At 34.9% G+C, this 72,089-nt stretch overlaps 1 protein-coding gene across 1 annotated transcript; it reads left to right on the top strand.

Moving 5' to 3' along the window:
* Positions 1-12,635: 12,635 nt before the first annotated feature.
* On the top strand, positions 12,636-63,303 carry LOC106881117 (dolichyl-diphosphooligosaccharide--protein glycosyltransferase subunit STT3B). The gene is made up of 17 exons (XM_089350581.1): positions 12,636-12,824; positions 30,339-30,447; positions 32,551-32,660; positions 35,943-36,031; positions 37,916-38,004; positions 42,334-42,399; positions 43,284-43,383; positions 45,081-45,179; positions 46,369-46,515; positions 52,139-52,342; positions 52,735-52,931; positions 54,677-54,864; positions 55,903-56,074; positions 56,541-56,714; positions 58,058-58,171; positions 59,777-59,983; positions 62,383-63,303. The coding sequence occupies exons 1-17, from the start codon at positions 12,652-12,654 to the stop codon at positions 62,458-62,460; spliced, it is 2,316 nt and encodes a 771-aa protein (XP_089206707.1). The 5' UTR covers positions 12,636-12,651; the 3' UTR covers positions 62,461-63,303.
* Positions 63,304-72,089: the final 8,786 nt, after the last annotated feature.

Here is a 72,089-nt window from a genome sequence, read left to right as displayed (position 1 = left end):
CTTTAGAATGTCAACCTTGCTGTATGTGGTCAAGCATTATCCTGATGAGAGAACACCTTTCATCTTGAAACCAAAGGTGGTCATTTTCCTTCTAGCGCTGACTTAAGCCACTCTAGCTGCTCACAGTAGATCTCCTTTATCATTTGGTTTGTGTTTAAAAGTTCAAAGTGGACTAAACATTTCATATCCCACCAAACAACACCTTATATGGGTGAAAACCTTCTTTGGCCTGGGGTGCTGGTGTTTCTCCTTTCCCTACCCACTGTCTTAGGCACTTGACATTTTCATAGGGAACCCATTTCTTATCATCAGTCACTGTTCAGTTCAAAAAAGGTTCATTCATGAGACATGACAGCAAAGAAGAGCACACATTCACACCCTGCGCAAGATTAGACTCAGAAAGTTCGTGAGGAACCCATTGACCCAATTTTCTGACTTTCCCAATGGCATGCAGGTATCAATGAATTGTTGAATTACCAAATCAAGGCTTCTCTGCTAGTTCCTCAACAGTTACGATGGGATTTTGTTCCACCAGGGTTTGCAAGACATCCTTGTCAAGCTCTACAGATCTTCCAGGATGAGACTTATTTTTTAGGCTGTAGTTTCCAGCTCAGAATTTCTGGAACCATTGTTGACACTGGCTTATGCTTATTGTCCCATCCCATATAATGCATTAATATTTCTTGCACTCTCATTGTGTTGTTACCTTTATTGATCTCATAAAGCAAAATATGCTGAATATGCTCCTTTGTCACTTCTATTGTATTTTTGAAAAAATAACCGTTATAATCGAACTACACTCTTCAAAACTTGCACTAAGAATAAATACAAGGTAAAATTACTACCTGCTTTTATAGCAAGTTGATACAAGTAGTTTATCCTGTCCTCTTCCAACTTTCAACAGTTGAAAAAACTGCATTATTTATGGGATGACCCAATATATTGCACAGCCATAGACAAAGAAGTTTAGTATTTGAGTAAATGTTTGTTTTGACATATAATTTCAATTTCTCTGTTTCATCAACTAAAAAAAAACTTTAAAACATCAATGGCGGTGCCCCAGCATGGCCACAGCTCATGAGTTGAAACTAGATAAAATGAAAAAAAAATGAAAAATGAATGTGTAAAGCATCATATTTCATATAAATGTATTGATTATAGTATAAATTATTTCACAGTTATTTGTTATTTATGGGAAAGGCAACATGCTGGGAAACTGAAAGCTCCTTGTGAAATATACATGTGTGTGTGTGTGTGTGTGTGTGTGTGTGTGTGTGTGTAAATAGACAGACAGATGGAAAGATAGATAGACAGACAGACATTGTCATCATCATCATCTTTTAACGTCTGTTTTCCATACTGGCATTGGTTGGATGGTTTGATTGAGGACTGGCAAGCCAGGAGACTCCACCAGGCTAAATGTAAGCCATGTTATATAGGAATCTTAGGGCAGATATGTGTGTGAACATGTGTACATAGATAACAGCAACTGTCTGTTATCTCGAATTTTATTGACTGACAACACTAAATTACATGTACATACAGCATGTATGAACGCATTCATATTCATATAATTACAGAGGTATCAAATTGTTGGATCTGGTGATGTAAGTTATGGAGAGAGTCATAGCCCAACTAATTAGCGAGAGAGTTAGTCTAGATGAGATGCAGTTTGATTTTGTACCTGGGAGAAGCACCACTGATGCTATATTTCTGGTAAAACAGCTGCAAGAGAAATACATAGCCAAAGATAAACCTCTGTATTTGGCCTTTGTTGACCTGGAGAAAGCCTTTGACAGGGTCCCCTGATTTGGTGGTCAACACGGTAACTAAGGATAGACAAGTGGTTAGTGAGAGTTGTACAAGCTATGTACAGGGATGCTACCTGTAAGGTGAGGGTTGGCAATGAGTACAGCGAAGAACTCAGGGTACAAGTAGGGGTTCACTAAGGATCAACGCTCATCCCCCTCTTGTTCGTCATAGTTCTCCAGGCAATAAGAGAGGAATTTAAGACAGGCTGCCCCTAGGAGATCTTCTGTGCTGATGACCTTGCTCTTATTGCTGAATCACTACCAGAACTAGAGAAGTTCCAGGTATGGAAGCAAGATCTAGAATCAAAGGGCCTAAGAGTTAACCTAGCAAAAACCAAAGTCTTAGTAAGTAGGAAGGCAGACAAATCACACATCCCTGCTCGATCAGTAGAAAAGGCGTTGGTAGAAACTCCATAAGATGCACTTGGTTTAAGCTTTGAACACATAAAAGGTGCAACAATATCAGAGGAAGGTTAACAGGGAAACTAGCTTTTGTATGTGGAAGATGCACAGGTACAATAAATGCTGAAAATGCACAGAAAATCAACTCCATCAAATGCTATCAAATACTGACTATGAAGAAGTGACACTAGAGCTGTGAAATCTTGCATGCATTAATTTCAATGCTTTGTTTCTTTCCAGGTAAACTGACATCTGATTCTTCAAAAAAGACTTCAGAAGTAACTAGTAGTACTCTCTTGAAAATGGACAAAATTTGGCATCATGGTATTATAAAGTACCTGAAAAGAAAAACAGTTTAGCCTCCAACAACATTCATGCTGACATGATTGCTACATTAGGAGGTGATGCTCCAGCTTAATCAACATAGCAAAAGTGGGCAGCTGAATTTAAGAAGGGAAGGGAGGGTCTTGAAGATGACCCAAGATCTGGACATCCTGCATCACATGGAGAAGGGTGACTGCTACTTGCATGTCCTATGAGAGAGTTGAAAATATTCTGCACAATGAACTTGGCATGATGAAAGTTTCTGCCCAGTAGGTGCCATTTCTTCTGACACCTGATCAAAAGTATACCAGGTAGATCACATCATGGGAAAATCTGACATTGTTTGAGGCAGATCCAGCTGGTTTCCTTAAACAGTTACTAATCCAGGATGAGTGTTGGGTTCATTACTTTGAGCCAGAGACAATCCTTGCAGTGAGAACACCCCTCGTCACCTGCTCCAAAGAAATCCAGGGTCATTTCATCTGCCGAGAAAGTGATGGCCTTAGGTTTTTGGGATGCAAAAGGCATTGTGTTTATTGACTACCTTTAAAAGGTTATATCTAGGTATTATATATATATATATATATATATATATATATATTATTTTGCTTAAAAGAGTTCTAACACTGTCTGTTTTTTATGTTTTATTTATATTCCTGCAGAACTAATGTGGGGTATAGAATATGGAATATACAATATATAATATGATATACAATATACAATATAAAATAAAATAAAATAAAAATGGATGGCACCATGAAAGAAAGTATTGAATGTAGATGAAATATTGAGTGTTCAATATAAAGGATCAAATATATAAATATATAAATATAAATATATATATATAAAGGCGACTCGAGTTTCAGGGCTATTTCCCTTCATCATGGCCGGTATGACAGACTTTAACAGAGTCTGTTAAAGTCTGTCATACCGGCCATGACGAAGGGAAATAGCCCTGAAACTCGAGTCGCCTTTATATATATATATTTATATTTATATATTTATATATTTGATCCTTTATATTGAACACTCAATATTTCATTTACATTCAATACTTTCTTTCATGGTGCCATCCATTTTTATTTTATTTTATTTTATATTGTATATTGTATATCATATTATATATTGTATATTCCATATTCTATACCCCACATTAGTTCTGCAGGAATATAAATAAAACATAAAAAACAGACAGTGTTAGAAGTCTTTTAAGCAAAATAATATATTCCTCTATACACAATCATACAAAAAAATCCACCTTTTTTTGTATTTATTTTTACTCGCATATATATATATATATATATATATATATATATAAGTTGGCTCTTGCGCGGGTGGCACATAAAAGACACCATTTCGAGTGTGGCCATTTTCGTGCGGGTGACACGTAAAAGCACCCACTACACTCTCTGAGTGGTTGACGCTAGGAAGGGCATCCAGCTGTAGAAACTCTGCCAAATTAGATTGGAGCCTGGTGTTGCCATCCGGTTTCACCAGTCCTCAATCAAATCGTCCAACCCATGCTAGCATGGAAAGCGGACGTTAAACGATGATGATGATGATGATGAAGTATGTATGTATGTGTATGTATATATACATATATGTATGTATACATATACAAACATATCTGCACAGATAGATGCAGGTTCCATTAACCCATTCAAATCCCTTGCTACTACATAACACAAGGGGATTTTGAATGGGTTAATGGAACCTGCATAGCTAGATGTGTGTGTGTGTGTGTGTGTGTGTATGTGTGTGTGTGAGGGCACATGGCTTAGTGGTTAGGGTGTTGTACTCATAATCTATCGATCATGGTTTCAGTTCCTAGACTAGGTGGTGCATTATGTTCTTGAGCAAAAGACTTCATCTCACATTGCTTTGCAATCACTTCAAGATTTGATATGTGGTACGCTGTGCACCTGTTCAGACAACGACGATTTGATGGAGAGAGTAAGCTAATGTGAGGCATGAACATTTGATTACTATAAACAAATCATTTGTGCAGGTCGTTTGTATCATCTTTGATGGAAGAATCCATTATATATATGTGTGTGTGTGTGTATGTTTGTATGTATGTACATATATATGTATGTATGTATGTTTCCAATATTATTGTTAGAGATCATTCAAATGATGCATATTGTACTATCTAGATAATCCAATGTGTTCCATTTGAATAATTCACAGTAGTTAATATGTTTAATACGCACATAACCACTCAAGAATATAGACTTACCTCTGCTGTTACCACATGCTAAATAAGATTAGAGTATATATATATATATATATATATATATATATTATGATTTCACTTAGGCCTAACAATATTAAAAATCAAAAATTACAACTCAGTATACATATATTTTAAGGTAAAGCATTAGCTGAGCACAGAATATATTATTAATTAAAGAATGACAAAAGGAGTCACGTAACCATCTTCATTAGCTGTATAGTGATTACGTGACTTCTGTTCATGTGACTTCTGTATCATTCATTAAATTAATGTATATATTTTCAGGCAAACATGGAAAGCGAATATTTATGAGTGATAAGGATGATATACATACATACATACATATTTATATATATATATATATATATATATATATATATATATATATATATATATATATATATATATATATATATATATATATATACATATACATATATATATATATATATATATATATATATATATATATATATATATATATAAATATATATATATATATATAAATATATATATATATATATATATATATATATATATATATATACATATATGTATATATATATATACATAAATATATATATATATGTATGTATGATATACATATATATACATACATATATATATATATATATATATATATATATATATATATATATATATATACATATATATATATATTTATATATATACATACATAAATATATATATATGTATGTATGTGTGTATATATATACATACATAAATATATATATATGTATTTATGTGTGTGTATATATATACATATATATATATATATATATATATATATATATATATATATATATATACATATATATATATATATATATATATATATATATATATATATATATATATATATATATATATATATAAATATATATATATATATATATATATATATATACATATATGTATATATATATATACATAAATATATATATATGTATGTATGATATACATATATATACATACATATATATATATATATATATATATATATATATATATATATATATATATATATATATATATATATATATATATATATATATATATATACATATATATATATATTTATATATATACATACATAAATATATATATATGTATGTATGTGTGTATATATATACATACATAAATATATATATATGTATTTATGTGTGTGTATATATATACATATATATATATATATATATATATATATATATATATATATATATATATATACATATACGTGTGTGTGTATGTGTATAAGACACAAACATACGCACATGCTCATACATGCACAAACATATGGAATGTGCAAAAGAACATGTTTTAATTTTCAATATTGACAGAAGCTTTAATTATAAAAGCAACAAAGTATTTACTTTCTAGATACTTGCATGCTGTAAATGAAGTTTTATGTGTTAATGAATGCCCTACTTATAGGGCACATTAAAAAAAAAAATTGGTGTTCTGTCAGTTACGACGAGGGTTCCAGTTGATCTGATCAATGGAACAGCTAGCTCGTGAAATTAGCATGCAAGTGACTGAGCACTCCACAGACAAGCGGACCCTTAACATAGTTCTCTGGGAGATTCAATGTTAATTACAGGCACAATTAATTTTTGCCAGCTTAGTGGAGTGACATGATGCACCACCAGGAATTGAACTCATGACTTTGTGATCGTGAATCAATTACCCAAACCTCTAAGCCATGCGCCTTCACAAGGCACATATACAAAGAAAAATAACAAGATTCAAGTTCTACTTGTAGCCTTCAGCTTTATGTCCGTCTAAGTGGTTGAGTTTAAACACTACTAAAATCAACTTTGCTTTTCATCCTTTCAGAGTCAATATAATTAAAGTACCATCTGAGTACTGAGGTCTATGTAACTGACTGGCCTCCTCTTCCTCTTCTTCCTAAAATTGCTGACCTGGTGTCAAAATTTGAAACAGTTATTTAGAGTTGTTTTCACTTTGAGATACATTGTTAAATGACTTAAAAGTATTTTTTGTCAAAGCTTGATTGTGATTACTGCCAATTTCTGCTTCATATTTTGCACATATTTCTGGTTCATATTGTGATAAAATTTCTGGAAAAAGCTAGAAGTTGATGACAAAAACGATGTGTTTAAATCATTTAGTTATCTCAGGTACACAAACAGCAGAATATCATTGGAAAGAAACATGCAAATCCAGTGATGTCAGTAATTGTAATATAATGCAGCGTGCTGCAATAAAATAAATATTTTACAACTTACTGACATTACTTTAAGTCATAAAAAATTATTTATAGGATTTTGGCTGCTTTATTCCTTCGTAGACTTATCCTATTGAGATTTTTAGCTCATCACTGCCAGTTAAACTCTTCAAATATAGTGTTTCTGCCACTTAGAGCAATGAATTATACTTCTCTCTATGAAAGCTAATGAGGGAGCCTCTATGCCAAGGAGCAGGATCCCTGGAGATTTATTTAGTCCTGTACTCAAATTTGGATCTATTTGCCACAAAAAACTCGTCATCATTGTCGTCGTCATCATCATCATCATTTAACATCTGCATAGGTGCAGGAGTGGCTGTGTGGTAAGTAGCTTGCTTACCAACCACATGGTTCCGGGTTCAGTCCCACTGCGTGGCACCTTGGGCAAGTGTCTTCTACTATAGCCTCGGGCCGACCAAAGCCTTGTGAGTGGATTTGGTAGATGGAAACTGAAAGAAACTCGTCGTATATATATGTATATGTATGTGTGGGTATATGTATGTGTGTCTGTGTTTATCCCCCAACATCGCTTGACAACCGATGGTGGTGTGTTTACGTCCCCGTAACTTAGCGGTTCGGCAAAAGAGACCGATAGAATAAGTACTAGGCTTCCAAAGAATAAGTCCTGGGGTCGATTAGAAACTATAATAATAATGATAATAATAATAATAATAATAATAATAATAATAATAATAATAATTATTATTATTATTATTATTATTATTATTGTAAATTGGCAGAATTGTTAGCATGCCAGACAAAATGCTTAGTGGCACTTCATCCGTCTTAACATTCAGAGTTCAAATCCCACTGAGGTCGACTTTGCCTTTCATCCTTTTGGGGTCAATAAAATAAGTACCAGTTGAACGCTGGGGTCAATATAGTCAACCCATTCCCTCCCCCAAAACTTGCTGGCCTTGTGCCAAAGTTTGAAATCATCATCATCATTATAATTACTTCTGCATTTAGAGCAGTGCTACTCAAAGCCCGCAGACCAGTGCCAGTCCACAAGCCATCAGCTGCCGGTATGTGGCGAGTTTCCAGAAAAGAAAGAAACATAAAATGCTTATGAAATATTGTATTATTTGTTTACAAAATAAATATAAGATAAAAAAAATTGTCAACTTTTATTTTATTCATTATATACAGGAGCTAAACAAAATAATGGAAACACCTAGTATCATAGCATCATAATTTTGAAATACTCTTTTACTCTTTTAATTGTTTCAGTCATTTGACTGTGGCCATGCTGGAGCACTGCCTTTAGTCGAGCAAATCGACCCCAGGACTTATTCTTTGGAAGCCTAGTACTTATTCTATCGATCACTTTTTGCCGAACCGCTACATTACAGGGACGTAAACATACCAGCATCGGTTGTCAAGCGATGGTGGGGGGGACAAACACAGACACACACACACACACACACACACACACACACACATATATATATATATATATATATAATAATATTAGGGACAAAATCCAAAATTACAGGTAAAAAATTCAATTAAAATCAATTTATAAAAAATTAAAATTAAATTGAGCCTTATAGATAAAGTATATATAAAATATATAGTTTTAGGGAAAATAACCAATTTTCAAGTACTCATCGATGAAAATCCACTATCACATATAGAAAAATTAATAATTAAAAGCACAATAAATGAGTATAATATAAAGTAAAGTAAATATCATAAGATAAATATAATATAATAATAATATTTATCTTATGATATTTACTTTACTTTATATTATACTCATTTATTGTGCTTTTAATTATTAATTTTTCTATATGTGATAGTGGATTTTCATCGATGAGTTCTTGAAAATTGGTTATTTTCCCTAAAACTATATATTTTATATATATATATACATATATACGACGGGCTTCCAAGGCTTTGGTCGGCCCGAGGCTATAGTAGAAGACACATGCCCAAGGTGCCACGCAGTGGGACTGATCCCGGAACCATGTGGTTGGTAAGCAAGCTACTTACCACACAGCCACTCCTGCACCTATATCTATAAAACCATCAAAAGCGTGTTTATTTTTATGTTTCTTGATTTATTATTAGCGTTACTTAATATGTTTTGCTAAAATTCGCCCACATCAGCGAAACTGAGTTCTAGATGTACTGTGTGTCCCACCTACACTTAACAAGAAAATTTTTCACACACCCTACCACAACAAACTAAATTACATCTCTTCTCTTCCTTGCATTTCCATTTCATGCACCATACTTACCTCCCACTCCCCAATCTTGTCCTCTTGGCCCTGTCTCACTGTATCATTACTATCCGCTTGCCCTCGACCTGTGTTTTCGACCCACATGCCCTGTCTCACTGTATCATTGCTATCCACTAGCCCCTAACCTCTCTGTTCCACCCACACATAACAAGAAAACTTTTCACACACCCTAGCCCAACAAACCAATCTACATCTCTTGTGTTCCTCACATTTACTCCTTCATATACCATGGCTACCTCTCACTCCCCAATCCTGTCCTCACAGCCCTGTTTCTCTCTATCATTGCTATCCGTTAGCCCCGCCACCCCCACTCTATATATACCCATGTTTTCACCACTCACTTTCCCCCTCTGCACCTTCTAATCATGCTTCTTTCACAATATCCTGCCACTTATATTATGACCTTCAAACCTCAAGGGTATGCCCTGGTACTTGCCACCATCTATATCTCTCTCTTCCTTTACTCAACCATCCCATTATATTGTGATCCCGAGCCCTTGTGAGTATGCCTGGCACTTTGCCACCATCTCTATCCTGCAGTCTCCCACTCACTCTCTTTCTCTTGCACTTCCCTCAGGTTGGGTAGTATATGTTTCTGTCTTCATTTTCTCTCTCTCTCTCTCTGGCTGGGTAACCTTGTACTTCCTCTACAGCAAGACACCAGTTTCTGTCTTGGTCTCAAAAGATCACCTCCCCCAATGCCTTAACCTCACTCAAAAGATTCTTCTCTTGCTAGTTACTTGGTGACCCTGTCAGTGAAGGTGCCACTTAAAAAGCATCCAGTCTACATTGTAAAGTGGTTGGCATTTGGAAGGGTATCCAGCTGTAAAAACCTTGCCAAAACTGACCTCGCTTGTGCTTGTGCCACGTAAAAAGCACCAAGTTCACTCTGCTGAGTGGTTAGTGCTAGGAAGGGCATCCAGCTGTAAAAATCCTGCCAAAACAGTCACAGAAGTCTGGTGCAGGCTTCTGCCTGACTGGCTCCTGTCAAACCATCCTACCCATGCCAGCATTGATGGCAGACATTACACGAGGATGATGATGACTACTACTACTACTACTACTGCTGCTGCTACTAGATTAAGGCATCAAGCTGGCAGAATCATTAGCACACCGGGCAAAATGTATAACGGCATTTCAACTGTCCCTATGTTCTGAGTTCAAGTTCTGCAAAGATTGACTTTGCCTTTCATCTCTTTGGGCATCGATAAAATAAGTACCAGTTATGCACTGAGGTCAATATAATCGACTAGCCCCTGCCCCAGAGTTTCAGACCTTGCACCTATAGTAGAAAGGATAGTTATTAACATTAATTTGCCAGCTGCAAGCTGGCAGAATAATAATAATATTATCATTGCAAATGAATCAGACAGGGTGCTTAGAGGTGTAGCAGAGGCATTTTGTCCTTCTTTACATTTTGAGTTCAAATTCTAAGTCAACTTCGCCTTTCGACCTTTCAGGGTCAATAAAATAAGTGCCAGTTGATGTAATCGACTGGTCTCTGTCCACAAAATTTCAGGTCTTGCGCCTATAATAGAAAGGATTATTAGTATGGTTATTTTCCTGTTTGTTTTTTATATAATTGCTTGGTGCTCCAGCATGGCCACAGCCTTAGGGTTAAAACATATAAAAGAATAATTGTTTATAGGCACAGGCGTGGTTGTGTGGTAAGAAGCTTGTTTTTCAACGGCATGGTTCCGGGTTCAGTCCCACTACGTAGCACCTTGGGTAGGTGTCTTCTACTATAGCCTCAGACCGACCAAAGCCTTGTGAGGGGATTTGTAAACTGACGGAAACTGAAAGAAGCCTGTCGTGTGTGTGTGTTTCCACAACCACCACTTGATAACCGATGGCGATTTGTTTACGTCCACGTAACTAGCGGTTCGACAAACAGTCCGATAGAAAAAGTACTAGACTTCAAAAATAATAAGGCCTAGGGTCGATTTGTTCGACTAAACCCTTGAGGGTGGTGCCCCAGCGTAGCCGCAGTCCAATAACTGAAACAAGTAAAAAAAATATAGATAAAAGATATAATTGTTTTCAAAATTTTTGCTTTCTTCAACCCTTTTAGCTTTCAGAATGAACAATATTAATTTAAAACACGAACCTATAAGCTCGTATGTTTTTAAAATATTCACTTCATACCTGTCCACCATTCACTTCTTCTACACCTGAACCCAACACGTTCTCTACAATCATCACCTACTCTTTCCGACCGGCCCTACACCGTTTTATCATGAACCGCTCTTCAACCCTTGTTCTTCATAATACTTTTTTCTTCACCCTTCCCCGTCTTTAATCATCCCTTACTATCTTACAGCTTTTTCACCCTCTCCCTCCCTGTTTTTCAGTCATCACTTTACCCCTCTTCTCTTCCTTGATCCTTCAGGATCCACCCTGATACTTTATTACCACTATTTTATCTCCCTTTCCAACTGCACCCTCGACGGAATTTGAACTCAAAACGTGAAGTTTTTTTTATTTTTTTATTCTTCCTTCTTTGCCGCCAAGCATTTTGTCCGGCGCGCTAACAATGCTGTCAACTCGCTGCTTCGATATTTAGTTAATAATATTGATGACCCTCAAAACTCTGGGTTATGATATTTTTTCAATAAGCATGATGTGTCCTTAGCAGAAACATTGCTTTTACTTAATTGCCCGTTTCCTACTTTAATACGGTGGAATGAACTCCCATAATTTTTGTTAGCTTTGCTTTATAAATCTAAAAACGTGTTTCTAATAAAATAAATAAATGATGTATTTTTATTTAATTATTATATTACGACAAATAAGGTGAGGGGGCTGATATGGTAGAGTGATGAATTAAATGTCGGGCAGTATTTAAGTCACGCTGCTTTATGTTTGGGTTCAAATGCTGGCGAAACCAACTCGGCTCTACCTAGATCCTGGGTCGAAGTCTAATTGAATGTACACACCCAGGAAATGTGCAGACCTGTGTCTGTTGTATACGAAACATTATTATTTGAATGTTAGTTTCAGCTTCCACCTGGTCAATTGTGATTGGTTAAATTTCCGGACGTGGCGATGTAAAGTCAAGTTTACGAAAACGAACGATCACTAAAACGAGAGTGTAGCATAACTATGGTATACAAATAATGCTCGCACTTCTTTGCAACAGCCACTGTTTTATTTCGAATATTATTAAAATTCATACAAGATAAGTTAAATCCTTTTACAGGCTTAAATTTGAGCTATAAATGTTATGTTCAAAATATAGGGAATGTATTTAATATTGTCGTTGCGTTATTTTTGTGAATAAATTTAGTTCTTTTTGAACATCCGTATTTACATGAATCTAACTGTTTGTTACGTTACGGTTACTAGTTAACCAGTGTGAGAAATATGGCGGATACCGGTGTGGTGAAAACAGATATCCGCACTGCGATCTGGAATCCTAGAGGTTGGAAAAGTCTTTTGACATTTTTTATCCTAGCATTAGCCTGGCTTGCCGGTTTCAGTTCCAGGCTTTTCTCAGTTATTCGATTCGAAAGTATTATACATGAATTCGATCCCTGGTAAGTACCGTCAATTCTTATTTTGATACGATTAACTGAGGGCAACATGACCTTACTTTTGGGCATTTACAAATATTAAGCTTCGATGCGATTTTTACACTCAATCATTATGCTATTACAATTGAATTCCTTTATAGAAGGATGCTCAAATATTTGGCTTTTATAAACTTTTCCATTGCATCTTATTTTGTATGTGTAAATGCACAAGAAAATGCATTGATGTTCCCTGTCTGCTCGGTTACTTGGATAAATGTATTAAAATAAACGGCTTCTCTTTTAAAATCATCTTTGGATATATTTTGTCGTTACAATCATTATTTTGTTGTTGCTTCTGTTTGGTTATTTTATAAAATTAATGCAGGTTGGTATTCTGTATAATTTTTTTGACGTGCATAATGGTGATATATAAATATAATTTTGGTGCCCACCTCATCAATAAGCGCTTATTGTGGGCTTACTGATTTCGTTACTTATTGTCTTGTTTACAGTTCACCCGCCCCTTCTTTTTAATATACATATTTCTATATTTTTGACGATCTCACTGCTGTAACAATTAAATATATGAATCTTACACTGAAATAATTATGTGATAGTAGTGGTTGTATAGAGATAGCAAAAAATTTATTTGAAAGATCCTTCTCTGAAATAATACAGACACGAAATAAATGGGGGGGAAATGCTCATTAACAGCATTGGTTTTAATCTTCCTTATCGTTATTGAATGAAATTATATTTATATATCGTCAATTCATGCTGAATCAAGAGACAAAATGTTAATCTAAACGCGATTGCAATTTGGTATTGTGGATCTTTTTTGATAAATCTTTTTCATACATGTATATAAGTATCGTACCCATTTTACCTTTTTAATCCCTCCATATGTTGAACCTCACAAAATAAGTTACATTTAGGGTTTATATATTTTATTATAACGAAAATCATTACTGTAATAAAAAGACAAGAATCATGCAGAGTTCAAATGGTATAGAACAGATTGTACTAGACATGTTTACACAAAAAACGTTTCAACTTAAAAGCATAAACTAGTTTTCTTTTTTTAATGCATTTGATATATAAATCTGTTTTAATATAAATAGCGAAACGTATGTTTTATCAATAATATTCTAGTTGATACTTGAAAAAAAAAAAAAAAAAAGCTCATTATGTAGAGTGGTTAAGACGATAGGATTATGATGGTTGAAACGGAGCTTTTGTTGAGACGCCTCTTTTTTGTTTTTTAATAAAGTCTTTTGTGTTGTGATGACCAATTAGCGATACGTGGAATCGTTATTATTCTTTATTCACAAGACCAACTTTAGTTGCTTTGTTAAGCATGTTGGCGTCATAGGATTCAGTTGAAATGAGACGAAATGTGAAAGCGTCCCAAGATTTATCTTTTGGTTGTGCTAGGTATTTTTTTTAAAGAAGTTACCAACTCTACATATAAATATATTTGTATTCACGTCGGTGTACACCTGGGGGTGAATTGAACCGGCTTCAACTAGTGAAGCCACAGCTTTGTAATCACCGGTGAATTTTCATTGGAAATATGCTTTTCCTAGCAGGCTTCAGTCACAAGCATAAATCTACATGGAAGGTTGTTTTGTTTTGTTTTTTTGTATCTATATCACCTACTTCTTGTCACGGGTCGCCTCTCTCTGGTTAACAGGTAAATTACCAAAGTGCACATTGGATAATGTGTCTCTATATACACTACCTAAACGGATACGATGTCATGGCTAAACCTCATAATTTTAAAATAAATGTATCGTGAAGATAACTTGATGTCGACATTTATCTAGTCGGTGACGCTAGTGATTTTGTAGCTATTTTTACAGGTTTCCCTTACATTATAGAAAAATTGCTTTCTTAAAATTAAAAAAAAAAACAGTGAGTTCCGTAATGTGAAAGGTATTTTCCCATATATATATATATATATGTGTGTGTGTGTGTTTCACATTATTGAACTGCACGATAATGTGGAGAATCTGTAGTTTATTAATTGAATCCCACGAAGATGACAAATCCTTTAAATTAGAAATGATTTTTTTTCTTCTTAATGGCTTAGTTAATGAAGGAAGAGTAGCGTCTGTGGTGGGATGGATGAAAGAAGTTATCTTCTGACTGGAGATTTGTACCAAATACTTGTAACAGTGGACCTCACTAAAGGTATACAAGGTAGTAGTGTTAAATTGGACAGTGGATTAAGTTTTCGTCCAAGAAAGGAACGGTCCCATTGTCAGTCTTCCACATAGTTTCTGTGTGCCAAATTTCACTCATGAGGTTTTGATCAAGCCTGAAGGTATTGTAGAAGACATTTGCCCAAGGTGCTACACTGTAGGATCAAACCTCAAACCAGATAGTTGTGAAACAAAATCTTAACCATATGGCCATACCTGCAAATATGTTGCATAATATTTAGGAATATTATGATTAATTAAATAGGTCAGACAAATATTACAAACCTGTTGCTGTAAAATCATGTGTAGAAGTAATTTCAAATAAATAACTTGACACAAAATGTTGATACTCTCTTAAAAAGAATGGGTGTTAGCAAATTAGAACAGTATGTTAGATACTTTGACTTTTAAATAAAAATTAAGCAAAAAGAAGTACTGAATATATGAACTGTGTTCCAACATTGGATGAAGAAGAAGCCATAACTGTAAGAGTATTTTAGATAACATTAAAAGGTTTTATTACAGTTTTGTTGGTACCATTTATTGTATTACAACTAAAAATTACATAGATAATTACTATACTTTTGGTTATTTTGTGGCTTGTTGAAAGCTGTAGGTGTCTCCAACACATTTTCTGCATCCAAACCCAAATTAACAAAGTACAGGCAAGGCCAGTCTAACATATCAAGCCAAAGGTCCAGCAATGTTTTATAGCATTCCAGATAGTTGCTTGTTTTCTGTATACTATTAATATGTAAAGATATCCAGTCAACATCTGTACACTATCTATCTAGTCTGTGATATCATTGTCATGCTAATGTTACTGTGACATTGCAGGAATATTTAAAGTAAATGCCAATTCAATGTCAGGACCATTTTATAATACAATGCTTGGGTAATGATGAATTATGTATGATAACTCAGATATAACAAGTATCTAAAACTTTGAAGTTGCTGTTGTGGACTTATGTAATTATCATAAACATAAAATAAACTGATCTGAATCTTGCTTTAGTTTACTAAGAACATCAATATGATTTATGCTTTAACCAGGCATGTGAATGATTTTGAAATCATATTGTGATAATATGAAGTCTGTCCCAGTTAATCTGGAATTATCAAGGTCCTTTGACGTAATAGCAGTCAATCTCCAGTGAAAAATTTCCCCACTAGAACAGGTCCCATTCTGTCTGCACACTATACCACCATATATCATGTTCAATATTGCTCCAAATGTCTGACTACTAACATATGCTACAGGTTTTCCATTTTGAGGCATCGTTCCTTTAAAAGGAGAAGTATCAACAGTAAAGTTATTTCTCCATGAGTTTGCTGCTTTTAATATTGTGTTTAAACTGTTGCAGTGTTCTCATAGTAAAGACATTCCTTTTTGCTGAAAAAGCAGCTAAACTGCTAATTAGTTCTCAATTTTTTCTTTCAATTTAGGAACACTAATCCATTGGATCTTGTTCATTAAATTGTGTGAAGGATGGTTTGATCCCCTCCTTTCGAAATATTCATTCCTATGAAATTTATTTTGGATTGCTGCAAAGATAAATGTCATCCTAAAAATTATATCATTAATTCCTTTGATTATAATTTTTTTTTCTCTCACTAATGAGATTGATGCCGTTAATATTTTGCTTAAACTATTGCAAGTCAACACCTGCAGGAAAGAATAAGTACAGAGGGAATTCTAAAGGACTAATTTTGTGGGAGAAAGAACTGGGAGTATTGGTTTGTACGTGGCTGTGAGAAAGCGTAGAAGAGAGACAAGTGAGTTGTTAGTGCCAAAGTGGTGGAGGTAGCAACCATTATAACAGTGATAAAAAAAAGGCTATAAGAGAGGGAACTTGCCTCTAGGTCAGAGGCTGGAGTGTATAATTTTATCCCAATTTGTTGAGTAGCTTTTTGTGATGCTACTCAACAGAAATGTGAGTGGCATCTGGATTTGTGATGTTTGTGTGTGCATCTGCAGTGTCATCCTTGATTTGGGGAAAATTACTCCATCATGGATCTCATCCGAACTTTGTTGACTGTTAGTAATTGTTGGGGAAGAAATATTTTCTGGTTCTGAGGGAAAGGGCCAGTGTTTGAGATGTGGTCTTACTTGTACTTTCACTAGAAAAGCTCTGAAGTGATAATTGAACTGTGAGGGTTCTAATTGTGTGCTGTTGAAAGACTCAAGATTGGCTTCATTAAAGGGTGCTCCATTCATGAAATCAGTGCAAGTTAGATGTGTGACATCTAGGTTGCATGTGGCTGATGTTTGATTAGGGTAGAATGAAAGGTATTATCTGTGTAAGAGTGGGTGTTGTTGGACATGACTGCAAGGAAAATTATTGATGTATAGAAGAAAGAAAATTAAAGACAAGACCAAAGCACATGAGTTGATAGTATGGAACATTCACACACTCACACACAGAACAGGTTCTCACAGAGTTTCCATTTCACAAATTCACTCACAAGGAATCGGTCAGCCCAAGGATATAGTAGAAGACACTTGTCCAAGGTGCTATGCAGTGGGACTAAACCCAAAATCATGTGGTTGCCAAGTGAGCTTCTTAACCACACAACCATGCTTGCACCTAAATTTTCCTTAACAAGAGTCCTCACTAGTTGGACACAATACTTCAGTATTGGAACTTGGCTGTGTTGCTGATCAAAGAACAAATACTCTCTCTGACTGCAATAAGTCTAACTAGATCTGAGATTGACACTTTAGTTGAAGTTCTTACACAATCAGGCATCTTAATTTTTCTCTTAATAACCCAATTTAGTAAATCCTGCTTCTGTGTCTTTGTTGATAACAGTTCACATAAAAAAAAATTATGCACAATAAACCTTAGCTTAGGAAATTAATTAGTTGTTTTGATTTTTTTTCTTTTGATCCAAAACTCTTAACTTGTCTATGATAATAAATCTTTTTTAAGGTTTAGTTATATTTTTAATATAGCATTGATGCCTCATAACACAAAGTTTTGGCTTAACTAGTGCAAGCTTAAGCTAAGCTGTATTAGCCATGTTTCTGCTTCCTCATCATTTTCAAGATTTCAGTCTTCATTAATCTTCATCCTAGTGAAGGTGCATGGCTCAGTGGTTAGAGCATTGAGCTCACAATCATGAGGTAGTGAGTTCAATTCCTGGACCAGGCTGTGTGTTGTGTTCTTGAGCAAGATACTTTATTTTACATTGCTCTAGTTCACTCAGCTGTAGAAATGAGTTGCAACGTCATTGGTACCAAACTATATCAGCCATTGCCTTTCCCTTGGATAGCACCAGTGGCATGGAGAGAGGTGGCTGGTATGCATGGGCAATTGCTGGTCTTCCAGAAACAACCTTGCTCGGACTTGTGCCTCGGAAGGTAACTTTCCAAGTGTAATCTTATGGTCATTCATGACCGAAGGGGGTCTTTACCCATTACCTTTTAATCTTCATTCTACAATTGTTAGCTGATTATTTGAGTTGTAAATTTTTATCACCAATTGTCATTTTTACCATAAGTCCATAACAGTGAAGAAGATCCTGTCTTCTAACATCTATAACTATATTTCACTAACATCATAAAAGTGGCACACTAAAGACTATTCCTTACATTGAACTGTTAATGACCTGAAATATTTAACTGACCATGGGCAAGCATGCAAAGCACAACAGTTAGCATAACAAGGGCATTACAGACTAAGTATATAAGATACAATGTGATACAGGGTTCTTTAAAACTGCTTTACATTCTAACATAAAACATCATCATCATCATCATCATCATCATCGTCGTTTAACGTCCGCTTTCCATGCTAGCATGGGTTGGACGATTTGACTGAGGACTGGTGAAACCAGATGGCTACACCAGGCTCCAATCTGATTTGGCAGAGTTTCTACAGCTGGATGCCCTTCCTAACACCAACCACTCCGAGAGTGTAGTGGGTGCTTTTACGTGCCACTGGCACGAGGGTCAGTCAGGTGGTACTGGCAATGGCCACGCTCAAGTTGTGTTTTTTACGTGCCACCTGCACGATAATGAATTAATTTTTGCTTATGCTCAAACAAGTTGAAAATGTAAAAAAAATCAGTTTAACATATATGCCTTTATGTCTGGTTAAAGAAACACATTACTAAAAAAGACTGGTCTATACTAACACTTTCAGAATAACAATTTGCCAGTCATTCTTCTAAACTGATTGTTGAACATTATTTTATCTTTAATAAAAACAGCTATTTGTTTTTAAACCTTATCTTACAAAAGTTTTTTTTTCTTCACAATTCATGATACATACTCATAAGCAAAAAAAAAAAAAGAACCACTAAAGAAAGCAAGGGTTTGTGTTAGTGGCTTAATCTTTGTTGAGATACTGAAGTGCTTGTCACAGCTTGAGATACCTCTTGTGCTGATGAGTGCCTTGAATCATGGCCTTTGGAAAGATTACAAAATGTTGGGAATGTGTTGATTATCGTTGACTGAGCCACTGCTTGGACGGAAGCTGTTTTTATATTTCAGTAGAAGCTCAGAAAATGGTTGGTTAAACTGACTAGATTACAACAAAGTTGAAGGTCCTGCTTGTTATTCAAAATCAAATGGTGCAGCTGAAAGAGCAGTATTAAATGGTTACATTCCATCAGTTAGAAAGTTTGATGAATATTTGCAGTGCTTGTGAATTATTTCCAACTGAAAAATCACTTGGCAGACAGAGCTAGTAAGTAAATCCATTTTATGGGGTTGGACAAATAGTTCTTTAAGAATGATATGGACGAATTGTCTGCAGATGCTTTGTTCTCTGATTTGTGCAAACAGGAAGGAATATAGCCTGGATTTAAATGGAAAGGCTGTTAGTGTCAATTGATTAAATAGCTTTTAAATACTCTTCCTCAAAGCACATGTTAATCATTATAATGTTATCAGTGGCTCAATATCATTCTTTTCCTGAAGAGCCACTGCATGATCCTGTGATCCCATATAGTTATATTTCTAACCGGTCAATATCATCAATTTTTTCAGTTCCCATTGTTGCTAGTTTGATTTTGGCTTGGTTTCTACAGCTGGATGCTCTTCCAAGGGTGTAGTGGGTGTCTTTTATGTGTCACCAGCACAAGTGCCTTTATTCTCTTACACATTCCTTTATTAAGGTTTTCTTATTAATTTTAAGATGAAAATTATTGTAGAGTCAAGATAATTTGGCTACATTGTGCTTAATCTGTGTACATCAGCATCTGCTTGCCATGCTGGCGTGGGGTGACCAATTCAACAGGTTAGAGGACTGTATATTGCTTCAGTGTCACAGTTTTTGTCATGGTTTCTAGTTTCTACAGCTGGATGCTCGTCCCAACCACTTCACACAGAGTTTACTGGGTGCATTTTTATGTAGCGCCAACCTTTTAGAAGTTGTCTTTACTTTTGCAAGATTAAAAAGTCCTTACAACCTTACATTATTTCTGCTCAGTTCACCAACCATTTTACAGTATGTGCTGGGTGCTCTTTTCATGTCCTCAGTACTAGTGAGGACATGTCACTCACAAACTGAAAGAGAATAGGACAGAGTGATGAAGCTGGATTAGGTATGAAGGGAAGAGATTTATTGTTGAGGTAGAGGCTAGTAGAGAAAGAGTAACAGGATCAGGAAGAAGTGGAGTCAGAGCAAATTCTCTAATATACCCTCTTGTCTTTCTAGATAGATTCACTTTCATCTTTGCATTAAAAGGCAACAATTGTGTGTGTGTGTGTGTGTGTATGTACATACACAAATATTATGCATACAAATATATAAGGATAGACTTTGTCCAAAAGTATGTTACTTGTCAGTATGAGAAAACTTCCTTTATAGAAAAATTATAAAATTGTTTAGTCAGCCATTATTTATGAGAAAAAAGGAGTATGCTAGGTGATACTTTAGTTGACAAGTTGTAAGTACACAGAATGGAAAGTTTGTTTGATAATGATTTTGTAGGTTAATAATATGCACCTACACTTGTACATATAAATTTTGAAAAGGGAGAAGAGGAAAATATCAAGAGATTATTTGGGGTTGACAAGTGAAATGGAATTGTAAAAACAATGCTTCAAGGAAAAATTTAACCACAAAATTTGAAAATTTTAAATATAGATTAAGGAATTTAAATAGAATAAAAAATGTAAATGTTTCCTGAACTTCAAACATGAGGTGATTAAATTTTCAATATTCTTAGCTTAAAACGTTGGATGGGGAAAGAAAAAAAAGTTTATAGATCTTCAGTATCATATGGAACATGTTCTAACACATGTCTCTCCAGCAACAAATGTTTTGTTTTTATTTTTTAATCTTGATCAATATAACAAGAAAAGAACATCAATCTCATAATCATTGACTGTTTCATGAATAAATATTGTTGATTCTTTATGCAGAAATATCATATTTGTTGTTAAACACTTTGTGTTACTTTATTTTATTTATATAGATAACATCTTCTGAGGATATGAATAGAACATAAAACAGACTCAACATTTTAGATCTCAGTCTTCTGTTGTTAAGCTATGAGATTAAAGTGTTACTAACCATATGGTCAGGAGTTTCCCTCTTATTAGAGCCATTGTGCTGAGTCACTGAACAAGGTGCACATATTTGTTGCCTCTGTTTAATCTGTATGAAACAGGTTCCGCTGCTACTTTATAGTTTAATAGTTAGCCATTAAGAAGCACATCCTGATGTAAATATTATGAATAGAAAGCTGCTTGCAATTACTATCGGACCCATGCAACTGCAGAAAATAAAACTTTTATCAATCTTCCATTGTATATCAGTTATTTCTGCTTGCTTCTTGCTTAAGATGAACATATTATTTTAGTAACCATTTTATAAAGTTTGTATCTGTATGACAAAAAGAAATATACAGTTGCATTTATATTTTACAATTTTATTTTTTCTTTATTATCTAGCCATAAAACACAGTTTATGTTTGTGCTAATGCTGAAGATTATACATCTTCTATTGAGCAATCAATATTGATCTGCTTTGTTAGGTTTATTTACATATAAGAAAAAGACACAAGTTAACATACAGACTCAATCTATAACAGTATATAGAAGAATAAAATAAGGGCATCTTGTTTCTTTCTTAAGAGCATTATAGCATTTAAGGAATTTTCATAGCTATAAAATTTGTGATTTATTGTTATAATGAAAAGCTGTTTCTATTCATTCAATTTTATGTACAATTTTCCATGCTAGCATGAGTTAGACAAATATGCTGTTGAGTATTGCTTTTACAGTTGGATGCCTTTCCAGTTGCCAAATCATGCTTTTTACAAGCAAGGAATCTTCTATTCCATAGGTTTTTCAAGGTGCAAAGCAAATGAACAATTTATTGGCAGGGGAAATGACAATGTCACCTTATATATCAATGATTTTCAGCTGAAGTGCAAATGTAAACCAACATGCAGACACATGCACACATATATATAACAAGCTATAATCATATTTCTAACATTAGTGAATGTCAATAAACAGAAGAATTAATTTTTGAATAACCCTGAAAAATAACATTCACGTTATTAGAGTAAAGAGGAAATAATGAACAGCCTACAGTTTAGATGACTGAATGGATTAAAGATTAAATGAATTAGTAATGTATGAAAATAATATCAAATGGGCTGTATAGCTTACGTCTGTTTATTCATATGTGCAGATATGGCTGTGTGGCTAAGAAGCTTGCTTTGCAGTCACTTGGTTTCAAGTTCAGTCCCTCTGCATGACACCGTGGACAAGTGTCTTCTACTATAGCCCTGGGATAACCAATGCTTTGTGAGTGAATTTGGTCAAGAGACACTATGTGGAAGCTATATATATATATATATATATATATATCATCTTTTAACGCTCACTTTCCATGCTGGCATAGGTTGGACAGTTTGACTGAGGACTGGCAAGCCAGGAGGCTGTACTAGGCGTCAATCTGATCTGGCGAGGTTTCTACAGCTGGATGTCCTTCCTAATGCCAACCATTCCAGGAGTGTATTGGGTGCTTTTTAGATACCACCAGTAAGGGGGCTAGTTGTTTGTTATAATATTTTGGAAGAAAAGCAGTTATGTGTGGGATTAGCTAAATATATTCCCAAAATACAGTGGTACCCAATTATTGAGAGACAATTACCTTTGAGAACCAACTTTAAAATGTTGTGTGGTCACTGTTGATCAGTGTTTTCTCTGGCCCTGTGAAGTTGACCGAAGGAACAGGAATGCAATTTGAATTCTAATTCAAATAATGTTCATGTTTAAACTTCAAATACCTAGAATTTTTCTGTAGGTAGACCATATCCTGACATCTAAACATTTGATACTGAACATGCAAATGATTGCTTTTATTCAAAGATAAATCAGCAAAACTTCAAGCTCTAACTTTTCTACTGCCACAAACTTCCCAATAACCTGAAATCATGAATAATCACAAAACAAGCCATTGAACACTGCCAACACACAGTGTGTGTGTGTGTGGCTGACACAAACACTGATGAACTGAGCTGCTGTACTTTCTTGGGGCTCTTCAAATATGGAAGTGGTCTTCTGTACAATATTTCTCATGATCAAATCTTAACATTTTAGAATGGGTATTAAAAAATTCCAGGTGGAATTACTGAATTTTTATACAATTAAGATTGCTGAATTTTATACAACAAATTGCTTCTTGCAATGCTGATAAAACACAATCTGGGAAATTTGACTTAGAAAATATATAAAGCCTGATTGCTAACTAAAATCTGTTGATGACACTAAAATACACATGTTAAAAAATGTTTAATCCTCTCCTAATTCTGTTTATAGATTATATAAAGTAACTTCACAGATATTAACTACTTGCTCTGTATTTCTCCTTCTCCCTCGACCATTCTTTCTATTTCTTCATTATTGCTGAAGTATTAAAAAAATGACAGAAATCAAAACACAAAAACAGAAAATTGTTGTCTGAATGTTTACTGAAGTTTGTAACTGAAACATCTGCTGCAGTTTTGGAAGCATTTGATAGTGCATATAGTATTGCTTGCTATTGTGTACAGTTTGATGGTGTTTCAGGTGGTGTTTTAGGAGGGTTTTTCTTTTTTTCTTTTTTTTTCAAAGAAAGATTGGTGTTTGTATGTATGGTTATATAATGTTCATGTGTTTATGTATCTGCTTTATATAACTGTAAAAAGAGACTCATATATCAATAGTTAAATCAATCAATCTCTCTCTCTCTCTCTCTCTCTCTCTCTCTCCCTCCCTCCCTCCCTCTCCCCCCCCTCTCTCTCTCATATACACACACACACAACTGTATATCTATCATAGTTTTTAATATCATTTCCATGTTTGCAGGAGTCAGAGAGAATTCTTTGAGGCAGATTTTCTGCATCCAAATGCCCTTCTTGTCATCAACCAATACCTGTTTCCAAACAGGGTAATATTTCCTCATGGCTGGATACATTTTCACAGCATCATTTGTAACGACAAGCAGACACAAAATACACATACACATGTGCACGCACACGCATACATGCCAAGCTTCTTTGAGTTTCCATCTACCAGATCAAATCCACTCATAAAGCTTTGTTCCGCTCAGGTCTATTATAGAAGAATCTTGCCCAAAGTGCTATGCAATATGACTGAACCAGAAACTACATGGTTGAGAAGCAAACTTCTTAACCATACAATCTGGGCTTATATGTATATATATATATATTAACTGTACCCATGAAATGGATGAGCTTTTCATAGGGCCTCTTGCTTTTCACAAAGTATTGAAAGGAAGAGAGCTGATGGCATGGGTTTGGTTCAGGTGGATCACAACTTGCCAGGAGGTGACCCAAGACCTATGGACTAATTCATCCTAGACCCAATACATCACCTCTTACTAACATGCAACCCAGACATATTCTCCATGGTACAAATCTCCCAGCTCCTCCTTATCCATAATACATCTCTGCTGTCTAGGCTACACTCTTTACTCAGACTTCATTCTGAAAGGTGATACTTGTGCATATGTAGTTTTCATTCTCCCCGCCACTCACATCTTTCCACTGAATATCAGAAATCTTCCAGATACCCTAGTTCAAAGTTTTCCTGTCTCACTCCCATAAACAGCTCTGCTCTTTTTATTGCCTTGTGAATGCCTCCAACCACCAATTCTTCTACTATATTTTTTCATACAGTGAGGATAGTTGTCTCACTTTTCTCCCCCATCCCCAAGTCATCATCCTCAGTGATTTCAAGGATCTCAACTCTTCTTGGCTCTCACACACATCTTATATTGATGCTGTCATTGCAAAAATCAAATCTTTCACAATTCTCAACTCTCAACATCAGCTAGTTTTGCACAACAGAGACCAACACAGACACACCAAACTTCTTTGGTCTCTTTCATGCTACCAAACCCAACCCAACCTCTACCAGACCATAACTGTCTTTGAATCTTTCAGGTTATTCATTCACTGCCTTGTAATTACTTACCCATCATATATCCATATACTTTACATTGGCCCACCACCACCACACACTCCTCTTCTCTGACCCAATGGCACTTCAGAGCCAACCAGCTCTATGCTATCTCTAGTAGCACATATTTCATTCTGATACATCAGCAACAGGTGCATGACCCACATCATTCTCTTGGACATGTTCCTCAACATCTACAACCAAAATTCACACTTTTAGTTCTTCAAGTGATTTACTCACAGATGTACTGCATTGATTCAAGCAAAAAAATTCAGACAACATCACTTGGAGAAAATCACCTTACTAACTGGATGGTTCTTACCCAGCACTGCAACTTTAGCAAGGCCATCTGAACTGCAAAATATACCTCTTTGTATTGTGCAGTCCATGGGTACTCTTGCCTTTCAAACTACAGCTAATATTTTTGTTCCTTTGTCACAAAGATCTTTACTAACTTTGTAGAATCTTTCTTAACCATAATGGTTCCATCTGCAGTACTCATCATCATTATTATCATCATTGTTTAACGTCCATTTTCCATGCTGGCATGGGTTGGACGGTTTGACTGGCAAGCCGGGAGGCTGCACCAGGCTCCAATCTGATCTGGCAATGTTTCCACAGCTGGATGCCCTTCCTAACGCCAACCACTCCAAGAGTGTATTGGGTGCTTTTATGTGCCACTGGCATTGGCCACATTCAGATGGTGCTTTTTATGTGCTACCAGCACAGGAGCCAGTGGTTGGGTGAGGGTGGGGCTGACATTGACTGTGTTTGGATGGTGCTTTTTACATGCTACCACCATGGGGAGCCAATCTCCCACATTTGCTGCTTGCTTTTCACCTAATTCCATACTGTACACACACTTGCTAAACCTCCCCCCAAACTATTTTTTCCACTCTGTCTGGCCCACTTCTATCCACACATACACCCTAAGTGCGAAAGCATCTCTGGTTGTTTCAAGCCTACACGGTTATAGCCCCTAACAATGTCATTTCCATTACCCCTCAAGCAATGTGCCCAGGGCTACCTTTTCTCTCTCTCTCTCCCACACACATACAGCAGTAAGAGAGGCAACTTCTGATCCTGTCAACAACTGTTTCATTGCACTTCCAATATCTCAAAAGTTGGCAATAATATTCTCCAGAACCTTGGATCTTTCACCTTTCTGATGACCATCGATATGCTTACAATGAACTAAATCTGCAGGAGACCTACCTCCTCCATTACTTACCATGGGTTCTTTCAGGAAATTTTGTGAGAGAAGTCGTTGCCTTTGGCCTCAGCAAGGCTTTCAAATGTGTCTGGTATGCCAACATCTTGTCAACTTGACTCTAGGCTCCATCTATGTTCTCATTTCGTAGATTAGTGGATTTCTGTCAGATTACTCTGTTATAGTATATGCTGATGGAGCTCTCTAATGCATATTTTATAAACTCTGGTGTGCCCTAGGATCCAGCTTTGTCCACCACATTCTTCCTCCTATACACTGGCAGTTAATGTATTCAATTTAGGATGTGGTATCTAATGGATATAAACTTCCTGGAAAGCAGGAGAGACATTTTGTTAGATAAGATCATAGGTGCATTGTCATTGAATAGCATTTGCCCATGTTGATATTTGCACATATATCATCATTACACAAATAGAATAAATATTATTGAGAAATAAAATGTTTTTTGATAGATATTTATGAGAAAGAATGGGTAAATTTTTCAAAATAGATAATGGTTTTTGAAAGTGTTTAAATGATGTTAACACATGAAATTGGACAATGAGGATTTAATAACATGAGCTATTTTTGAGTGATAATTAGAACAATGATTTAGACACTTAGTGAAGGGCTGCTAACAACCAAAATGTGTAGTTAGATAACTAAACAACAAATAAAGGATTACTGAGTTATTTTGTACAAGCTGTAGAGACAAGGTATTGAAATACTACTTGAAATTCCAAACAAATGATTTTCTTTAATCCAACATCATCTGTGATCTTCTTTCAACTTTCTTCATCACTCTAATTGTTATCATTAGTATCACCCACACCATACACTCACATAATTAAAAAAAGAAACTGATGTCAATATTTTTTAAACCTTTTTATGTTGTCTTTCAATTTTTTTCACCAATTCTCTTGCTAATACATCTTTTTATCAGTTAATTAAAAAAAAAAAAAGAATTTCTAAGCCAGTCTATTATATTTTTATCTCAAGATATGCACACACACACACACACACACTCTCTTCCTCTGATGACTATCTTAAATGTTTGTTCTTTGTTTTATTTTTATCAAATGTTAACAGTTTTGGTTGGAATTTTCAGTTTGATGTAAAAACCGCGAAAAATCGTAATGAACAATTGAGATGGAATCTTCTAGCACTATTTTTTCTGTTTGATTTGTATTTTGTGTGTGTATAAGACATGATTTTGTTCAGAATTTTTGAATCTGTTTTCAGTTTTTGTTTAACACTACCCCAGTGCCCCAGTATGGCAACAGCCTTTGGATGGAACACATAAATGTCTACAATATTTTAAACAATTAGTCCATATTATTATATATTAATTACACATGCTAAATATGATTTTATTCAGGATTGCTAAATACTAACATGGACATAAAAAAAAGATAGTTCTTTATCATGCTGATGTGCATTGTTCATCTAATGTTAAATTTCCAACATTCATATTTGGTTGGTGGTATTTTATAAGATTGAAAATTAAGATTGTGATCTTTGAATTTTATATTCATTCAAAGCCAATGATTCACTTTCTTGCTACTCATTTTCTTGTGAGTAATGGACACAGTGTGTGTGTGTGTGAGTGTGGGGGGGTTTATACAAGACAGCCTGCTGTAAAACAGGCACCAGATCTCTAGATGGAGCAAGGTTTCAGTCAAGTAGAAAATATGGTAGAAGGTAAAATGGTACAGTAGCCAGACCAATAAAAAATTAATAACAGGGCTGGATAAAATGGAAGCTAGGAGAATGGTACAATATTAGATGATTGGAAGAGGATTAGATGTCAGATATACTTAGCAAGATGAGAAACTAAAAATAGGTTTGCCAATGCTCTGTAATGTTACAATTAGGATTTTTCTGTATTACAAAGCAGTGCCAATATTAACTGGAACATCATTGATATAAAATTTGTATGTTATAACAGCAACATACTTGCCCCCAGTGATAGCAAGAAGAAAGAGACTTGGAAATGTTACCATGAGAATGCATGAGAGAAAAGGGTTTTACTTGAAGTAGACTCAAGAGAAGGCTCAGAGATTGAAGTTGACACTATGTAGTTGAAAGAATCATTAAGGATATGAAGGCAGAAAAGACCACTGGGCCATCAGAGAATATATCTAAGGAATTATGAGACATAATAGTCACTTGCATAGTCAATGAGGTATCAATTTCAATGACTGGTATAGTAGTATCATCATCAACTGTTACAAGGACAAAGGAGATGTTCTACAGGGGATCAATTAACAGAAACATCAAAGTAATGAAAATACAGGAGGTGTTTGCATGTAAGTATATATGTATATAGACAGGAATAGAATAACTAATTAGGAAGAGAATTATCTTAGACAAGATGTAATTCAGGTATGTGCTAGAAAGAGGAACAACAGATGCCCTCTTAGCGAGACATCCACAAGATAGTTAAAATCAAGCTAAAAAAATGCCAGCTATGGTGGCTTGTTTTTAGCTAAAGATAAACCACCACAGCTGGCATTTAGTGAAAAAGCCTTTGATAGAATCCTGCAACCTGTTGTCTGATAGTCACTCAATGGATTGGATATGGAGTGATTTGTCAGAGCCATTATAATCCTTTGTACTTTTCTTTTTAATGCATTGTTGTCAGTCAGCTGACAGTTAAAAAGATCAGTAAGGAGTTCAGTGTGGATGTACATGTTCATCAGCACTCAGTTCCCGGCTGTCGCCTCTTTATTAAAGTTCTCCAATCCATAACAAAATAGTTCAAGTCTTTCACATTGCAGGAAATTCTGTATGATAATGACCTAGTTCTCATAGCCAAACTAGTCATAGGATTAGTGGAAAAGTTTCAAATATGGAAGCAGAGCCAAGAATAAAGACATTTAAATATAAACCTTGCTAAACAAAAGTCTTAGTAATAAGAAGGACTACAGTACTCTACAACTATTTGGGAAGTAACTATGCTTGATATGCAGGAAACATATAGCTAAGAAGCCATTGTTTACTGTGTAGTGCAGGTGCACAACATGCAATTGGATCACAGTTCAAACTGACTGAAAATAGATTTCAGATGTTTAAGAGTCATTAGTGCTAAGGAAACCCATGAAATGAATTCTTTAAAATGCCTAGAAGTAGTTGACAAGTTTCTGTTATCCAGATGATGTGATCAGTAGTGAAAGAGGATGTTCTGAAGGCATAGTAGCTAGAGTAAGATTGGAGCTATTACTTCTGCTAGCAACAAAGGGATTCTCACAGTGAAGAGCAACTTGAATGATACTTATGTACAAAGTAGAGGGTATAGCAAAAAAAAACAAAACATTCACCATTTTTGATAAGTGTTTAAACAACAAATGCATGGACTGCACCAGTCCAAAGCATGATGGTAACAACAACAATAAAAAAAAATGACACCATTACAATCAGCCTAACTCCTGTAGTGCTACACTAATAGTCATGTAAAATATGCAAAGTTTTTCCTGTTGCACACTGATATTGCAAAAGAGACTTCATTGGTCTGAACATGTGATGTGTATAAAATTGCATGTACCTAGTTTTTAAGGGTTTCTTTAACAGCAGCAATAATTTGTTACTCTTTAATGTTTTCAGTATTTTTGTTTGCTTTTTTAATATTTTGTTTTTAATTTTGTTTATTACTTCTGATTTTTTTGCCTCAATGCTTTTTGTTTTTGTTGCAGGTTTAATTACCGGTCAACTCATTACATGGTCAGTAATGGGTTCTACAATTTTCTTAATTGGTTTGATGACCGAGCCTGGTATCCTTTAGGCAGAATAGTTGGTGGAACTGTGAGTATAAGCTGCCGAAAAAGCATTTCTTTTAGATTAATTTGTAAAAACTGTCTGAACGCATACAGAATACCTACTCATAGTTTGGTATTAATGTATATTGGTACCATGTAAAAAGCACCCAGTACACTCTGTAAGGTGGTTGACATTAGGAAGGGCATCCAGTTTTAGAAAGCATTCTAGTGTAGACATTGTAGCTTGATGCAGTCCTCTGGCTTATGAGCTGTCAAACTGTCTAGCCTATGCCAGCATAGAAAACAGAATTTATGATGGTATCATTAGGTTTAAGTTTCAAATCACAGTATTAGTGGAAAATTTAAGAACTCCACCTTTTGGCCTTTTAATAACTAGCTATTAATGCTCTTCTCTAGTGCTCTTGACAAATCTTCACCTCAAGTGGGTTTTGAAGCTGGTGTGGTAGATTTTTAAATAGAATTACTACTGCTATCAACTAACTACTTTCAATAAAAGAAATAAGACTGGCTACAATTGTAGGAGTATCAAATTAAAGGAGACCGAGTGGTTGCCAAACCTGCTAGAAATAGCAGCTAATTCTTCTTCAGATTACATCCTGCCATCTTAAACAAAGCAAGACACAATTGGATACTGTCTGAAAATATGATGTTGTAGTCATAGCTGGAATTAGTCTGATAATAGATCAGTTCAATCAGGGTAGACATGGGCCCAAGCACTAACAATAGTGTATAGGATCTTTAACAGTCTAAAAACATCTACTGAAATAACTGACAAGAATTAGTTCTTGAATATACATACAGTTTCTATTCAACATATTGGCAATTTAGATCTGATCATCCCAATAAATCTTCTAGAGTCATCAATTCTTTTGTTTAAATTCATGAGGCAGTTTTGTTTTTTATTGTGTGTGTATGTTGGGGTTTTTTTGGGGGGGGTGGGGTTGTCAGGTTGTATTTTCTCAGCCTCTTAAACTGGTGGATCAGAAACTTGAGATAATCCCTCAATATTTGCATATATTTGCCCTTAATATGCTATTTTCAGAATTATTTTTTTCTGAAAGACATTAAATCAATCACTGTTGCAGTGTTATTTTGATGATGCATACAATCAGATTATTTAATGTTATGCATTTTACAGTTTGTCTGATAACGTGGAAGAATATTGTTGCAACACAGTTTTTCTGATTCAATTTCCTTTTCATTTTTCATCTCCTCCTCCTCCTTCCAATTGCTTTCTGTTTCAATTAAATCATTTATTACTCTTATTATTTTTCTCTTGTGGAACTTAGGATTGAATGTTTGGAGTGGTTTAGCTTTACAGTTATAATTTATATCAAAGTAATTTGGGCTTTGGTTATGTCAGAAATCTGAAAGGATAAAGGGATTGTTTTTGTCCTTTGTATTGCTACCTTGGGTTAATTACATAAAATGGGTAAATCTCCGATCAGCTGATTTGAAGTGCCATTGGGTTGATGAGATAGGCCTTGCAGATTTGTATGTGCAGTGGTTAGATGATCCAATACATCCAGAGACAGTGATAGTTTGTTAAAGGCAGGGTTTGGAAGTCAAGATCAAGAGTGTTTAGAATATCTGTGTGTTGGTCAGGGGTATGTGTTGGAGCTGATACTAATTGGTGTAGAGAGTTCAGGATGGTAAATGATTTGGCTTCGGCACTGGCTGCATTGGTTGGTGTTGGAGGAGGAGCTGTAAATATTAAAGTCATTAGGGACGAGAACTTCAGAGAATGGTAAAGTCAGATCAACGTCTTTTCTGCAGAATGAGATAACCTAACCATTACTGATGATTGGAGGAGGTCACAAAGTGGTAAATGGATTTAGGAGAATGTGGAAGGGAAACAATTGAGCCAGAGTAACTGGAAGCTTTTGTTGCCAACATCCAGGTGAGTGGTGAGGAGAGTGGATTCTGCATACAAATAATATCTTTGAGTGAGACTGGAATGGAGCATGCAACCTGGACAGTAGAGAGAGAGGTGAGAGAATTGTCTCAGTAACTGTGTAATTTGTATTAGAAATAATGATTAAATCAGTCTGGTTTGTAATTGAATGCTCTTTAAATAAAATGTGCAATACATATATACATAATTTTTATTTTTGTTCATTATATTTAGGTCTACCCAGGACTTATGGTAACATCAGGATCTATACATTGGATTCTTCATACTCTTAATATTCCAGTTCATATCCGGGATATCTGTGTATTTTTAGCTCCTGTTTTCAGGTATTAGATTCTTCCATTTCTTTTTTCTTTTTTAAATATGTATCATCATCATCATCATCGTCATCATTTAACGTCCACTTTCCATGCTAGCATGGGTTGGACGATTTGACTGAGGACTGGCAAGCCAGAAGGCTGCACCAGGCTCCAATCTGATCTGGCAGGGTTTCTACAGCTGGATGCCCTTCCTAATGCCAACCACTCCGAGAGTGTAGTGGGTGCTTTTACGTGCCACCGGCACGAGGGCCAGTCACACGGTACTGGCAATGGCCACGCTCAAAAAGGTGTTTTTTACGTGCCAACCCAGTCCACGCCATCATGGAAAGTGGACATAAAATAATGATGATGATGACAGTGACTTTGTAAATGAAAGTTTATTTTAATTGAAATAAAAATTTACTGTGTAAAATACTTATTGCTTAAGTAATTTGAAGGATCATATACTTTAAAATTATACAAAGTTTATTTATTTTACACCCATGCAGTGCCACATAAAAAGCCTCCAGTACACCCTGTAAACTTGTTGGCATTAGGAAGGGCATCCAGCCATAAAAACCATGATAATTTTACAAAATATTGTAGAGCTCTTCTGAAAATGTGTTTGTGGCACTTGGCTATATCTTAGTGACCCAACGTCTTGCCTGTCATGCTTGATGCTGCTAGTTTTGGGGTATCTCCTTGGTACCAGTGCATTTAATGTTGATTTGCAGTTAAACATTTGCCAAAATACACCCAGGAAAATAAACAAATAGTAATATTTGAAATTAAGTTTTACCATAACTACTTTGAAAATTTCAAAGTTTGCTTTGTTTATTTATTGTTCTTTTTCATCATTGCATTATGATTTGAATGTGGTGGTGGGAGGGGGTGTCAGTGAAATCATTTGAATGCCAAAGGCTTCTGTGGAAACTTCACTCAGTTATTATGTTGCCATACCAAGTTATGCATCTATGTATGTGGATATTGCTAGTTCTTGGTCTGTCAAGCACTATGATAGGTTATCTTTTACAGATTATCGATGTACTTGCCAAAGTTCAAATTAAATTAATATCAGTCATCAAGTTAATGTTTTCATTTCACTACATTGTAATTCAGATTTGATTATTATTAGTCAGTGAGCTTAAATGTTTTCCTCTGCACATTACAATTGTAAATTTAATTAATTGAAATTCCTTGACTCACTACATGAAGTTTATTTACCACTCAACTCCACTATAATGCTAAATATATATATTCTGGTAACATGTGAAATTGGGAAGCAGATTAAACGAACAATTTGGAATGATTTGCTTTCAGAATTATTCAATCACTTCTTGTGAACATCTATTTAGTGCTTTTAAGTGATCTTATCATAAAAGTTTTAAAAAGATAGTTCAAGTAATCTTTAATGTTTTTATAAAATATTGGTAATATTAGTTAATCCCATAATTCTTCTCAGTATTGATGTCATGAAATGATCAAATTATTCCAGTTTCGTTTAATGTAGGGCAAATTCACTGAACTCAATTTTCCAGTATGTTTAGTTTCAGAACATTCTTGGATTATCTGTTTTACCAAATCAACATATTACAATAATATTTCAATAACAAACCTCTAAACCTTTAATTATTCATTTCCAGTGTCTTTAGAGTACCCCACATTGCTGGAAACTGCTGAACATAAATCATTATTAAATTTGAATGCAGCAATTAATATATTGCTGAAGGTGCATGGCCTAGTGTGAGTGTGTTGTACTCAGGGTTATAAGTTCATGCTTTAACTTCCCAGAGCTGGCAGTGCATTCTTCTTGAGCAAAACACTTCATTTCACATGGCTCCAGTCCTCACAGTTGCAAATGAATAACCCTGTGAAGAATTGGCATCCTGTTCAGCTGGAATATTGTGATCTCGGTTATTTATCATCATCATTTAACGTCCACTTTCCATGCTAGCATGGGTTGGACGATTTGACTGGGGACTGGCGAACCCGATGGCTACACCAGACTCCAATCTGATCTGGCAGAGTTTCTACAGCTGGATGCCCTTCCTAATACCAACCACTCCGAGAGTGTAGTGGGTGCTTTTTACATGCCACCGGCATGAGGGCCAGTCCAGCGGTACTGGCAACGGCCACGCTCAAATGGTGTTTTTTACGTGCCACCTGCCCAGGAGTCAGTCCAATGTTTTGTTCACATGCCACCGGCACGAGTGGCAGTAAGGCGAATCTGGAAACGATTGAGCTCAAATGGTGCTTTTTACGTGCCACCGGCATAGAAACGAGACCTCTGCTCTGGCAGTGATCCCGCTCGGATGGTGCTGTTAGCACTCCACTGGCACAGGTGCCAGTCATCGAATTTGGTTCACTTTTGATCTCACTTGGCCCAACAGGTCTTCACAAGCTGAGTTTACCATGGAAACCAGGCAGCTGGCTTTACAAGTCCCGGGATTCGAGACAGTAATGTCCAGTGGTTGCTGATGATGATTAATATATAGATGCTGGCATGGCTGTATGGTTAAAAAGTTCACTTCACAAATGTATCAGATTGAAATAGGTTCTGGAGTTGACATGTGATGCTGCAGTTCACATGTGGTGCTGCAGTTCACTTACTAAACCATTAAAAGTATACAAATTTATATGTATAAAGTCATTGTGTATAAATCTGAATTAGTGTTTATGCATGCAACCACTCAATGAACATCCTTCTTTACTGTTGTTTGACCGACTAGAAATTGCAACCAAATCCCCCTCAAATCATATTCTACCATCTTAAAGGAAAGACACATACATATTTAAAAGGATTGGATTGTCAAATGTTTTTGATCATAGGTTTCCTTGATCAGAGATTACCCTCATGTAATCTCTGATCTAGTAATCTGAGAATTAAGACAAAATTGAAGAGTAGCAAAAAGAAAAAGAAAAAAGCTCTAAATAATGAAAGTGCATATTTATATTATTTAAAGTTGCTGTTACAAAAATTTCATGTCATAGATCAGAGTAGGTGATGGACTATTAATCTCCAGAAAATAGGTGTGTCCATCAATTGTTAGCTGAAAGCTAGGTATAATTTTAATTCTCAGTTCTTAGTAATCTATCTGCTTTTTTCTTTCTTTTTTTTTTTTTACTGACTTTGATCTCTTTATATGTATGACCATTTCCTACTATATTTTTAGATACTAGTTTAATGCTTATTTGACAAAACTTCTGTTGTATGCGTATGTTTAAAAATTTTAAATCGCTCATATTGGTTAGAAATACTAATTCCATAAAATGTCGTTTATTTATTTATATTTTTTTTTCCTCTTTTAGTGGTCTCACTGCTTTAGCTACATATTTCTTTACCAAGGAAATATGGAGTTCAGGAGCAGGTCTCTTTGCAGCATGCTTCATTGCAATTGGTAAGTTTCAACTTCAATTGTCATAAAACTTAAAAAGAGTGTCTACTATTCTCTCATATCTAACATATTCCATACACCCAATTAACTTCATTTACTTCCTTAAGATCCCTAAAACAGTATTTCAGCACACATATATATGTGTCTGTATGTATATGTGTGTGTGTGTATATATATATATATATATATATATATATATATATATTTGTTTTGCTAACCCTTTTACTTTTTAAATGCATTATTGTTTTCAAATAAAGATAAGATTAACAAATGTAATGTTAAAACACACCCCTTTAAGCTAACAATGTTTAATTGTCAGAATAATATGCATTAGACTTAATTAGATAAAATTAGGAAAGGTAATAACTATTGTGTACAATTGATTTATTTCTACTGACATGTTTGGTGATTAATATATTTTGAGTTCACTTGACATAATGGTATATATTTGATTGATATATTAAACAGTTTCCTATAAAATTACTTATGTTTGCACATGAAAAATATTTCTCTTTCGCTTTTGTTAAGCACTTTTTTTTAATTCAAAAAGATATTTTGTATAATGACCAAAATTTTGTTAACTCCTAATGACTTTTCTTCTGTTAATATTTAATCCCTAAATTCAAACATATTTTTTTTCTTGTCTTCCTCGTTTGTGTCTCTTTTTACCTTAAAATTCACTGTAGTGAACACATATGCACTGTTACTTGTTGAAATATTCACAAAACTGTTCTTTATTATTATTATTATTTAAATTAATACTGGTTTAGTATGGACATATAAGAATGCAAAATGGACAATAGATGATGTATAGACACAGACATAACTATATTGTTAAGAGGTTTGCTTCCCAACCATGTGGTCTTTGCTTCATGCCCAATGCATGAAACCTTGGGCAAGTTTCTTTTATTATAACCTCAGGCCAAACTATCCCTTGTGAATGGATTTGGTCAATAGAAACTGAAAGAAGCCCATGATATATATTGTATTTGTGTTTACCCTTGTCTTGACATCACATGACTGTGGTAAATGGACATCGCTGTTGTACAAGCAATGCCGTTCATTTCTAGTCTTTCATGAAAAGTGTGTCTGGTCATGAGAAATATTATCTTGCCTGGGGACAGGAGGGGCATGTTAGCCATAACAAATTGTCTGACCCATGCAAGCATGGATAAGTGGATGTAAAATGGGTGATGATGTTTATAATTCCACAAGTCTACTGTCAGCTATTTTCAAAAGGTTAGTGAAGCCTCAAGATACAATGCAGTTGTGTCATAATTTGATACTATCAGTTCAAAATTCTAACCACATGATATTATACATACTGCTGCCTCTTCAACAACAGAGAAATATTGTTGAACATTTTTATTTATAATACGATATTCTATTTTAATATAGAATCCATATTGAATACATTCCATAACAAAACATCAATCATTTGTTCTCCATTGTCTTTAGACTACGTTAATATATAGTATAGAAAAGGCGGCGAGCTAGCAGAAACATTAGCACACCGGCTGAAATGCTTAGCGGTATTTCATGTCTTTTTGTTCTGAGTTCAAAATTCCACCAAGGTCGACTTTGCCTTTCATCCTTTCAGGGTTGATAAATTAAGTACCAGTTGCATACTGGAGTCGATCTTATCGACTGCCCCCTCCCCAAAAATTTCGGGCCTTGTGCCCAGAGTAGAAAAGAATATATAGTATATAAATTGTATTAGTATATTAGTCTCTAATGTTAGTTTATCCCAAATTTCCCACATGTGGCTTTAAAATTTTCCATGCTTTGTTTAGTTTTAAAATATTCAGATCTTGGTTCAAATATAGTGTTAAGGATTTCATTATAAAATATCTTCAAACATCTTTTTTTTTTTTATGATTTCTATAGTACCAGGCTACATCAGTAGGTCTGTTGCTGGTAGCTATGATAATGAAGGCATTGCCATATTTGCTTTGATGTTCACCTATTATACTTGGGTAAGTTATAGTCTTTGATTTATAATAAACAATAAACACATACTTCCTACATGGATATCTCTTTTCTATCTAATCTTTCTTTGTCTTCCTCGCTGTCTCTTTTCTCTCTCACACATTTTTGTTTGCTAGCTATCATCTAATATATTTACCTTCTATGCAATTTAAAAAAATCAGCTACACCTTGTTTATTTTCTTATAAATCAACTGTTTGTTGGTGTGTGTGTGTGTGTGTCAGCTTTTTTAGGACTTGCAAGGATTATGTTAATGTGTGTGATGTCTAGCTGTCCAACCGACTGCTACGTATTGTGCAGTTTTACGCTGTGCATTTGGACCTTAAGTTGTGGGATTTCTTTTTATTAAACTGAACAGTGCCAGGTATCTAATACTAGTATCAAAATATAACTGCCTGTTTTCACACAAAAAGAATTTAGTTGGGTTCATAAATGTGATTGTAGACTTGTTTTTTTGTTCAAAATTTGTTTAGGTTTCTTGTCAGTTATAATAAGGTATCTTGGTTTCAATTACATCAAATATCAATTGAAAGCATGAATAATTAAAATTTTTCTCATACTAACTTGTCTCTTTATTGTCTTAGTTACAGTCTGTGTATAATTACTTTGAAATTGCATTTGATTTAGACATTGAAGTCTTACTTCACTGCCCTATTAATGTGAATATTTCTGCTTGTTTACATTTATTCTGTTAGGACTGGAGATAATTATGATTTATTTTTGAGGTATGAAATTTGTTGTTTATAGAAGGAGAAAAGCAGTTTTCCCCAAAACATTAAAGTCTGTCTCAAGCCACTGGACCCATTATATTGGAGCTTGTACCAGTTTCTTCTACGGTGTTTAAAACAACAGAGAGTTCTGAACTCACAAACAGGATACCAGTGGGTGGAAGGATTAATTCCCCTGTTGTTGTTGCTGGTGCTCATTTTCAGCCAAGTCAACTGAAGCAATGTGAAATGAAGAGCGTTGCCCAAGGACACAATGTGCCATCTAGCCTGAGAATCAAAATCCATCATCTCATGATGATGAATCCAACACCCAAACCACTATGCCATATTCCTCCACTCAACAACATTGGTGATGTAAATAAAATGTTTCTATTGTGAGTCAAAAGAGAGTTTTGAACTAACTAGAACTGAGGTTCATGGAGCCGCAAAGCGTGCAGCACCATCGGTCTAGCGCACTGTGTACGGGTGGGCGCAGGCTGGGTGTACTATGGCCAACATCAAGATTGCAAAGGTTTATAATATATTGCCAAGACATATGCTTACTATGTTAATTAGCTTTTATTTTTCCTAATAAACTAATTTATTAGTAAATAGATATTGATCATTTATTTCACCTATTTAAGTAATTTGGCCCTGCAAATGTGGAGATAAAAACAAATATAAAATAATGATTTGTGAGAATCTAAATTGAACTTCAAAATGTTGGATTAATTTCTTTATTTACAAATAATTTCAACTTCAGCAATGGAATGGTTTTAGTCTTGAAACTTCAAACAATTTAATTTAGAAATTTTTTCTCAACTATGCTTACTATTTTATTGTAAAGCTCTGTCATAGTTTGTAGTTTTCAGATAAATTTTATGTTCATTTTTCAATTCTTGTTCATTCTTCTCTTAAATTTCATTGGAAACAGCATTACATTCTTGTACAAGATTGACATTTTAGTGTTTAGATGGTGACATGTCTAGCGTTCATTATTCTCATTTTTGTACTTTTTTTTTTTTACACAGACATGAATCTGTAACCCTTATTTGATATCACTCAAAAGGTATCCTTTTGAAAACCCATACCTCTCTCAACACAAGCATGTCATTTCAGTATTTGATTTTATGACAATGCCTTGGTTTAAAATCTGATTGGTCTTAGATTTTTTCCTATTAGGTGTTATCTTTTAATAATAAATTTTGCTGTGCAACTTTTTAGTATTGCATTCCATAGTTACTTGAAGTGCAGTGTTCTCATTAACAGTACTAATAGTAAATTATCTAGCCTAATTATTTTTCTTAGTACTCTAATTCTTATTCTAAACTTTTATAAAAACAATATTTTTATACATACTGTTTTTGTAAAATGAGACTTCAAAATTTTGATTTTTTTCTTTCTTTTTTTCTTTACACATTTGAGAAGATAATTTGAATTTTATTATATTCAAAACCAAAAATATTTAATGCTCATTTATTCACATTCTTTTGAATAAATCATGCATTATCTTGTAGCTTTGAGATTTCTATAGTGTGATTGTTTGCTTTAGCATGACATTATAGGGTAGGTGTAAGAGACCAGATTTGGCCTGTTTGAGCATTAAACAAGTAGAATATTTTGACCAGATATGGCCAGTTTAAATGCTAAAGGGTTAAAGCAGTAGTGTAGCACAGATTTGACAAATATAAATCAATGTCATATCTAATTTAAATTTGAGAGAATTTAGAAAGCAATAGGGTATCACTTAAGATTTATATTATGTAATTCATACAAGTAATTGATACAGCAAATGAAATCGAAACTTCATGTATACTGACTGAGATTCAATATCTAAATACATTGCTGCTACTAACAAGTTGCACAGATCATACGTTGATGATGTAGCTTAATGTTTCACCTATTTTTGATATTTCATTACTTAGATAAGTTAATTATTTTGTTAGTTGAAGCATAATGTCAAATGTTAAAGTTTCCTCCTGAAAAGGTTTGCTACCTGTTGCCATTGTTGCAACTCAATATACAAAATAGGCATTTGAGATGCAAATTTCATCATGGAACTTGCATGTTCATTCATACATACAGTAAAAGCTGAAAAGAAGAAAATATTGAGAGACTTGAATAGGTGTGTTTATGATCCATTGGCTGTGTAATAGGAGCATACAGAGACTGAGTGCAAATGAACTGGGAATGCAGTTAGGCATGAGGCATTGACACATACATGCAAAACAGATTTGTCATAATTTGGACAAATGGTGAACAAGAGTTGTGAGCTAGATGTTGATACTTGGGCAGATATAGAGTAAGATTTAAATTGGAACTATCAAATTCTGATGTCATTAGAACTGAGCTAGTTGACATCACACCATATTGCTGCCTGTACAGAACAAAGTCCTCTTATGACTGATACAATTAGAAATGGATTAACTTATTGAAGTTGATTTAATTTTAGAGATTTATACATGTTTCTGTAGATGACAAATGATATTGATATTTCCTTGGATAAATTCAAATATCTGAATTTGTAAAAGTTATTAATCCAACCAGGAATGGTTATATGGTTAAGGAGTTTATTTAGCAACTTCGGTTCAATTCCACTGCACTACAACCAGGTCATGTGTTTTCTAACCTAGTTTTGGGTTGCAAACAGAAGACAGTGAACAGAAACTGTGCATGTATATACGTGTGTGTGTGTATGTGAATGTTAGTGATAACAAACAAGAAAAAAGTAATCAATACCAGGAATACTTGTGATTTAATTTAGATTTAAATGTGATTTAATATAGATTTAAATGTGATTTAATTTAGATTTAAATGTGATCTAATTAAGAAACCAAATTGGTTGAAACTAAAATTTTCCATAATGATTTTGATAAATGATATCTGTAGTTGTTAACATAGAAATATACCCATATGTACAAACACACACACACACACACACACACACACTTTAATATATTTGTTTTGCATCTTTTTTCTCTATGCTAGCATGGGATATACACACACATAAATAATGGTATTCCAGCTCAGAATTTGGATATGTTGTTTAAAGTAAAAATTTAAACTGTTTAAATCAAGGAAATTCAATATCATATATATAGTAATAGATTTCTTCTGACAGTATACTATTTTATCTCAGTATACTATTATCTAAAAATCAGAAATACAGGTATACAGATACACACATGTAACAGACTTATATGCATTAGTCATTGTACTAAAAAATATTGATACACTGAGATTGACAAAGCAAGTATTAATTTTGTTGATGTCAATCGTCTTACTTCACCCAGTACCATTGGCAAAGGAATTTATATACCTTCCTTTCTGAATCTACATGCACACACATACAGATATACCCAAGCACACTTATGCATATGCATGTGTACACATGCACACAATAACGGGCATATACAAGCACAAAAATTAACATATACACTTACACACTGATATAGATTGATACATTAATGTAGATACATGCACACTGCCACAGATATAACAGGGAGAGATATACACGCACACCTAGATAGTATTTGAATATCCCTTTCCTGTTATGTTTTTAATCCTTTATTCAAATTGATTATTTCATTTAATTAATCTATTTATTGCAGATAAAAGCAGTAAAGACAGGAACAGTATTCTGGGGAGTATGTACTGCATTGTCCTACTTCTATATGGTAAGTTATGATCTCAGTTAATATACAGGGTTATTCAAAAAGAAAGAGCAGATTTTAAATTTATTTTAAAACAAACGGTAAGAGACACAAACACATTTTATATATTTCTTGATAGGGGAGGGTTTAAAGTTTATTTTAAGGTAGTATGCAGTCAACACGAGCACCATGAACACCAGTGCTTTTTCCTTTACAAATGCAACCTTTTTCTGTGAAATTTTTATGCCATTCGTAAATTTGCAGGTGACAAGGTGGATTTTTATTGAATTGGCGGCGAAATTCACATTGCACTTGCACAATCAATTCACATTTCTCAAACTGCAGCACGCAAAAAGACTTTTCTTGTGGCGTTGCCATTTTCTAAGGGACTACACTTTAAATGAAATGAAACATTAAAACAAAATTAAAATATTATTTTATTTAAGGCTTAATTCAATTGATTATGTTCAGCTATAAACTTTAAACCTTCCCCTATCAAGAAATATGTAGAATGTGTTTGTATCTCTTACCGTTTGTTTTTAAAATAAATTTGAAAACTGCTCTTTCTTATTGAATAACCCTGTATTAAGAATTTTGGGACATTCTTTTTGTTTTTCTTTTTTTTTTTTTAATTGAAAGAATTTGATGTCAGTATTGTTAATTGTTTCAGAAAGTTCTTTTAAAAGAGAAATCATAGAAAATAATGGTATTCCTGTTCATAATTTAAATACCTTGCCAAACATTAAAGCAATTTTAAATCGAAGTCTTTCAATACATGTAAAAGTAAGTTTCTTTTCACGATTTGAAGCTGTTTACTGAAATGTTTAATTGTATAATGTTTCTTTAGATTAAAACAAATTACTTTAATTTCCTTTTTTCATTTTTATCTAAAATATTTTCTTTTGCAGGTATCAGCTTGGGGTGGGTATGTTTTCATCATCAACTTAATCCCACTTCATGTCTTTGTGTTATTGCTGATGAAACGATATTCTAGGCGAATTTATATTGGTAAGTAGAAAATATTTCATTTACTATCAATGATAGTTCAATATATTCAAGCATTATGATTTATATTGAGATCAAATCAATAAATGTTGAGGCTTTTAACCTGTAGGGTATAGAGGGTTTGATTTACTCTACCAAAACTTCAGATAATTTTTTCTAGTTCAGGCCATATGAAGTTAAATTATTATGATGCTGCTGATGCCATGTAAAAATTCCTGGTTTTGGTGCCACACAAAAAGTACTAGTGCTGGTGCCACATAAAAAGTACTAGTGCTGGTGCCACATAAAAAGCACCCTGTATACTCTGTAAAGTGGTTGGCATTAAGAAGGGCATCCAGCCATAAAAACCAAGCCAGAACAGACTATGAAACCTGTGCCTCCTGGCCTTGCCAGCTCCAGTTAAACTGTCCAACCCATACCAGCATGGAAAACATTAAATGGTGATGATATAATAGCCTTGTGAATGGATTATGTAGAGAGAAACTGAAAGAGGCCAATCATGTGTGTGTTGATGGTATGTTCGTTTACATTTGCATTTCTCCAAAATCACTTGAGTCACAAGTGGTGATTTTGTCATTTATCTGTCAACAAATCATCCACTTCAAAGGCATATGAAATAAGAGATCCCTTACTTCAAAAAACAGCTAAGGGTCAGTGACAGGAAGAGCATCTAGCTGTAAAACGTTGCCTCAATAATATATTTGTCTAAACCATGCTAAGATAGAAAATAGATATAAAAATAAACCAATGAACAAATGATACTCTTATGACAAGTATTTATTTTCATCATAAATGATCAACCAATATTACATTATGAAACAACTGTCATTGGTCCTCTATTCTACTTTTGTCTCCAGTTACTTCTAATATTCACAGTTTAACTTTAATTTTTTCTGTAAATCCATCTTAACATTGCATATCCAAGTCTCAAACGTCAATGTCAACTATGCTATACTAGGTTTAGAGAGTGTGAATGCTACAATTACCATTGAGGAGTTGTTTATTCAACAAGCAAGTTTGGTTAAATTCTAAACAAATATCTACTAAAAATAAATATATATAGGTGCAGGAGTGGCTGTGTGGTAAATAGCTTGCTTACCAACCACATGGTTCCAGGTTCAGTCCCACTGTGTGGCACCTTGGGCAAGTGTCTTCTACTATAGCCTTGGGCCGACCAAAGCCTTGTGAGTGAACGGAAACTGAAAGAAGCCCGTCATATATATGTATATATATATATATATATATATATATATATATATATATATATATATATATATATATATATATATATGTGTGTGTGTGTGTGTCTGTGTTTGTCCCCCCAACATCACTTGACAACCGATGCTGGTGTGTTTACGTCCCCGTAACTTAGCGGTTCGGCAAAAGAGACCGATAGAATAAGTACTAGGCTTCCAAAGAATAAGTCCTGGGGTCGATCTGCTCGACTAAAGGCGGTGCTCCAGCATGGCCGCAGTCAAATGACTGAAACAAGTAAAAGCGTATTATTGTATTTATAAAATAATATTCCGTAAAATACAAAATGTTGACACAAGACAACATGCTATGTTACTAGTCTGTTTTGGTTTTTATTCCTTTTAGATTTTTTTTTTAAATATCCAGTAATTGTTTTAAAATATTTATAATTCTCTTTTAAATATTACTGTAAAAGTATTTTAGATGTGTTTTCTCACTACTTCTAGCATACACGACATTCTACATCGTTGGATTGTTATTGTCAATGCAAATTCCATTTGTTGGATTTCAACCTATTCGTACCAGTGAACACATGGCTGCAGCAGGTATGAATTTGAATTTGTCTTATTTTAATCATCTAATAACAAACAGGATCATTTCCCTTCTCTTACCATACCTATTTTCTATACTTTCTATTTCTTTCTCAGTTATTCTTTATTATGTTTATTTTAACTATATTTCTATAAATAGCATAGAATCAAAAGCAAACTCCTAACAAGCTGCAACCTGTTTTTAAATCTTCCTAGTTAAAAGGATCAATGCCGTGGCTTCTATTTTCAAGCATACAAGTCAAGGTTTGTTGGTACAGATGGGTGGGTGTGTGTTTAAAATAACAGTCCACCTCTGTTCTCATGCAAACAGAATGAGAAAATTGTAGAACCAGAAATTGAGAAAAGTCATATATGTTCCTAATTTAATTAAATTCATTATATTTTGATGTTTCTTACATGACGAATTATTAAACAAGTAAAGATGCTACCTAATAATTTCAATAATTATAAGTAAATCATTAATCTTAATATGTTTTGTTTGTTTTTATTTACACAACAGATGTATAAATAAAAAATTTTAAATGGTTGAATGAAAACAAACATTCATGAGCTTGGTTTAACAGTCTTCTCATTGATTCTTTATTTAAATTATTATTTTTGATAAGAAAAATGTATGACGGCTGCTATGTAATAGTGGCAAGATCTTAATATGCTGCATTCACAGATTTGTTGTGAATTCTGATTGAAGTTGTCATCATTTATTCTGTTAATTATGCAATGTATTTAGACATATTTATGAAACTAATTGAGCCACACAGTATTGAGTTCTCATGCTAAACAAAGAGAACAATAGTCTAAAAGTTCATAAAAATAAATCAAATGCTCTTTTGTAAAGCTCTACATACAACAAGAATCAGAATCATTTGAAAAAGTTCAGATTTTTGTCCTTTATTAAACTTTACTGATATTATGTAAAATTTTCCATGTTGGTTGCAATTAGATATTGACAATATCTACCCCAGTACTTACAACCTTTACAAAGAATTTTAATTTTACTACTCCTTAGTATTTATCATCCAACTAATTGCTTTCAGTGGCAGTGAGTTTAGCCTATTTAGTAACAAGTCAGTCTAGCTGCTCTATAATCTCTAGTTAGACTCCATTTGGTTTCACTGATTTGAATCTCTTCTGTAAGAAAATAAATGATTTTGTACCCACTCAAAAGAAATGTTTTTTATTTCAGGTGTATTTGCACTACTGAATGCTTATGCTGCTCTGAGGTACATCCAGTCTGTGCTCTCCAAATCAGAATTCCGCTACTTTTTCATCATTTCAATTGTAGCTGCAGCTGGTTTGGTCTTTATCACTGTTGTTGGGTTGACTTGGGCTGGTAAGTTGCCATTATTTTCAAACTAGTTTGCTTAAATTTTAGAAGCCAAGAGTTACCATATGAAAATTTTATTGTGTTTCCAAATCTTGCTAAAAATGAAAGGCCTCATTTGATTATTGCAGTCAAAGGTTGATAATGTAGGTTTCTCTCTTTCCATTCTAAAACTATTTTTAACACATTGTTTTATCATTGGGCAAAACGTATTTGTAACTTGAGAGATTTTGGCAAGCAGAGTATTCAGTTAAGGACAAAGCAGTAGATATGTGATTATTTATTAATGGTATTCGGTTTCAATCATTGGACTATTTATATCAACCCTAGTTCTTAGTTTTCTTCTCTGAAACTTCCACTTTGTTTTACACTTTACTTGTCGTGTGGCTGATTTTACATTGAACTACTTCCTGGTGTCACATATCTGGCATCCCTGCCAGTGGCACATTAAAGATACCTTTCGAGCGTTGGGCCTCACGGAGGCAAAGTGGCATGTGAAAAGCACCTTTTGAGTGTTGGGCCTCACAAAGGCAATGGCAAATGACTGAGAACTTTGGTATTATGCTGTGCTTGAGAAGAAGACCCATCAGGCCAAGTAAAATCGCAGTTGTGGCAGATATTGGTGTCACACAAACGGCATGTAAAAATACCCATTACACTCTTGGAGTGATTGGCATTAGGAAGGGCATCCAGCCATAGAAACCATGCCAAATCAGACTGGTATCTGGTGCAGTCTTCCAGTTTGCCAGCCCCGGTCAAACCGTCCAACCCATGCAAGTATGGACAATGGATGATGATGATGATTGATAGTGAGCACAAACAAAGGGGTTTCCTAAACTTTTCACCAATTATATTTTGGCACTTTATCATTAACTTCTCTACCTTCAAATTGCATGTATATGTATATATGTGTGTAACTGTGTTGTGAAAAGTTCCCTTCATAACCCCTAGGTTATGTTACATGCATGTGATTAAGACTCACGGAAGAGTTCTCCCATTTTCAAAGAAAATCATTATAAAGAGCCCAGACACTGATGTTTTCATTATTGGCATAGCAAAGGCTCATCAAATTCAGGCCCAGCTACTCTTTCACACTGGTAGAGGCAACAACAAGCATACACTTAATCTAACAGCTATACAAAATCATCTCAGAGACCAGATGCCCTCATCAGCCTTCATTGTTTTACAAGCTGTGACTCAACAAGTTGTTTCTGTGGCCGGTCTAAGAAGAAAGCCTTGAAGCTCATGACTGAATCTGTTGATTTTCAAGCAGCCATTCAACAATTTGGTGCAACATTCTCTGTAGAAGATGGTCTGGTATACTCAGTGGAGAACTTTGTTTGTAGACTGTATGATCAAGATTGTTTGAGTGTCAATGCAGCACGGTGTAACAAGTTCTTGATGGGCACTAAAGCGGAGATGAACATGCCTCCCACACATGATGCCATGGTGAAACACTACCAAGCGGGTGTACCTACCAGATGTCTTGAACAGTTTCCCAGTATCCCCAGCCTACACAACCTTGGATGGAAAGTAACAGATACCACTATAGAGGTAGTGTGGGGGTGGTCTTCCACCTGCACCAAGTGCTCTGCTTGAGCTTGCTTATTGCATTTGCAAGAAGAATAGCTGTGAGGAACCCAAAGGTGAAGGAAAGGGTCAGTGCTCATGTCAACAGCACAAAGTAACCTGCACAGATCTGTGTAGATGCAGTACTTGCCAAAATTTAGCTCAAGCAGGAGATGATGTGGAAGGTGAGGAAGAAGAATAGAGGTGTTAGAGCTCACCTCAAATGAGAATGTTGACTTGGATTATCTATAAATTTAAATTTTACTTGTTTTCATATTCATGCATCAAATTCAACTGTAATTCATTACAAGCATAGTTTGTCACTTCTCCAGTGAGTTACAGAAGTGGTAGTGAATTCCCATATTTAAACCCACAATATTATTTTACAGACGTTTACCTCTGTGGTAAAGTTTTCATCCTGCATTAAGTGAAAATGTATATGATGTTAGACACAGTTAGCTTTGAAATGATAGCCATATAGGTATGAAGTGCATTTATCATGCTGTACATGGACAATGCAACCTGGTCATATAACAAACTGCTTTGGGACCTTTGAATTTTTTGATTCGATTTATGCAATCATTAATAAGCTACCAATATAAAGTGTTATTAATGAAGACAAGTTGAAAATGGATATCAATAACTGTTTTATGTCCTGTAAGCACCCACTACACTCTCGGAGTGGTTGGCGTTAGGAAGGGCATCCAGCTGTAGAAACTCTGCCAAATTAGATTGGAGCCTGGTGTAGCCATCCGGTTGCACCAGTCCTCAGTCAAATCGTCCAACCCATGCTAGCATGGAAAGCGGACATTAAACGATGATGATGATGATGATGTCAAATGTCCAAGTTACTTATAATAAAGCAGATTGGTATCATGATTGCATGTGTGGATACTCTTATCATTTCTCAAAATTTTCTATTTGGAATGAAGAGATGTGGAGAGAGAGATGTATGTCTGTGTGTGCATGTCCACATATATGTGTGTGTATATGCATGCAAGAAATCAAGAGAGAGTGTGTATGAGAGAAGAGACTAATGCAGAAGAATAAAGTGTAACATAGAGATGAGGGAGACAAGAGAAAAATGATGAGTTTCTTTGGTCTTGTTAAAATTACAAGTATTATTGTTATTATTATCATCATCATTACTTTTAAATATTACTACATGTATTTCTTAACATTCGACATGCTTTAGAGGTCAGACGAAATTTACCCTTCATAACCCCTCCCCCATTCCCATTTGATCTAAATGGTTTGCAAACATGTCTCAGTAACTGAAAATATTTCAAGTAAAAAACCAAGAAAAAGACCCTCTAATAGTATGTAAATTTAAGTTCACAATCTTATTTATTTAGATTTGTTTCAACATTCTATACATCACAATCTTTCTTTCACAACAAAAAAGCACTCTAATACACATGCCATTGGCCTAGTTTCTAGTTTTGGTCTCAAGAGGGCGACAAAAACTCGTTAATATGCACTTTTCACGCTTGACAAGTTTGTGTGGTTGTTATTCATATCTTTCTCTATTGTTGTGCAAAATTTCATCTAGTTGCCACGTGGTGGTCACAAAAACAAAAAACTAGAGCAATTTTAGATGTCTGCATCCCAGCCTACCCAGGTTTCAGGTTCTATCCCATTGCAAGGTACCTTGGGTGAGTGCCTTTTATAGCTTGGACCAACCATTGCTATGTAAGAGAAATTTGGTAGATGGAAACTGCTTGAAACCTATTGTCTAAATATATGTGTGTGTGTGTGTGTGTGTTTCCACATATCTTCACATTGTTACCATTATAAATAAAAATTGTGACAATGTTTACACTTCATCCAAACAGTATGCTTCATTGCTTGATGATTTTGTCTTGTGTGAAGACTCTGTAATAAAAGTTACTTTACAAGTATGTGTTGGTGACACAAAAGCTATCCACCTGTGCAGTGCCTCTTCAATAACTTTTGGCCAATTCACGGCAGCATAGAAAAAGTGGATATAAAAATGATGATGATGATTGTGTGTGTGTGTGTGTGTGTGTGTGTAGATATATATTTCCCTGTACATGTATGTCTATATGTGTTTAATATGGATGTTCATAGTCATACGTGTGAATGCACATGACTCAGTGGTTAGAGTATCAGGTTCACAATCATGAGGTAGTGAGTTCGATTCACAGACCATGCTGTGTTCTTGAGCAAGACACTTTATTTCATGCTGCTCCAGTTCACTCAGCTGTAGAAATGAGTTGCGGCATCACTGGCGCCAAGCTGTATCGGCCTTTGCCTTTCTCTTGGACATCAGTGGAATGGAGAGGGGAGGCTACAGTGCATGGGTGACTGCTGGTCTTCCTTAAACAATCTTGCCCAGACTTGTACCTTAGAAGGGAACTTTCTAGGTGCAATCACATGGTCGTTCATGACCCAAGGGGGTTTTACCCTTTTAGCCATAGGCATGCAAAAACATATGTATTATTACTGCTAACACCTGTCTATATCTAATGACATAATGAATTTAACCCCCGCCTTCATCACTTAACATATGCCAGGCAACAAGCACTAACATCCATGATGTGTATACTTATTTGTAGTAATTCTTTGGTGAGTGACAGAATTAATCAATTGGTGGAAACATCTGGCTAAACCAAAACAGTGACAATGTTTACACTTCATGTAAACAATATGTTCCATTGCTCAGTGGCTTTGTCTTGTGTGAAGACTATGTAATAAAGGTTATCTAATTTGTTTCACAAGTAAGTGTTGGTGACACAAAGGCTATCCAGCTGTGCAGTACTGCTTCAATAACTCTTGGCCAATTCATGACAGCTTAGAAACAGTGAATATAAAAATGATGATGATTATAGTGTGTGTGTAGCTGTATGCCTCTCTGTGCACATATGTCTTTAATATATGTTCATAAACATATATCATCATCATCCATTTTAACACCTGTGTTTTCCATACTGGCATGGACTAGATAGTTTGACTGGAGCTAGTAAGTCAGATAGCTGCACCAGGCTCCAGTCATCTGTCTTGGCTTGCTTTCTGCAGCTGAATGCCCTTCCCTAACATCAATCACTTCACAGAGTGTACTGGGTGTTTTTTTTTACATGTTACCAGTTAATTCTTTGCTCTACTGTGGTTTTAACGATGTAGATCAATACATCTCTTTCAATCACCAGCATCTTAGAGAGTATTAACATCCAATAGTAGATTAACTAGTGTTTCACTACATCTAATTCTATTTGATTCTACTTTTTCAAATCTTTTTTCTATTCTCTGCATTGCTTCTACTCACCACCGAAGCTATTCTTCATAGCCATCACATCAAATATGATGAGTTTCTTTGGTGCTGCCGACAAATTTTTCTTCTTTTAAAAAGAAAAAAAAAGGATTTTTATCCTTTATATCTATACTGTATCTAAGCGTTGAATAAAATTCATCTTTCTACTTGTTCTACCATACATTTCAGTGCTTCGAAAGCAAACTTGTTTGTTTACATACGGCGTAATATTACAAGGATTATTATTATTATCATCATCATCATTATTATTTTTAAAGATTACTACATGTATTTCTTAACATTTGACATGCTTCAGAAGTCAGACAAAATTTTCCCTTCATAACCATCACATCAAATATGTATTTTCCTCAAGCATTGATCTTCAACTTTCCAATGTTCAAATTTTGTTAAACTTATTTGTTCATGCTGTCCCATAAAATGCCTTCGCAAAATGTATAACTTATTCACTTCACTTACAATTCAAACAGCTTTCATGTTTTTTTCCTTATTCCAATGTTCATCTCAAACAAAGTTTTACATATTCCTTCCAAATGGAAATTTTCAAATGAACATTTTCAAACTGATACCACTAGACTTTCCTATTTCTACCTCATAATTGCTCAATAGCTGTGATCTTTTAATATATGACAGCAGTATTTTTGAGATCAACTATTATTTTCAAAGACCAGCTCAAACAGTAATGCTATGATACCCTGCAAAATATAAATTATTCAAAATTATTATTATTTAAAAAAATAATACCTTTATTTTCATTTGTCTTTTTTTTTTCAGGTTTTATTGCACCATGGAGTGGAAGGTTCTATTCTCTTTGGGATACTGGTTATGCTAAAATCCACATCCCTATTATAGCTTCAGTATCAGAACATCAACCTACAACTTGGGTTTCTTTTTTCTTTGATCTTCACATTTTGGTCTGTGCTTTCCCTGCTGGAGTTTGGTTCTGCATACGTGATGTCAATGATGAAAGAGTTTTTGGTAAGTTTCCATGTGATGTGTGACAAACCAGTTTTAAATTCAGTTTAGTGAGCACTTGCAGATTAATACCATTGATGGTAAACTATTTTAAAACTGGTTTCAATAGTGCATGCCTCAAAATAGAACTGCTTCCCATATATATATATATATATATATATATATATATATATAGATATATATATACACCTATGTGTCACATACATCACCACATACACATATATATGTGCATGAGAAAGTAATTTCGAGCATTTGATTTTTAACATTTTCAATTATTTTTAATACAGAATTTAATATCTTGAAGATAGTAAATCAATAAATATAAGTAAGAATGTCATCTCTTCTTCATGGTGTAGTACAATATAATTAAGAGACCTTTCATTGCCTTTCTCCAGTTGTGTTGTATGCTATAAGTGCAAGTTACTTCGCTGGTGTGATGGTGCGACTGATGTTGACTCTGACACCAATAGTCTGTGTGTTAGCTGCTATTGCCTTCTCCAAAACATTTGAAGTGTATTCTAAAGATGACAGCCCAAAAACCAAACAGAAGAATGAGTCTCAAGAAAACAGAAATGACCGCCTCTATGATAAGGTAATGAACTTCTTTGTAATGATTACTGACAAAACAAAAATGTCCCGAACTGTACAGCAGTGCATTTCAACCTTTTTATATAAGTATATATATATATATATATATATATATATATATATATATATATATATATATATATATATAGCTATCACTCCCTTTCTCTTACTCACACTCTTTCAACTTTGCGTTGCTGCAATTCAACAAAATTAAATACAACACGAATCATCACTGCTGGTGAGTTGATTACCATTAAAAGACTATTTGCACATAAGTCATTTCATCTATATCATATGAAATGACAAACCATTTCAGCTACTGATATTGGTTTAAAATTTTGGGGGAGGGGTAAGTTGATTACATTGGCCCCAGAGTTCAACTGGTACTTATTTTATCAACTCTGAAAGGACGAGAGGCTAAGTCAACTCAGAGCGTAAAGACAGACAAAAATACTGCTAAGCATTTTGCCAGCCATGCTAATGACTCTGCCAGCCATGCTAACGACTCTACCAGCCATGCTAATGATTCTGCCAGTTCACTGCCATAATTCAACCACTAATATTACTAGAATATTCACACTCAGAAAAAAAATAGAAAATATTTTTGAAAATTAGAACAATTAAAATATGTTTCCTCGCTTTCCCTTGCTATACTGCTTCCACTTAAAGAAGCACTGCTGTAGAGTATGGTTCGCATAGAGTTCCCTAGTCATTTTGTTTATTTCCAGTAAATTATATTAGTATTGTTGTAATCCATATCTAAAGTATTTATCTTGTATGTGTGTGTGTATCTAGCTGTATATTATCAAAGATATTATGTCCCTCTGGTGTATTTAGCCATGATATAAGTACAGAGCAATAAAAAAAAGTATTAAAGTATTGGCAGCCATAAGATTGACTAAAACCTTTGAAGGTGGCACCCCTCATGGCCACAACCCAATACCTGGAACCAATGCAAGAAAATACATGTTATAGTACACACACACATGCATGTATATATTATATGTGTGTGTGTGTATTTTGTCTCTATCAGTACAAATTATTTTGACAAGATAGATATACACACAGAGCAGTCATGATGAAAAATAATTTTATTATGGTTATTAACAAAGTAGTGGAGACGCAATGGCCCAGTGGTTAGGGCAGCGGACTCGCGGTCATAGGATCGCGGTTTCGATTCCCAGACTGGGCGTTGTGAGTGTTTATTGAGCGAAAGCACCGAAAGCTCCACGAGGCTCCAGCAGGGGATGGTGGCGAACCCTGCTGTACTCTTTCACCACAACTTTCTCTCACTCTTACTTCCTGTTTCTGTTGTACCTGTAATTCAAAGGGTGAGCCTTGTCACACTGTGTCACACTGAATATCCCCAAGAACTACGTTAAGGGTACATGTGTCTGTGGAGTGCTCAGCCACTTGCACGTTAATTTCACGAGCTGGCTGTTCCGTTGATCGGATCAACTGGAACCCTCGACATCGTAAACGACGGAGTGCCAACAATTAACAAAGTAAATTGTCTTAGAAATTCTATTGAAAATATTTTTTCAGATTGAAAAATTTTTTGTTGGTGGTAAGAATTTGTGAATTTTTACCTAAACTGTGTATTATCATTGGAAAAATTGACAACTTTGACACTTTTATATAAAGCTTTGAAAGTTAAATCAATACTTATGTTGATAGGAATTTGTGTTTAATTAGTAAATATAAGTAAATTATTTCTACATCAGTTTTCCTTTTCTTTCAATGTTTAAGGTTGGTAAAGCCAAGAAGATAAAAGATGACAAGCCCAAGGAACAAGAAAGCCTTGGTATTAATATCAAAAGTATCATAAACATTGCAGTTGTGATGATGTTAATGCTTTTTGCTGTACATTGTACTTGGGTTACAAGCAGTGCATACTCAAGTCCTAGTATTGTACTCGCTTCATTTAACCATGATGGGTAAGCATACCAATTTTGTATTATCTATGTCAGTATTTGTGAAATCAATGCAAGCATAAAGAAATCCATGTTATTAATTGTTGGGGGGCGGGAAGCTTCAATGCAGTCACTCAAATTGGTTGAAGTAGTAGCTAAATCTCCCTCAAATCACATTTTCTCATCTAGAAGAAAAAATTACATTTTGAACACAGGTGCAGGAGTGGCTGTGTGGTAAGTAGCTTGCTTACCAACCACATGGTTCCAGGTTCAGTCCCACTGTGTGGCATCTTGGGCAAATGTCTTCTCTAGCCTCGGGCCGACCAAAGCCTTATGAGTGGATTTGGTAGACAGAAACTGAAAGAAGCCCGTCATATATATGTATATATATATATATATATATATATATATGTGTGTGTCTGTGTTTGTCCCCCTAGCATTGCTTGACAACCGATGCTGGTGTGTTTATGCCCCCGTCACTTAGCAGTTCGGCAAAAGAGACCGATAGAATAAGTACTGGGCTTACAAAGAATAAGTCCCGGGGTCAATTTGTTCGACTAAATGCGTTGCTCCAGCATGGCCGCAGTCAAATGACTGAAACAAGTAAAAGAGTGTGGTTTTTGATGTGTATATATATATATATATATATATATATATATATATATATATATTAGATACACACTACATTCTTAAGCAGATAGCAATCTGGTTGTCATTAAAGACTTCAGCAAATTTTATTGCCTGGTTAGAGAAGTCAATTAGCAGGAGAGGAAGCAGGGACTGCTGCAGAAGCTTGCACTGTGAAAGTGGGAGACTGTTAACTGAATTTTGGCTTACAGTAGACATGTGAACTGATGGTCAACCTTGAAAAATGTGTTAATTTAGATACCATTTAGTCTAAGGGGAGGAGGAGGTTAATATAATAATCTTACAGCTGTTTGAAATAAATAAATGGTGAAAATATCTGCAATAAAGAGATATGTTACTATTTATGTTTGCTGTTGTAAAAAAATTAATGTTGTGTTCATCTCTGCATATGGAAATGTGTTCTCTTTTCACCAGGAGCCGCACTATTTTAGATGATTTCCGTGAAGCTTATTATTGGCTACGTCAAAATACACATGATAAAGCAAGAATAATGTCTTGGTGGGACTATGGTTATCAGATTGCTGGAATGGGAAATCGGACTACATTAGTAGATAATAATACTTGGAACAACAGCCATATAGCATTGGTAAGGTTTTTGTTTTTTTTTATCTTATATCAATTTTTTTTTTTTCATTAAATAAACATTTCTGGTTATATTCTTTTCTAAATACCTAAATTATGTTTTTATTTTTAATTATTTTATATCTCTGTATTAATTAAAGGTCAGTTTAATTTTTTATTTGCTAGTTCTATATTTGAACCATGGAAATATAGGCTTGCTTTGCACATGTAATATTGTCTTATTTTAACCAAAATTAATATAGCCATGATGCCTAGTTGAAAAAAAACCAATAATTTGTTCTGCTATCTTCTGAATACTAAGGCTAGTGGGATCAACTTAAACTTTCATCTCTCTGGAATCAATGATATAAGTACCAGTTATACGTTAGGTTCAGTGTAATGTACTTAACCTTCCTTTTAAACAGTTTGTTTTGTGTCTAAGAAATTGATATTGAAATTAACATTCTATACTATTCTTCCTCACTATTCAGGTTGGCAAAGCTATGTCATCAAATGAGACAGCAGCATATGACATCATGCGATCTTTAGATGTTAACTATGTACTTGTGATATTTGGTGGTGTCATAGGTTACTCTGGAGATGACATTAATAAATTTTTATGGATGGTGAGAATTGCTGAAGGAGAACACCCAAAAGATATCAGAGTAAGTTTATATGGTTTGACTAATTTATGTAACATTGATCTAACTAATAATAATTTGACCATAGCATTTTTTGAACAGCTAGAATACCAGTGATTTGGTATTTCTAAAAACAGCTTAAATAGTTATAGATGCAGCACAGAATTTTGTCAGTGAACAGGTCACGGTTTTGAAAGCAACGAAAATATTTTGACAAATTAAATTTAAATGTTGAAGTGAATCGAATGGCTTTTGTGTGTTTTTAAATGGCTTATAAACACCTTCCACACTGCAATAGCTTAAATACTGTTCTGTCATCATTATCATTTAACATCCATTTTCCATGCTGGCATGGGTTGGTCAGTTTGACTGAGGTCTGGAGAGCCAGCAGCTGCACCAGGCTCCAATCTGATCTGGCAAGGTTTCTATAGCTGGGTGCCCTTCTTAACGCCAACCACTCTGAGAGTGTAGTGGGTGCTTTTTATGTGCCACTGGCACAAAAGCCAGTCAAGCGGGCCTGGCATCGATCACGTTCGGATAGTGCTTTTTACGTACCACCAGTATGCGGGCCAGTCAGGGGGTACTGGCGTTGGCCACGTTCAGACGGAGCTTTTTACATGCCACCAGCACGAGAGCCAGTCAGAGGGTACTGGCATCGGCCACGCTCAGATGGTGCCTTTTACGTGCCACCGGCACAAGAGCCACTCAGGGGGCACTGGCAACAGCTACAATATTGGTTTTACTTAACTCAACAGGTTTTCTCAAGCATATATCGCACGATACATCAGGGGTACTCTTAACTGGGCCGGACATGCATGGTTGCGATCTAACTTTAGTTGCCAAGTCTTCTCAATCACAGCATATCTTCAAAGGTCTCCGTTTCCCGTCATTGCCTCTGTGAGGCCCAGTGTTCGAAGGTCATGCTTCATCACCTCATCCCATGTCTTCCTGGGTCTACCTCTTCCACAGGTTCCTTCCACAGTTAGGGAGTGGCATTTCCTCACACAGCTGTCCTCATCCATACACAACAAGCATTAAAGGTGAGCTGATGCACTTAAGAAGATGCTGTATAATAAATTTGTCCAACTCCCGCTAGCAAGAGAAGATGAATATTGTTATGAGATGAGCAAAGCAAAACATTTGGAGAGAAATCTCATTGATGCTGAATGAAACATTTTAATCACTGAATCAGCTTGCATCATAAAATAAATTACTGCTTTAAGAAATACAAAATTTGTTTTCCTACATAAGATTTACATATTTTCTTTTGAGGTTTGATTTACCCAAAGTTACCCTGTTTCATTGTTTACATATCTAATGATAAGTCGAAGTGTTTGTTGATTAATATTGTATAACTTTTGTTTTAGGAATCTGATTATTTCACACCACAAGGAGAGTTTCGAGTTGATGCAGCCGGCTCTTCAACACTCTTGAATTGCTTAATGTACAAGCTTTCATATTATCGATTTGGCCAACTCCAGGTATGGTAATTCAGAACATGAAATTTACTAATTTAATTTGATGATTGAATTTATTAATTTGGCTCAGGGATGAATGTGTGGATACAAAGTTTACTGCATTATTACATGATTTCAGGATCTATCCCATTGCACGACATCTTGGACAGGTGATTTCTATTATAATCTCAGACTAACCAATGCCTTGTTAGTGAAATTGATAGGCATAAACTGTGTGTGCTTGTGTATGAATGTTTACAAAATATATGCTTTCATATGGACAAAACAGTGATATCATGTTTACATCCCTTGTAAACTGTCTTATAAGCCTTGCCACTTGTGACAACCAATGAAATTTTTTAAATTCCTTACTTGAAAAACATAGGAAGCGCATCTGACTGTAAAATACTGCTTCAATAAGTCGTCTAATCCTTGCTAGCATGGAAAAGCAGATATAAAAATGAACAAACGAATACATGTTATTTTCAGTAAAATTAATTGCTTACATAATAAGAATTATATATAAATTTGACACTACATCTTTAATTGCTGTAATCCATTGGTCATATACATTTTAGTCAAGCTTGTAAAATCAAATAATACATATGTTTGTTGCTCAGTGATAGTTTCTACTTGGGCATTCAACCTGCTACAAATAGCAACTGAATCTCCCTCAAACCACACCTACCATTTTAAAAAGGAGATATTGGTTTCACAGCTGGAGTATCATGTTAAAGATAGGTCACAACCCATTTTTAATAAATATTCCATGGTTGTTTCCCCTTGCCTTTAAAAAAAAAACTGAAGTTAGTCATTTAGCTAATTGTTCTTACAACTGAGGCTGTAATTAATTAATTAATATTTCTAGGCATACTATATCATATATGGTAGTACCTCATCAGTATTAAGTTTTCATATAGCAAGCTAATAATTAAAGTAATAGAATTCAATCAACTATATTACAAATTTATTGCACTATGATTGTATTGTTATTATTAGTGAGATTTTTAGTTGTCTTTTTAATTATATTGAATAGAATAACATTTTCATACAAATAATTTTCTTTAATTACATCACAGCAACATTTTATATGTCTACTATTTAGGTATAAATTATTATGCTGAGCTGGTGCTTCTATTACATACACAGACATCCTAGACTTCATCCAGAGAAGACCCACTCGTCTGATTGGCATTCAATCACTAACGGACATGGTCCAGCTCCAGCCTCTCGCTCACAGGCATTCTGTCTCCTGTCTCTGTCTTTTCTATTGCTACTATAATGGCCCTTGTACCTTGGTGCTGGCTGGTCTTGTACATCTACCCTTTGTCATCCTTATTGCATCTAAACCTGCCTTTCCAACTTGCACTAATCACCTTTCCCAGTTTTTTCTCCCTTGAACATTGGTCCTCTGGAATCTTCTCTGCTTATATCTTTGCTGTGAATGTTAGCCTGCAACATTTTAAACAGAATATTATTGCCACTTAGTTCTCTGATCTCTGAGGACTTGCGAAAGTCTTGGGTATTGGCCTTTCCTCCAAACACAGCAAATAAAGTTTAAAATATAAGTTAGAAATTGTTTTGTTTTTTTACCTCTAAGAAATTCAATTTTCTTTTTATATTTTATAGCTTGATTTCAGAAATCCTCCTGGATTTGATCGGACTCGAGGAGTAGAAATTGGAAACAAAGATTTTGATCTTAGTCATCTTGAGGAAGCATATACTACTGAACATTGGTTGGTCAGAATTTACAAAGTAAAAGATTTGGAAAATCGCCAACGGATTAAAATTCGGCGGCCTGTGAAGAGACCTACCAAGCGATACTCAACGAAAACTGTAAGTTTAAGTTTTTATAAGAAATGTTGTTTCTGTGTATCTGTATTTTATATGTAGCTGTCCTGCTAATAAATCCGATTTTAACTTCACAAAGCATGATATAAAGATTTTAGATTTTTTTTTTATTAAAATTGATGATGTCAGACTTATCTCTAATCTGATATAGTTTAATTGTTACAGATGTTATCTATATATGATTAGAAAGACAATTTAGACAAATATCTAGTTTTCGTCTTACCTTTCTCTGTCCAAGTCAACACCACTGATGCTTAGATGTGTAGAACACAATGTGCTTAATTTTCCCTTCTGTTACACACTTGATCTATTACAGCTTCATAACTTTCTGAAAACAATGAACACCATAAAAAGTTTGAATGTTTTAGTTGTCACCCATCACTCATTCTTCCCAGAAAGTTATAATGTTCTACCTACACATCTTAGTGGTGAAGTCAATAAAATTTGACAAATAATCCAAGTATTAATGTGTTTCTTAAGTTCATTTCTGCCATCCACAAAAAATCCAAAATAGAAGCATGCATTACATATCCTCCCACAGGTAGATTACTACGTATTGTAGCTTTTGCAGATTAATAATTCTACTTGCAGTGTTGCACCATTTCCTTATTTTAACCACTGCTTCTATTAACATAATCTAGTTTTCCTGACCTGATTCCACCTTTCATTAGTGGCATTCTCATTGTTTACCATCTAGTTGGGAAGCATTTTGAAATGGTTTCTAAATGCATAAAACTTGCTCTTTTAAGCACTGAGGACTAGCTGTTTTTTTTTAATATAACTGTAAAATAAAGCAATGGAGGAAACACTTATGCAGATGATGGATACTTAAATATTTGCTATTTCCCAGTTTAAACCATCAAATTAATAAAAAGAATTATAGGTGGTCTCTTGTCTGAATAGTAGTCTTCATAGCTAACTTTCTTTAATATAAATATTTGATCAATTCACAATTTACCTCCAGATCTAGAGAAATTGATAGTTATTCATCTATTTTGGTGTAAAACAGTTTCCTTGAATTTAGTAGAAATGATATAATCCTCAGATTATATGTTCAAGATCTTTATTTATCATCATCATCATTTAATGTCCGTATTCCATGCTAGCATGGGTGGGATGGTTTCACAAGAGCTGGCCAAGCCAAAGCCTGCACCAGACTTCTATGACTGTTTTGGCAGGATTTTTACAGCTAGATGCCCTTCCTAACACCAACCACTCAGCAGAGTGGACTTAATGCTTTTAAGTGGCACAAGCTCAGGCGAGGTGAGTAGTGCTTTTTACATGGCACATGCACAGGCGAAGTCAGTTTTGACAAGGTTTTTACAGCTGGACGCTCTTCCGAACACCAGCCACTTTGCAGTGTGGTTTGGGTGCTTTTAAGTGGCACCTGCACTGACAGGGTCACCAAGTACTTGCAAGACAAAAACTTTTGAGAGGGGAGGAGGTAATGATGAAAGGGTTATAATCAGACAGATACAGGTGTCTTGCTGTAGAGGAAGTACAAGGTTACCTGGCCAGAGAGAGAAAGATCAGGAATGAAGACAGACACAGGTGTGGTACTGCAAAGAAAATACTTGGTTACCCAAACTTTTAGTTTACGTTACCTCATCTTAAAATCTATTTGCATTGTTTAGCCTTTTAAATCTTTCAACATGATATATATATATATATATATATATATATATATATATATACATACACATATACATACAGAAGAGTCCAGAGTAATCCATAGGCAGGAGAGGTGCAGCTGGGGTGTAGAAAGGTAGAAAGTCCAGTCAAGAAGTTCATGGGTGATAAGAGGAGACCAGATCAACTGGTGCGACCACGTGAGCATGTGATATGTATAGGGAGAATTCACAAAAAAAAAACAGAAAACAAACAGATGTATTAGTATAATGCTCAGGAATTGAAAAAGTCTTTAACGTTTCGAGCCTACGCTCTTCCACAGAAAGAAACAAGGAAAGAAGCAGAGAAAAAAAATGTGTGTAGTGGTTAACGATTCACCATGATAGATCGCTAACCACTACACACATTTTTTTTTCTCTGCTTGTTTCTCTCCTTGTTTCTTTCTGTGGGAGAGAATAGACTCGAAACGTTAAAGACTTTTTCAATTCCCAAGCGTTATACTAATACATCTGTTTGGTTTCTACACCACCTGTCTTCGTCTTTTTTTTTTTTTTTGTGAATTCTCCCTATATATATATATCAAGGCATTTATTTATTAAACTTACTCAGTAACATAGAGCAAGCCTCTCATGATTTGAATTCTAAGGTCTGTAGACAGTATTGCCCAGTTTATAATGTAACTGCTTAATTTTTCTGTTGTAAACTTTTGTTACTTGTCATGATTATAATACTGATGATGATCATTGCTTTTGCAGGCAAGAAGGAAACAAGGCCGAATCAAGGACAAACCTAGAATTAAGAAAGGAATCAAAAAAGGAAAGAAATTAAAATAAAAGCTGTAGTGTAAAAGTAGTACAAATTTGGCCATTTGTAACAATACCATCCAGTTACTGGTAATATTCCAAGTCAAGGACAGACTTTTTTAGGCATTGCTGAAACAGTGACTTTCAGCTTTTTCTCCCACAAAGCCATCGTTTTTATTTCCTTCTCAGTTCTTTCCCTTACACATAAACACACACACACACATCCACACCCACATACACACACACACACCTTATCAAGAGTTGAGTGGAGTTGGGAGTGGTTATTGGGAAAGTTTGCAATCTTGCAACTATACACTTGGAATTAATCAATCATTTCAAACTCAAAATGTGTGAACAGGGAATGACAGTGTGAATGTGAGTAAAGCTCATTTATATGTACACGTGTCTATAATAATAATATTATGCACGTGTATAATTCTCTGTGTATGTATGCGAGTGTGTGTATAATGCTCTTGTATATTTTACATATATCTATTATACACACTTGGGGTGTATGTCTGTGTGTGTTTGTATCTAGATGTTTTTTGTTATTAAATGGAAAAGAATACATCAGCAGCAATCACATTCTACCATTCTTCTTTTGCTAAATAACTGTCTGTTCCTTACAATGTTTCTTTTTCTTATTTTGATAAGAAAAATAATAAAAGGGGCTAAAAAAATATAAAGATGTAAACTTTTTGTTGTTATTAATACTAAGTGGTGGCTGAAATTTCAAGAATGAGGGTTACTTTTTCTAGAAGTTTCTTAACCCTTTGATTTTTGTTTGTTTGTTTGTTTCATGTTTTTTAAATGTTTTCATTTATATTTTTGTTTCTTCAAATGTTATTTGTATGAATAAACAAATCATAGAAATATTTTATCTACTGCACTTATTTTTCTTTTTGTGTGTCTATATTATTTAGTAATTTCTGTTGACAAAATTATATTCAGGTAGTAAAAGTGTGGAAAATAGTAGCACACTGGGCTAAATGCCTTGCAGTGATGTGGCTTCAGCCTTCTAAATTTTTGAGGTGAAATCCTGCTGGAGTTCGCTTTGCTTTTCATTGTCTTGTTCTTGTTAAGGGTCTGAACAACCCTGATCAAACAGATCTACAATCAAAAGCATTCCAGCTATGATCATCCCATCTCAGTGATACTACATTTTCTAATTTGTCTTGTCCTTGCATAAGACAGTGTGGTACAGTCTGAGGGAAATTTGACTGCTATTCTTAGTGGATCGAGCTATGTAGAAGTTCCCTTGTTGGCTCATACAGCCATGTAGAAGTTTCCTTATTGACTTTTCAATCTGCTCTCCATCACCTGGTTGACAGAATAAATGCCAAGCCTGTTCTGTGATTGATTACTAACCTGATGCCAAAGTAAAAACATTATTGAACTATATTATGTTGTTGTTGTTTTTTTAACATCCGCTTTTCCATGCTAGCATTGGATCAGACGGAGTTTTGAGGTAGACTTTGTACAGCCAGATGCTATATTGTCAGACTTCACTCATGTTTGTTCAGACTTAATTTATATTATTAGTGTCCTTGCTTTTTGTTTGTAGTTTTAATATAATATAGGTATCCTACAAATAAATAATACATTTACCTAACAATTAGATTAAAAGTTTAGCTTTGCCATTTCATTGTTCTAAGTGCAATTCCACTGTGCAAACTTTAGGTAAGTGTCTTCTACTCTATCCTTAGATCAAGTGAAAACTGGTAGACAGAAATTCTACAGAAGCTTATTGGATGTACTGTGTATATTTTTGGTGGTATACTTAATCTGTCATCCAATTTAATATTGCGACTTTTCATGCTTATAGTAAAATCCTCTTTGTTGTAAGCATTTGAAGATCCCAGTTTGGAGATGATTTATTTTTGTGGTAAGCTGCTTCCTGCTGTTGCATGAGTCATGGTTTTTATCTCCCTTCCCTTCCCTTCACTAGTTTCAGAGATCCTGCTCTAACGAAGCCTTAAAAAGCAGCTCTGCTAACTTAAGCTAAAGCAAACTTATGTGTTGTTTTTTGTAATTTGAGCAGAATAATTTGTTGTCAGGCGTGTGATACCTCTCATAACATTAGAGAACAAGTCATCGGCAGATATAGTTTTACGAAAGTTACACACCACAAAACTCAAAGTAGGCTTGCAATGGAGTACTACTCCCTCATCTGTGATAGTGCTGCTGCTATTCACACATATAACCTGGACCACATCCAGAGAAAAAGCCACTCAACTGATTGGCATTAAATCACTAACAGACACATCACACACTCCATCCTATGTCCACAAGTGTGCTGTCTCCTGTCTCTGTTTTCTTTGCTGCTATAATGACTTTTGTTCTTTAGAGCTAAGCTGGTATTACACTCCTGATGCATTCATCTCACCACCTTATGTCATTGTTTTGCATCCAGCCCTCCAGTGATCTGTTTGGCAAGACAATAAATATACGAATAATCTATTACTCTTGATGAAATTATAAGCAATGCATTTATCCATGATGAATTTAACAGTCATGGTCATGTGTTTTACCCTACAATCAACTGTCTTAGCTGACTTGGTTACAACACCCAAAGTACCTTGGTTCTGGGATGACTTAACCATCAAGAAGGATATTCTAATGGTTAAACAGTATAGTGAAATTTGATGCAGTTTGCTCTGAAAAGATTCCACAATGTGTGTGTGTAATGCTTGATTTATAAGTGCATAACAGAGTTAAATACTAAGAAATAGGAAATGATTCTATTGTGATACAAGCATTATTATATCTCTATGCTTACCTTAATTTGTATCCGCACATGTCCCACACTGCTTCTGTGACACAAATATCTATAAACTTTTCACAAAGTCTTACATTTTGTAACTGTTTCTAAATTAGGCAAAAGACCAGTAATTTTGAGAGGAGGGAACTTCTAATTAACCAACTTCAGTATGTGATGGGTACTTTATTTTATTGCCCCAGGAGGAATGAAAGGCAAAATTGACTTAGTAAGATTTGAGCGAGATCATTGCCAGTGCTGATGGGCTGGCTCCTGTGCAGGTGGCACGTAAAACACACCATTTCGAGCGTGGCCATCGCCAGTTCTGCCTGACTGGCCCTCGTGCTGGTGGCATGTAAAAAGCACCCACTACACTCTTGGAGTGGTTGGCATTAGGAAGGGCATCCAGCTGTAGAATCTCTGCCAAATCAGATTGGAGCCTGGTGTCGCCTCCTGGTCCACCAGTCCTCGGTCAAATCATCCAACCCATGCTAGCATGGAAAGCGGACGTTAAATGATGATGATGATGATGAACATAAAGAGCCACAACAAATGCTGCATGGCATTTTATCTAACTTAGAATTCAGCCAATCCACCCTCATTAATTGCATTTAATAACAAGGATTAATAATCATAGTTGATACTGCATTATGTCTATTTCTTGTTGATAAATTAAACACTCAAGCAGGTTTGGATCCTCACCATTTTTATTTATTTTACCACGTCACTCAAATGAGAAAGAATATGCCACTACACTTCCTATTTCTCTTAAAGACCTTAGGCTTCCTGCTTATGTAATGAAATAGTTATATTTAAGAGTGAGAGCTTTTTACAAATAGAGCCTTTAATCTTTTATAGTGCAGTCACAGAGCTGGTTTCCAATGAATTGAGTTTATAACTATTTTAATGCTCAATTAGAATGTCTTGAGAAAGGCAGAGGTATTTTGAATGACTTTTCCTTCTCTAATTTTTTTTTTTTTTTTTTTTGACATGGGAAAGTATTATTATAAAAAGGTTGGAGGAAAGTGCGAAGTTGTTAGCTTTTAAACTTCAGTACCATAAAAATCCCATCTGTGTTAACAGCTTTTCATTCTCTACAGTCAATAGCATAGATATTAGTAATAGTCTTTTCTTTTCTACTCTAGGCACAAGGCCCGAAATTTTGGGGAAGGGGGCCAGTTGATTAGATTGACCCCAGTATGCAACTGGTACTTAATTTATCGACCCCCAAAAGGAAAGGCAAAGTCAACCTTGGTGGAATTTGAACTCAGAACGTAAGACAGACGAAATACTGCTAAGCATTTCAGCCGGTGTGCTAACGTTTCTGCCAGCTCGCCGCCTTATGGATATTAGTAATATTATCATCACCATTGTATCAACATCCACTTTTCCATGCTTGCTTGAGTTGAAGAGTTTATTGAAGTAGCTTTTTGACTATCAGATGCCCTTTCCTTTCACCAACCTTCACCAGTTTCTAAGCAAGGTAATAAATGCTTGCAAAATGTTGGAGATAAATGATGCTGTGTATATGACAGTGACATTCATTTACAATTATCACAATGTCAACGCAAAGAGACATAGGCTGCGGCAAGTGAAAGCGAAATCGTGATGGCACCTGTACCAGTGGAGCACTAAGAACACCATCCGAGCGTGATCGTTGCCAGAGCAGCTGTCTGGCTTCCGTGCCAGTGGCACATAAATAGCACCGTTTGAGCGTGATCGTTACCAGCATTGCCTTCCTGGCACGTGAAAAGACATTCGAGCGAGGTCGTTGCCAGTGCTGTTGGACTGGCTCCTGTGCAGGTGGCATGTAAAATACACCATTTTGAGAATGGCCATTGCCAGTACCGCCTGACTGGCCTTTATGCTGGTGGCACGTAAAAGTACCCACTACACTCTCGGAGTGGTTCGCGTTAGGAAGGGCATTCAGCCCTAGAAAATCATGCCAAATTAGATTGGAGCTTGGTGTAGCTATCTGGTTCGCCAGTCCTCAGTCAAATCGTCCAACCCATGCTAGCATGGAAAGTGGACGTTAAATGATGATGATGTTGGTATTAGGGAAGGCATCCAGCCATAGAAACCATGCCAAATCAGATTGGAACCTGGTGCAACTCCCCAGCTTACCAGTTTTCATTCAAACCGTCTGTCAGCTTGGAAAACGGACATTTAATGATGATGATGGTATATATATACACATATATATATATATATATATGGATAGAAGACAGACATTAAACAATGATGATGATGTTTTTGTTGCTTTGGCACAAAAAGCATTGTGGAATCTTTTCCAAGCAAACTGCATCAGATTTCACTTTACTGTTTAACCATTAAAATATCCTTTTTGATGGTTGTTAAGTCATCCCAGAACCACGGTACCTTGGGTGTTGTAACCAGTTCATCTAAGACAGCAGTTGACAGTAGGGTAAAATTATTTTTTCTGAAATTCACTTCCATTCCTCCATGACCAGATCCAATTGGAACTTTTCTTAGCTGCTTCTGCCATTGCCTTAGCTGTTTTTCTTGACCCCAGAAATTGAGAGTCATTTCATGAGATCATAGGCATATCTGCCCACAAACCCTCATGTGCTCACTTCCATAGTGAGGATATTGGTTTGGAAGGCAGATTCTTTTAGTCTGATGGCTTAAACTGACATATTTTTCAGTCTTATGGATATGGGTTTCTTCCATTCTGCTTTCATGTGGCACAGTGAGTCCAATCAGAATCACTTGTTTGATGAAACTGAGGTGAGTGCAATGTCTGGATCTCATACTAATCTCGATGATGTTTGGGTGATTTTTTTTCTATTCTTGAAGGCTTTGCTGAGCACTCCTTGCCGTCCACTCCAACCAGTAGACCCTGCTTCCATGATCCAATTGATATAGCTGCTCCAGACCACAATTCTTTTAGGCATCAATATAATTACCAGCAGTGGAGGCGCAATGGCCCAGTGGTTAGGGTAGCGGACTCGTGGTCATAGGATCGCAGTTTCGATTCCCAGACTGGGCATTGTGAGTCTTTATTGAGCGAAAACACCTAAAAGCTCCACAAGGCTCCGGTAGGGGATGGTGGCGAACCCTGCTGTACTCTTCCACCACAACTTTCTCTCACTCTTTCTTCCTGTTTCTGTTGTACCTGTATTTCAAAGGGCCAACTTTGTCGCACTGTGTCACACTGAATATCCCCGAGAACTACGTGTCTGTGGAGTGCTCAGCCACTTGCACGTTAATTTCACGAGCAGGCTGTTCCGTTGATTGGATCAACTGAAACCCTCGACGTCGTAAGCGATGGAGTGCCAACAACAACAATAATTACCAGCAAATATTGATACACTTCTCAACCCACACACTCTTGATCCAGCAAAAATTCCAGAGTATGACAACTGCAGGGAAAAAGAGATGCACCAGCCTTAGGTTGGCACGAATTTCAGCTGAAGCAACACGAACGGAAGTGTTTTGCTCAAGGGCACAATGTACTACTTAGACCACAAATCGGATCCATGACCTTATGAACATGTGTTTAACTTCCATGTCTAACATTCTAATTATTCCAATCAACATCCTATACTCTGTAGCACACATCTCAAATATTCCATATCAGTAGCTTACTTAGGCACAAAACAGTTTTACTTTGTTGTAGTAAACTTGACTGAATCAACCTCATTATTTTACTTGTAATTATTTTATTACCAATGGAAAAATGAAAGTTAGAGTCAATCTTGATGAGAAACATTACCAGCAAAATTGATTTCTTCATTAGGTATAAAGCCAGTAATTTTGATGTGGAGAATGTTACTCAATTACATTAACCTCACAGCTTGATTTATACTTTATTTAATCAACCCAGGATGAATGAAAAGCAAGGTTGACCTTGTTAGGATTTGAACTCGGAATGTAAAGAGTTGGAAAAAATGCCACAAAACATTTTGTCCAACACTCTAATAATTTTGGCCTGTATAAGTTGAGTAAAACAAAAGATATTCATTTATTATAAGGCAACTTCTTAATGCCACCTAACATTTATATGACAGGTCAATAAACAAAATCACAACTAATGAAGCAGAATGGCTACAAGACTAGAATGCTGGACTTCTACTGAGCACATGATCATAAGCTTATATCTTATTACTACTACAGCTATTGTATAGTACTCCTAAGTGAGGAATATAACTCCACTCTAGTTTACCTAACAAAACAGGTCCTACGCCAATTTGGATAGTAAGTAAAAACGGTCCATTGGTAAAGACAATCGCTTGTCCGGGAAAACTTATTCATACAATCATGTAAAATGGATGTAATACCATAAGGGAAAAAATCCAAATGTGTATCACATGATTTAATCACTTACCAGTAAAACGTCCTAAACAGGAGAAATGTTTTGTGCCTTCTATTTACCAAAGTTATTCAGCCATTAAGAATGTAAACTCATCCTTATTTTATACAATTCAGATATATGAAATGACAAATTAATTTATATATATATATATATATATTCATTTTCCACTCTTTCTATTGTTGACTTAATTGTTTGTATTTTACTAAATGTTGTTTGAAACAAGAGAAATGAATTTCTTTCAGCTAGGAGAAGAGTATTTCAGCTGATTACATCATAAATTGATTATTCAGCAAGCGTGATAAGCGTGATGAGATGGAATTCTACAGTACAGCTTCGGTTTATGAAGCAGATATGGCTCATTGAACTTTACATTTCTAGCCAGCTCCTCTTTTTCAGTGGTGTCAGTCATGGTGTCATGTGAAAAATCACAATAGATAGAAGTATAGATTTACAAAGATTAACTGAAATATGTCTAAACGAGTTTTGACAGTTATAAAGAATAGCTTATACTTAGGTCAACTATCATTTAAATTATTATATAACATCATTACTTTGAAAGAAACCAACTATGCAGAAATTCATGATGGTGATTTTCCTTCTTTCCTCTTTTTTTTTTTTTGCTTTATTTTATCTTTTCCATATTTGCAAATTTAGTTTTACCATGCTATCAAAATAGAGATTGGGTAATTCCTCAACATTCAGTTATTTGCAGAAGTTACTGGAGCAATTGTTTATCAGTTCCAGACATGAACTTCTCAATGGTAGTGTGAATTTGGCACCTATTTACTGAACCCAGAAGAATAATGCTATTTGGTGAGTTAATCAATATTGATTGGCTAATATGTAGGAGTAGATGAAACTTCTGAAACTATTTAATACTATCTGGAATTATGTAGCATAGTGGCTAAAGTGTTTGGTTCATGATCCTAATCTCCTAAAGTTCCCAGATTGATCAATGTAGCCTTGGACAAGGCACTTCATCTCATGTTGCTCCAGTCTACTCAGCTGTAAATAAGAACCAACCAGGTGCTTACACAGCACTCTCCGTCCAGCTGTCACAGTCTGGACGTGTCACAGGGTCAAGTGTTAGGGGATCAAGAGAGTATCTATGTTTGCTTGTGACAACATAGACACCTAAAACAATTGCTGAAAGCACGGTACATGTTACCAAGCCATACTTGTTTGTAAGTGACGGCTGACTGTGCATTTTATTTTTAATAAAGTCATTATTCTTCCTTTTTACTTCACATCAGTTTGACTATCCATTGCTAAATCTTGACAAATACCATATTTGATGGCATATAAGATCAAAAATTTTTCCCCAAAAAATGTTTAAAAAAAACCCACACCAAGTGTGAAGTTGGGCCTCCGATAAGCATTTATGCACTCAAAACTATTATCCCTTGAATATATGCTGTTAAAAATGGAGTTCAGCTAACTTGTCCATACATCCTTTATGCCATCAAATATAGTACTTCAAACTTAAAGCATTTCTTAGTTTCCAGTGAATAACTTGCACTGAACTGAATGACTGAAACCTCTGTTGGTAATATGAGAAAACTGAAAGTACTATCTCTGTCTTAAAATTTGCTACCAAATGGCATGTCTAATTTTGATTTTCTATGCAGTTTTATCGGTTGTAACATTTAACTTCCAGTTTTTATTACCCTTAATAGAGATAATTGTCTTCTTTCCTCATTACAACCTATAAGTGACCTATATTTAACCCACTACATGTGACGCTCATACTTCTTTGTTTTATAGTATTCTAATGTTAAGGATGCATTGGGGAAAAAAGAACTGTTCAATAACCTCTGATCAATAGTGAATTGATTCCTTAAATTGTGTATTCTTTTTTATTTTTGTCTTTGTTTTATCTCTAAAATATCTAAATTTCTGAAATAGGAAATTTTTACTTTGCTTTCTTTGATGTAATTGATTTTTTTTCTTTTAAGTTCTGTTTCTCTTGGAGCTACATTTTCATGTGATTGTTAGTTCTTTAGTTCATTTAGTTATCATAGCTAAGGCCATGCTAGAGCATCCTCTTCTGAAAATATTCATTTTAATAATATTATAAATATTTTGTTTTATATGATGAATATATTATTCTATAATTTTTGTCAAATACTGTCTATTTTTCATCAATTTTATCACTGGTTTGTTTTCTTTTCTTTTCTTTTCTTTTTGTTCATTCGACAAGGAAATATCAGAAAATGCTTTATAGACAATGGCGGCTTATAGATAAAATTAGTGGGGGCGGGGGGTGTTGTGCTGCTGCTTCAGAAAATTTTTAGCTATTGCTTTAATATTGTGGAAACAAATATATAAAAAGAAAATTTGAACATAAACTTGATCGGTTCACGTTTTAACCACTGCCAGATAGTGTGTTTAATTTGTTCACTTAACACCGCCGGGAAATTCCCCCTTGCTTTTCAAAAAAAAAACCTAAATCACAAAATAAGGAGGGAAAATCTGCCCTATTTTTCAAATCCTGGCAGAAACACTGAAGCTGGAAAGCAGGTTAATACTCTAATTCTACACTTTATCACATTCAAGAATATAAAC

The sequence above is a fragment of the Octopus bimaculoides genome, chromosome 4 (genome assembly GCF_046866305.1).
Source record: "Octopus bimaculoides isolate indiv1 chromosome 4, ASM4686630v1, whole genome shotgun sequence".
Classification (NCBI taxonomy): domain Eukaryota; kingdom Metazoa; phylum Mollusca; class Cephalopoda; order Octopoda; family Octopodidae; genus Octopus; species Octopus bimaculoides.
Note: the sequence above shows the minus strand (reverse complement) of the source record. Positions and strands in the feature narration are given on the sequence as shown.

Bases quoted from the DNA above. Each gene is read 5' to 3' on its own strand.
- LOC106881117 (XM_089350581.1), top strand. From the start codon at position 12,652: ATGGCGGATACCGGTGTGGTGAAAACAGATATCCGCACTGCGATCTGG. The intron at 56,715-58,057 runs GTAAGTTTATAT...CTTTTGTTTTAG, and splicing joins AACACCCAAAAGATATCAGA to GAATCTGATTATTTCACACC. The intron at 58,172-59,776 runs GTATGGTAATTC...TATATTTTATAG, and splicing joins ATCGATTTGGCCAACTCCAG to CTTGATTTCAGAAATCCTCC.